Consider the following 72,089-nt stretch of genomic DNA (forward strand, 5'->3'; position numbering starts at 1 on the left):
GACGATCTTTGGTGTTCGGCTTTGACTTTGGAACATGTCAAACACTTGGAAACATAAGTAGCTACGTCCCTTTTGATGTTCGGCCACCAATATAGTTGTTTAAGGTCGTGGTACATCTTATTGGCACCGGGGTGAATCGAGTATCGTGACTTATGGGCTTCATCTAAAATAAGGCTTCGTAGGTCCCCATAACTAGGCACCCAAATCCTTCCGGCGTAATATCGGAGTCCGGTCTCCCTAATTTCGAATCGAGAGACGTGAATGTTTAAGAGCTCGTGTGAAAGGTTTTCATCCTTGAGAGCCTCATCTTGGGCTACCCGAATTTGGCTATTAAGGTTGGTGTGAATGGTGATGTTTAAAGCTCGGACACGAAGAGGCACCGCTCTTTCTTTTCGACTTAAGGCATCGGCTACTACGTTTGCCTTCCCGGGATGGTAACGAAGCTCGCAATCGTAATCGTTCAAAGTTTCAATCCACCGTCGTTGTCTCATGTTTAGTTGCTTTTGATCAAAAATGTGTTGGAGACTTTTGTGGTCGGTAAAGATAGTACTCTTGGTTCCATAAAGATAGTGTCTCCACATTTTAAGTGCAAAGACGACGGCTCCGAGTTCGAGATCATGCGTCGTGTAGTTTCGTTCATGAATTTTGAGCTGTCGAGAAGCATAAGCAATGACTTTCGTTCGTTGCATCAATACACACCCAAAACCATGTTTCGAGGCATCGCAATATACAACAAAGTCATCATTGCCTTCGGGAAGTGACAAGATAGGAGCGGTGGTTAGCTTCGTTTTCAAGATTTGAAACGCGGATTCTTGCTCGGTCGCCCAAATGAATTTCTTTCCTTTGTGAGTTAATGCGGTTAGAGGACGTGCAACCAAAGAGAAATTTTCGATGAATCTACGATAGTACCCGGCGAGACCCAAGAATTGACGAATGTGAGTAGGAGTAGTAGGAGTCTCCCATTTACTAATGGCTTCGATCTTCGTGGGATCGACTTTAATACCTTGATCACTTACAACATGACCAAGAAATTGAACTTCCTTCAACCAAAATTCACACTTGGAGAATTTGGCATAAAGTCGTTCTTGTCTCAAGAGTTCAAGCACAAGTCGGAGATGTTGTTCGTGCTCTTCTTCATTTTTAGAATAGATCAATATATCATCGATGAACACAATAACGAATTTATCGAGATACGGTTTGCACACGCGGTTCATAAGATCCATGAACACCGCCGGTGCGTTAGTGAGACCAAATGGCATGACAAGGAATTCATAACTACCGTAACGAGTCCGGAAAGCGGTTTTGGAGACATCTTCCCCCTTAACCCTTAATTGATGATAACCCGAGCGGAGATCGATTTTCTAATATACACAAGACCCTTGTAGTTGATCAAAGAGGTCATCGATGCGAGGAAGAGGATATCGGTTCTTAACCGTCAATTTATTTAGTTCACGATAATCAATGCACATTCGTAGGGATCCGTCTTTCTTTTTAACAAACAAAATCGGAGCGCCCCAAGGTGAATGGCTAGGTTGGATAAAACCACGATCAAGTAGTTCTTGGATTTGACTTTGCAATTCTTGCATTTCGGATGGGGCGAGTCTATATGGTGCACGTGCTACGGGTGCGGCTCCCGGAATAAGATCGATTTGGAATTCAACCGGTCGATGAGGTGGAAGACCCGGCAATTCATCGGGAAATACATCGGAATAGTCACTAACAATTGGCACATCATCGATATGCTTATCATCGGACTCGACTTTCTTAACGTGGGCAAGGATCGCAAAACAACCCTTACGGAGCAGTTTTCTAACTTTAAGGCACGAAACGAGGTTGAGTCTGGTGCAACTCTTATCGCCATAAACAATCAAAGGTTCACCATTCTCGATAGGAATTCGGATTGCATTAAGATCACAAAGGATGTGAGATTTCGTTTTGACTAACCAATTCATACCGATTATTACATCAAAGCTTCCTAGTTCCATGGGTATCAAGTCAATTTCAAATTCCTTACCCAAAATGTTTAACGTACACCCCCGGTAATATGTGTCGGCACTTAATAGTTTCCCGTTAGCCACTTCAATGGTATAAGTGGTATCTAATGGAAGAGGTGGAGTGCTAAAAGAATGAGTCAAAGTCTTGGATACAAAGCATTTATCGACACCCGAATCGAATAAGCAAGAGACATAAGAATTGTTGAGAAGAAACGTACCCGTGACTAGTTCAGTGTCATCCCGGGCTTCCTCGGTGTTGATGTTGAAAGCTCGGCCGCGCGTATTGGTGTTATCTTTCCTTTTCGGGCATGCATTTCTATAATGACCCGTTTGGCCACATTCGTAACAAGTGCCCGTCTTTGGTGCATTGGGCCACTTTCGAGCGACGGGAGTGGCACTTTTACAATCGTTGGCCTTATGACCAATTCCTTGGCACCGATGGCAAATTAGCTTACTACATTCGCCAAAGTGATGTTTGTTGCATTTGTTGCAAAAAGGTAGATTCCCGGCATAACCCTTCTTGCCGTCGGAAGTGAAAGATTTCTTGGCAAAGTTGTTGTTGCTTGATTGGGGAGCTTCCCATTTTCTTTTGTTGCCGCCCGATTTATCCTCGGCCTTAGGTGCCGGAACTACGATTTCGTCAACCGTTTCTATCAATTTGCGGGCCATGTTCAAGGCCTCTTGATGATTAGTGGGTTTGGATGACATTACTCCGTGTTTGATACTCTTTGGAAGACCATCCATGTAAAGTTCAACCCTTAAAGCTTCGGGGTTCACAAGATTTGGGCACATCAAGGCTAGTTCGGAAAATCGTTGATTATAAGCCTTGAGATCATTTCCGATCGCCTTTAAAGTTCTTAGCTCTTGTTCGAGCCTTCGGGTTTCTTCACGAGGGAAATATTCGACAATCATCTTTTCCCTCAAGTCGGCCCAAGAGAGGGCGTGAGCTTCATCGGTACCCACCGATTGTACATAAGTATTCCACCATGTAAGGGCGACACCGGCGAAGGTGTGAGTGGAGTATTTGACCTTGTCTTGGTCCCGACAACCGCTTATGCTAAAGACGGCTTCCGTTTGCTCAAACCATCGGGTGAGCACGACCGGTCCCCCGGTTCCATCAAAAGTGTGAGGTTTGCACCCCATGAAAGCTTTATAGGAGCATCCCTCGTTTGAGTTTCCGGCTCCATTGTTGTTGTTGTTGTTGTTGTTGTTGTTGTTGTGGTTGTTATTATTATTGTTGTTGGATGAGTGACCGGCCATGGCCGCATCTACGGCGGTGGCTATCATCCGTTCGAGAGCTTGTTCGGGAGTTTCATTGCGGCGTACACGACGAGGAGCCATTGTTCCTTCAAGACACAAGAATATCATTGATTAGCATTCTCAATAATACTAACCGTGATATAGAATAAAGATAAAGAGAAGTTTTTCCTCGACTCGCCTTAAATTCTTTATGTCATAATGTCGAAACGTTCATATGAGTCACCGTAATATAATCCCGGAAATTATATTACCCTGATTCATATGTGCATTCGACATTATTTCATATAGTCAAGGTGGCGTGTCAATCAAATTAAACAACGTGAGATTAAGATGAACTAAGAGTAGATATGAGTAGAAGCGTTCGAGTATAAATGCACAAGTAGTCAAGTAATTCCTACTTCAAGTCTATATGCCGGTTGTAGTCTAGACTCACCAATGTACCCTATGACTCGGGGTTGACACTAATGAACTCTAAATCCCTACAACCAACGCTCTGATACCATCTGTAGCGACCCGACCAAAACATATTTGACGGCGCCGTCTACTTAGGTCCCGTTACGTGGTCATAAGTCTTTAAAACAACGTTTGACCAAAAGATATGTCGCATTCATTTCAAATGTAAAGATTGTTCAAAGTTTACAAGAATAGTTCCACCACAAGTTACGATACAAAGTTTTAAGTACAAATGAAACTTATGCGACACCATTTGAAAGTAGCCAAAAGACGCTCCATGTATGCATATATACTCGACATCCAATGCAAGTATCAAAATAATGAGCGGAAGCATGTAACACATATCGTTCAAAGACCTGAGAAAAACATAGAAATCTGTCAACGAAAACGTTGGTGAAATCATAGGTTTAAGTAAATAAGTACAAGTGAACCACAAGATTTGCATCAATGAAATAATAGTAATACATTCCAAAAGTTTGTTTCACGAGCACCCAATTATCAATGCTTAACATTTCTCCCATTGAACCCCATCACTTAGTGCTAGAACATACACTGTTTCTCGAAAATATATTTCATTCGTAAACGGTAGCGAACCGTTTGAATGAGGGTTTGTCAAACCCATATGGATCCATACAACATAAGTTCTCGCTTACACCCGGCAAGTGTAACTAATGATAATCGAATTGAGGATTTTGTTCTAAACTCGTATGTAGAATGTTTGTTTTCCTGTACTTGTGTTCACTTAGTAAGGAAATGTTTATGTTTTCTCATCCCAAATGTAAGTTCAAAAAGAGTAAAAGTGGGACTATGATCTCACCTTGAGTGCACGAGTAGTAAAGTACTTCAACAAGTAAACGTGTGCAAAGAACAATGCTAGTCTTGACCTAAACAATAGGTTGTGTCAATAACGGTAAGCACGATAGGTCAAAGATGTTCAATTAGTCCTATGGCTCGTTAAGACTCGATCATAATAGCATGTGAATCAAATTGTCATGTTTCATGCAAGGTACAAGTATAAAAACATGTTAGAACGATTGCACAATTATTTGGTTAAGTTTGATTAAAAGTCAACTTGGTCGGGTCAAAGTCAACGGAAAAGTCAACGGGGTCGGGTTGGGTATCCGACAATTTTTCTAAGTTATATAATCATATATGAGCATGTTGGCCAAGTTTCATGTTAATCGGAGGTCCGTAGCATATCAAACATTTTTATGTCAAATGACCAAAGCAAACAGCCAGTTTTAGTACAATGGGACGGCGTCCCAAATGGCTAGACGGCGTCCCACAATGAAGGGTGGGACGGCGTCCTGATATCCTAGACGGCGTCTAGGTTCAAAAGATGGGACGGCGTCCCCAGTATCTGGACGGCGTCCTGATCGGTTTCCAGGCCCTGTTTGCTGTATTCCTCAAATGGACGAACCAAAACACAAACAATCACATTTTATGATCCGCAAACAATTAGAACATGTATTTTATATCATCGGAAAGCTCTTTCGACAAGGAACGCAACTAAGCACTTTTCATCAATCAAAAACATCATATACTATAACCGAAATCCCGCCAAGTGATCAATAGAGGTTTATTTTCAAGTTTCAAGTTTATCAATTGCAATTTAAGTTTCGGGAATCCAATTTATACATATGATATGCCGTTTTGAAGGTAATGAAACATGTAATACAACTAAACACTTATCAATAACATTAACAAGCATTCAACGCATCAAAAGTTCGTTTTAAGAGTTGTCAACTCTAACCAAAAGTTCACAAAATCAATAATTGCGTTTATGAAGTTTCTTTAATCAATCTATACATCAAAATGAAGCTAATGATACTAGTAACACTTTTAAAACATGCACATTAACAATCTAATAACATTTGATCATCCAAAATCAAGGATTTAGCAAGTAATTTTCATAATGAACTAGTTACACCAAAAACAACAAATCGAGCATACAAATTACATACACGACATCACAATGAGCCATAGACACTAATTAACATACTTTTAAGTCAAGAACACAAATTTAAAGAAAACTAGTGTTTTAGAAATGTTACCCAAACGAGATGAAGTTGGTACCAAAATGAAGAGGATGAAGAGAGGATCACGAATATGTAATTTATTTTGTTGTAAGCCTCCTAAATCGAATTTAGATGATGATTGAATGAATTTGGAAATTGGGTGTGTTCTTGCTAGAGAGAAAGAGAGAGAGAGAGATGGTTGAATGGTGGTGATTGGGGTGGACTAGGTGACCTAGTCAACTAGTTTGCCCCGTGTCAATTTTAGTCCCTCGAGTTTGTAGTCGGGTGCGGAAAATACCTAAACGGAATATTTTAAAACGCGTATTAACGGGAGATGTTATAAACATATAACGGAGTTTAAATTAGTATAACAGAAAAGAAAACGGAAAAAGGCGGGATGTTACACGCTATCCGGCCAACACACTTGATTATGGAATGAAAAACTCCTGAACTTCATCATCACTAAACAACCGATCATGCTTTCTCCAGTTTATGTTGCCTTATGGTAAGTTCACAAATGTGGATCTCTCCCTAGTCGGTTCTAAAAGGACCCGTTCATATACATTATAAACGATTCACAATAGTTGATTACATTGCGAGGTATTTGACCTCTATATGATACATTTTACAAACATTGCATTCGTTTTTAAAAGACAAACTTTTTTTACATAAAAAATTGACAGACATGCATACCATTTCATAATATCTACTATCCAACTATAAATTGATTTAATAATAATCTTTGATGAACTCAATGACTCGAATGCAACGTTCTTCGAAATATGCTATGAAAGACTCCAAGTAATATCTTTAAAATGAGCAAATGCACAGCGGAAGATTTCTTTAACACCTGAGAATAAACATGCTTTAAAGTGTCAACCAAAAGGTTGGTAAGTTCATTAGTTTATCATAATCATTTATTTCCATCATTTTAATAGACCACAAGAATTTCATTTCCAGTTCTCATAAATATACGTCCCATGCATAGAGACAAAAAATAATCATTCATATGGTGAACACCTGGTAACCGACATTAACTAGATATATATAAGAATATCCCCTATCATTCCGGGATCCTCCTTCGAACATGATATAAATTTCGAAGTACTAAAGCATCCGGTACTTTGGATGGGGTTTGTTAGGCCCAATAGATCTATCTTTAGGATTCGCGTCAATTAGGGTGTCTGTTCCCTAATTCTTAGATTACCAGACTTTAATAAAAAGGGGCATATTCGATTTCGATAATTCAACCATAGAATGTAGTTTCAATTACTTGTGTCTATTTCGTCAAACATTTATAAAAGCGCATGTATTCTCAGTCCCAAAAATATAAAGGGTAAAAAGGCAAATGAAACTCACCATACTGTATTTCGTAGTAAAAATACATATAACGTCATTGAACAAGTGCAAGGTTGACCTCGGATTCACGAACCTAAATTAATTATATATATTTATGTGTTGGTCAATATTTGTCTATTAAATTAGGTCAAGTCATAGTGTACCACAATCTTAATGCTCGAGACTAATATGCAAAAGTCCACAAAAGTAAATTTGACTCAAAATAATTTCCAAAAATCTATACATGATTAATATATATTTTAAATATCGTCATTTTATATTTTTAAATATTTTTAAAAGATTTATTAGAGTAAATAATATAATTTATTTATTAATAAATAAAATTTTATATTAAATTTATATAATAAAATATACTTTTATCTATATTAAGTAATAAAATTTATAGGGTTCATTTAATATCATAAAGATAATATGATATGTATTATTAAAGTAAGTTATTACACGTAGTAAAATATGTTTGTATCACATATTTATTTGATAAAATAATATCTATAATGATAGTAAGTAAAAGTTGTATTATTTTGTAATAATAATTATTATTATAAAAATATCAATATTTATAATTACTAAGATGACATTATGATAAAATGATAATTCTAATTATGATAACTTTAATTTTTACGATAATTTTTAATATTATCTTTAAAATAATAATTCTATTTAAAATAATAATAATAATGATATTTTATAGTAACAATGACATTTCTATTAAAATGATAATTTTTGTTAAAATGATAGTTTTAATACTAACGATACTTTTAATAATAATAGTAATGATAAAAATAATAAGAACGATAATTTTATCTAAATCAATATCTTATAATATTTTAATTTCATCATGATACTCTTACTCATTATTTCCTAATCATTTCATTTAATAGCTTTTAATCGTCTTTTATATCGTGTTCATAATAATGATAATAATAGTAATCAAAATAATTAGGTGTTACAAATATTTATTTTAATTACACTAATATTAATAATGATAGTTACTATAACATTATTAACGATAATACTAATAATTATCTTAATGATAATATAGTAATAATAATAATAACAATAACAATAACCATTTTTAAATAATGATAATAATAATAATAATACTAATAATAATAATAATAATAATTGGATAATAATAATAATACTAATTATAACTTTAACGATAATAAAGATAGTAATAATAAAAAAAACAATTTTTAATGATAAATCCCTTTTATTGATAAAGATAATAATAATGATAATAATAAGATAAAACTAGAACGACGATAAAAACGACGATAATAATAATCATTTTTAATAAAAATATCGAAAATTCAATTGATTATAACTTCTAATCCATTCATCGAAACCATTCGATATCTAAAGGAAAAGTTCTTAATTTTTCACTAGCTTTCCAAGGACATGCATATCTTATACCTTATCTCAACCGCAAGTGTAACTAATTCAAGATTCAACCTAACCTCTCTAAGGGCAATATCAAAAGTACAAGCATGTATAATTCTAAATACTCGAGCACTAGTCAGGGATACACTATTAGTATGTAAAAGTTAAATTATAAGTACTCACGTATCAATATTGAGATTCAATATTGCAGGAAAGGTACGTAGACGCAACGAAAATGATAAACACTATATTGACCTCACGAGCATACCCATGAACCATACTCAATCACCTCCATAGCTATAACCCATAATTTCCTTAATCCTATCCTACTCGAAAAACAATTTCAAAATCACTCGGACAGCACTCCGTCGTAATATTTTATGTATACTAATAATATCTTGAAATAATACGGAGTAAATATATATATGTAAATCGATTGAGAGAGTTTAGAGAAATATATTTTCAAGTTTCTATGAAATAATGAAACCTATTGAATTCTATTTATAATAGATTTTTGAATTATTAAAGTGAATTATTAAAGTATGAATTATTAAAGTGAATTATTAAAGTATGAATTATTAAAGTAAATTATTAAAGTTAAAGTAAAGTAAAAATAAAGTAAAGGTAAAGTTTAAGTATAGTGAAAGTATAAAACTATGTACGTATAATACATGTATAAATATATATAATATTAATTTAAATCGTTATATATATTTAATAAAATAAAATATAAATATCGTTATCTTTATCATACTAGTTAAGTAATGAGTTGTCAAAAGTGGTTCTAGATATTTATAAAAGTTATATACGTTTTAATAATAAAGTTCTTTTTAAACTGAAAACGTTTTTGTACGTTTGAAACTAAATAGATCAATCGAGTCTTTATGAGATTCAATCTTCCACTATCCTTTGTCTAGTTCTCAATGATTGACAATTTGTTCTTATTTATAAATCACTTTATCATTTTCCGAATATTGTTAAAATGGAAAGATTTCTCAAATCAACGTGGGCCTTTCAACAGAGACTTGTAATCATAATTCAATATATCTGATAATTCAATCATTTGATCTTATCTTCTAATTCCATTGATAAACATTTTGAAACAGATACAATCATATAAAGTATTTAATCTAATATTTTGTTTACGTTTTAAGTTATAATATATATACACATATACATATATAATCATATTCGTTTAATGGTTCGTGAATCATTGGAACTTGGTCGAGGTTGAATGAATGTATGAACATAGTTTAAAATTCTTGAAATTTAACTTAACAAATATTGCTTATCGTGTCGGAAACATATAAAGATTAAAGTTTAAATTTGGTTGGAAATTTCCGGGTTGTCACAGTACCTCGAAAGGTCGTGAATGATAATAAGTATGTTTTCGTGATGCATACGGGCTGAAAATTAGAGTTTTATCATCAGCGCATAATTTAGATAAACAATCCATTTATATGAAGAGTACAAATGAAGCTAACATAGAAGAGTGAAATGAGTAAGTGTAGATTCATCTTATCATTTGACGTAGATATGATTGATTCCCAGATTTCAAGGGATTTGAAGAAAATCTTCTTAATAAGATTTGACTCTCCGGTAATCAAGGGAATTAGGATCCGCTTTAAATGCGATCATCCATTTTAATTGTTCTGTCGGAGATTTTCTTATAAATTCACCTCCTTCGTTTCCTTACAACTCACACCTTCTGTTGATGCATTTTATGCAAGTCCCTAGACATCTACCCACGTCCATTGCAGGTACAACAGTTTACAGGCCACCATGATTGCTCGTTATTATCCTATCCGTGTTTGTATGTGGTTACAGGAACTGCAGGAACGAGATTTAGATGTTTTACTATGTTAGACTTAGTTAGACGTACGAGTGAAGCCTCACTAGTACAGCTGACAGGCTCATACGCACGGTTGATGCTGAGCTAAGTCACAATTACAAACTAAATGAGAAGACACGAGTGAGTGATCACCCGTACGGCTGATGAAGCCAACTCGTACGTGTGATGAATGAATCGTATGGGTGAGTTAATAGCAGGGGTATATAAAGTCTTATGTTCTTCATTTTAGGTTAAGCCTCTCATTTGTTACACACACTCAGATCTAGTGAGCTCCTCTGATTCTCTCTCAGTTCAAATCACCCAGGTGGTGAATAATAGCTCTAGATGTTGATCTAATCACACTTGATTTAGTTGTGGTTTGACTAAATTAATCAAAAAAACTTAACCTATTCACTAGAGGGTTTGATTCACTTATTCCGCCATTGTGTGAGTTAAATCTATTGATTTCTAAGTTCCTAGTCATGTTTCATCACCTTCTATTCTTTCTCCCTCAACTCATATTTTAAAGTATTCATCAATATGCTCCATCCAGTTCTAATTCTCGATATACTTCTAACTTTCATATCGGTCATTCTTCTTTTTCATCTACCGCTGGAAGAATCTATTTATAGTGTTTCTAGTTCTCCCGTGTCTTTATATTGCTATATGCATCGATATATATGGTTTATAATTTCTGATTTGTCGTTGGGCTTTATATGTTCCCTTATATTTCAAAGTCTCTGCTTCTGTCTTCTATAATCATTATCATTCACAATTAATGCTCTCTTTTATTTGCTGCAATTTATACCCCAATTTCTATTTCGGAGTTTTGTCCTTTCGTTTCTTCTTCTTGCGATTAAGCACCGCTTGTAATGGTTCAGAATTCATAGATATGAATTTCGGAATGAACATTATTAACGTTCTAGGAAGGAAATTGTGATGGCACGATCTTGACTTGTCAAATTACTAGAATACCTTGGAAAAGGCCGAATCATCAAGAAATATTTTCTTGATATTTTAGAGGTTAAATAGAATACAAGAGTCGTATAACATGGCACATGATGATGTTATGATCTGTGAATCATCACGTTCCATTTAGAAACTCAGCATGACTTACTGTAATATAATCACATTGATCAAGTGTCATTATATTATACTAATTCATGCTTCAGTTCCCAACACTACTTCAAAATATTCCTATTTTAAACTTGAATGTTTTAGAATTTAGAAACTAAAATAGTTTCTTTTATGATGTAATACAGATAGCGCGAAGAGGTAAATGATTTCAAATAAGAAAAATTAAGAAAATATCTTCAGAAATATGGAGGATATTTATAATGAAAGATATGATGATATTTTAGAATTTCTAATATTAGAGGATGATGAAGAATATTGTCCGCAGGGGTTTAGAGTCAGGAGCAAGGTATTCGTTAATGACTTCAGCAGGTACTGAATCATTTGGATCCTTTGAAGTCAGGTTCAGTCTTTGTAATTTGTCCACAGCCTCCTTCCTACTTTGCTCAATCCGTTTTCCAGTTCTAAAACTTCTCTTTTTCTGCGCTTTGCCAGCACACTTCATCATTATCATCCAGCTTTTACCGTTTAAAGTCGTTTATAGTTTTTGCTGCTTCATCAGCATTTTTTTTTTCCATTTTCGGAGAACCAATTCGTAGTTCGGAGTGTTTTTCAGAAACTTCACATTCAAATTAAGTCGAGAAGATAGACGTTATATATACACATCTAACTGTTGGCGTAGACATACTGCGAGATTTCAAAATACTGATTACTAATTCCCAATGATTCGTATGGCAATTCTCATTACAAGATGCGAATGAGCAAATGATGGGGTTTCAATGAATAATTATAATGACTTTTTGGAGAGGCTAAAGTCAAAGGGTAATGAAGTTGTTGGTACATCTGCTAATAATGTATTGGAATGTAAAAGGTTCCCTGGTAACGATGGTGTATATCTCAAGGTTATAATAAGGTTAGTCTGACTGAAAAGTCAAAGTTGACTTGCTGGAGCTGTGACAAAACTGGCTACTTTGAATAGGAGTCGCAAAGTTATTTTTGCTAATAAATGCCAAAGAATCTGATGCGGATACGTTGTTTAAACTTTTACTTTGGTTTCAAGAGTTTTTCAGGTACATAACTATGGGTAACATGTGGTTGAATCATCATCTCGATTGCTCATCATTCGAAGTGTCTTCAGAAATTTTCGAAGGGTTTGAACACAGATTGTAATCGTTAACATACATTTGATATTCTAACACAGTTTTGAAGTCAAAATATAGCTTGTGAAAGATGTAAGGATCTAAGAGTGATGATTTTGGTCATATCTCAAGTTGAATTTTGAGATTTCAAAATCAGAATATGTAATTAAATTTTGAATGAGTATGGTTGTTTTGATTTCTATAAAAGAATGTATATTGTTGTGAAAGTAGGGAGTATAATGGATGATTTGCTGAATCAGATTCGAAGAATGTAACATATTAATTGTGAATTTATATATCTCTCGGGTATTACCTACCCGTTAAAAAAAGAATTTCACAATTAATATTTTGTACAAAAGAATTTTATTACAGTCTTTATGAAAATATATATATGTATATTTTCTTCAGATGTAACATAGATTTAATGAGTTAATGTTAAATTAAACTCATTTGATTTACGGTTGAAACTAGAATTGAATAATCCCTAAAGGCTTTAAAAAGTACATAACTTTTACGCAGTATTTCTTTAATGACATTGAAATTTTGAATCAATACTTCGTTATTTGTTGATGTATGATGTTCGGTTTGTGGAATTCTTGTGAATTTCGCAAAGTACGAATGATGTTATCTGAAAAGTTTCGGGTACATCGATGATGAAAGTGTAAAATCAAATATATACTTGATTTATTATGAATTGGAATTTTTTGAATTGCGACAGAGAGTGTAGTTAACGCTGGTTAAGTTGTGGCCGAAAGGCATACATTATTGCATATTTGTAATATGAATTAACCGAGTAGTTAAGATTCACACACAATAGCTTAGCACGGAAAGATTTATTTCAATATATATATATATATATATATATATATATATATATATATATATATATATATATATATATATATATATATATATATATATATATATATATATATATATATATATATATATATATAATTTCTTCAGAGGGAATGAGTTAATTCTTCATAACTCGTTGATACAATATACACGTTATTGATTAGTAATGATGTCCACAGTGATTCTTGAACTGACGGAGTTTGTGATGTTATATGTGTTGTTGATTCGGATGTTGACTGTACTGACGATGCTGGTAACGCTGACGGTACTGTTGATGCTGTTGGTAAAGCAAGTTTAGCTTGTTAATCACACACCATTTTTGTCAGGGTTTCTACTCTTCCTTCTATCATTTTGGTTCGCTTAACTGATTTGTGGTTAGGGCTAGATTAGATAATCTCTAAGACTTTAGAGATTACATAATCGCCGCGGAACGTTTCTCCAATGAAGCTATGAATTAATACTTCGTCAGTTATTGTTGTTGGTACTCCTTGGTATCTATGGTGCATATGACGTTGATGCTCGTGGGACAGATTGTGAAGTTGAGGTTTACGACGCGGTTGTGGTTGGAGGTGGTAATGGTACTATTGGCGTTGATGATGGTCGTACTGGTTATGCTGCTGATGCTGCTGCTGCTGGTGTTTGTAATCTCTGCACCATATTCTCCAAAGCCACTACCCGAGCGCGAAGCTCGTTGACTTCTTCTATTACACCGGGGTGATTGTCGGTTCGGACGAGCGGATAAATAAAATCTAAAATTTGATGTAATATATAATCGTGACGAGATACTCTGGAAATGAGCGAGAAAATGGTGTTTCGGACAGGTTCGCCGGTAAGTGCTTCAGGTTCTTCTCAAGAGGGCAATGTGGTGGATGGAAGGGATCACCTTCTTCTTGTCTCCGATGATTGAGGAGTCTACGAACTCATCCCCAATTCATCCAGAATAGGTGATGACTGATTGGTTGATCTATTCCGGTCACACTGCTTTCGGAGCTTGAATGGGATTCCATTTCGGAATCTGAGTTACTTGAACTGATGACAAATTCCATTTCGTACGATTGGATAAAGGATTTTTTTTTCCGATATGAAATGATTTTGGCTAACGGATGGTATTCTAATTACATAGAATATATATATATATATATATATATATATATATATATATATATATATATATATATATATATATATATATATATAGATCAAAATATTTCATAGATTACGGAGGACTTTGCGGGATATGTCAGGCAAAGTTTAAAGTAACAGATATGATAAGATATGATTTAGCAGATATGCTAAGATATGAATTTTTGTCTATACACTATTCATGCAATCAATGCAGCAAGGTGTGTCTTAGACTAAAAATGATAAGCAGGTAATTTCCTGAGGATGATAAGTAGTTAATTTTCGACACAAAATGATAAGCAAAACTTTTGACATGCAGACACGGTCGAAGTCCAGACTCACTAATGCATCCTATCGACTTATCAGTTAGACACACTAATGCAGACCTGGTTCGCTAAGACCACCGCTCTGATACCAACTGAAAGTTTATAGTAACAATGACATTTCTATTAAAATGATAATTTTTGTTAAAATGATAGTTTTAATACTAACGATACTTTTAATAATAATAGTAATGATAAAAATAATAAGAACGATAATTTTATCTAAATCAATATCTTATAATATTTTAATTTCATCATGATACTCTTACTCATTATTTCCTAATCGTTTTATTTAATAGCTTTTAATCATCTTTTATATCGTGTTCATAATAATGATAATAATAGTAATCAAAATAATTAGGTGTTACAAATATTTGTTTTAATTACACTAATATTAATAATGATAGTTACTATAACATTATTAACGATAATACTAATAATTATCTTAATGATAATATAGTAATAATAATAATAACAATAACAATAACCATTTTTAAATAATGATATATATATATATATATATATATATATATATTAATAATGATAATAATAATAATAATAATAATTGGATAATAATAATAATACTAATTATAACTTTAACGATAATAACGATAGTAATAATAAAAAAAACAATTTTTAATGATAAATCCCTTTTATTGATAAAGATAATAATAATGATAATAATAAGATAAAACTAGAACGACGATAAAAGCGACGATAATAATAATCATTTTTAATAAAAATATCGAAAATTCAATTGATTATAACTTCTAATCCGTTCATCGAAACCATTCGATATCTAAAGGAAAAGTTCTTAATTTTTCGCTAGCTTTCCAAGGACATGCATATCTTATACCTTATCTCAACCGCAAGTGTAACTAATTCAAGATTCAACCTAACCTGTCTAAGGGCAATATCAAAAGTACAAGCATGTATAATCCTAAATACTCGAGCACTAGTCAGGGATACATTATTAGTATGTAAAAGTTAAATTATGAGTACTCACGTATCAATATTGAGATTCAATATTGCAGGAAAGGTACGTAGACGCAACGAAAATGATAAACACTATATTGACCTCACGAGCATACCCATGAACCATACTCAATCACCTCCATAGCTATAACCCATAATTTCCTTAATCCTATCCTACTCGAAAAACAATTTCGAAATCACTCGGACAGCACTCCGTCGTAATATTTTATGTATACTAATAATATCTTGAAATAATACGGAGTAAATATATATATGTAAATCGATTGAGAGAGTTTAGAGAAATATATTTTCAAGTTTCTATGAAATAATGAAACCTATTGAATTCTATTTATAATAGATTTTTGAATTATTAAAGTGAATTATTAAAGTATGAATTATTAAAGTAAATTATTAAAGTATGAATTATTAAAGTGAATTATTAAAGTATGAATTATTAAAGTGAATTATTAAAGTATGAATTATTAAAGTGAATTATTAAAGTTAAAGTAAAGTAAAAATAAAGTAAAGGTAAAGTTTAAGTATAGTAAAAGTATAAAACTATGTACGTATAATACGCGTATAAATATATATAATATTAATTTAAATCGTTATATATATTTAATAAAATAAAATATAAATATCGTTATCTTTATCATACTAGTTAAGTAATGAGTTGTCAAAAGTGGTTCTAGATATTTATAAAAGTTATATACGTTTTAATAATAAAGTTCTTTTTAAACTGAAAACGTTTTTGTACGTTTGAAACTAAATAGATCAATCGAGTCTTTATGAGATTCAATATTCCACTATTCTTTGTCTAGTTCTCAATGATTGACAATTTGTTCTTATTTATAAATCACTTTACCATTTTCCGAATATTGTTAAAATGGAAAGATTTCTCAAATCAACGTGGGCCTTTCAACAGAGACTTGTAATCATAATTCAATATATCTGATAATTCAATCATTTGATCTTATCTTCTAATTCTATTGATAAACATTTTGAAACAGATACAATCATATAAAGTATTTAATCTAATATTTTATTTACGTTTCAAGTTATAATATATATACACATATACATATATAATCATATTCGTTTAATGGTTCGTGAATCGTTGGAACTTGGTTGAGGTTGAATGAATGTATGAACATAGTTTAAAATTCTTGAAATTTAACTTAACAAATATTGCTTATCGTGTCGGAAACATATAAAGATTAAAGTTTAAATTTGGTTGGAAATTTCCGGTTGTCACAGGTGCCACATACTGTGAATGTATGGCGGCTACTCCGTTAGGAGTTGGGAACCTGATCTCTGCATGAGCTGTCGATGTTATCGCTCCGAATTTAGCCAACGCTGCCCTTCCAAAAAGGACATTAAATCGAGAATTTCCATCTATTATTGTGAAATCGATTATTTCTGTTCTCAACAATGGGAATGTGCCCATAACAACTTCCAAACGAATCTGCCCCATGGCATTTACCGGTGCTCCCGTTAATCCAGAAACTTTCAACCTCGTTTGCCTAGCTCTGCCCTGTACATGCCTTGGAAAAGTCTTCAAGCAATGCCAGTAAATGATGTCAGCTTCACTTCCCGTATCCGTGTAGATACAGTTGACAAACTTATTTGCTATCTCTGCTGAAATGATCACTGGTTGGACGGACAACGCCCAATTCTGAATTGGCTGAAAGATAATTGGAGCATATCTCCAGCTGTCCAAATTACTGTTTGATGATTCACCTTCTTCATAATGACTGTCGTTGATCCAAACCATCCTGATTACAACTTCTGGAGTTGTCTCGCGCTCTGTGATCTGGTCTCCGTACTGCGGTTAGTTCCGATTATCTCTTCCACCATGCTGCTCTCTTCTCTTCTCTCCACGACGTCCTCTGTTACCATCATTCCTTTGCCACGCAAATTTCCTGCGAGGATCATTCCTCCTGTACTTTTTGCCAGGCAATAAATGATTCAGTTCTCCTGCCTTGATTTTCGCTATGATTTCTCTCATCAAAGATTTGCAATTGCCCGTATCATGGCCCCAATCCTCATGAAAATCGCACCACAACTCACTCTTTGGACCCTCCCTTTCTTCCATAGGTGCTGGAGCATTGAAAGTGGTCCGAATTGGTTCAGTGAAGAGGATCTCTTTCGGAGTTTTGGTAAGCGCCATTATTAACGGGTGCCTTTCTATTGGCCTTCTGTTGTGGTGGAAATAATTAGGGTGATTGTTTCCTCTCCATCCTCCATTTGAATTGTCATTCCTTCTCTGATTTCTGTCAAAATACCGTCCTCCGTTGTGCGGCTTGCTACTTGTGAAGACCCGTCCTAATCCATCCAGACGAAGTCCATATCGATTATAAACGATTCACAACAGTTGATTACATCGCGAGGTACTTGACCTCTATATGATACATTTTACAAACATTGCATTCGTTTTTGAAAAGACAAACTTTCATTACATCGAAAGTTGACAGGCATGCATACCATTTCATAATATATCCAACTATAATTGACTTGATAATAATCTTGATGAACTCGACGACTCGAATGCAACGTCTTTTGAAATATGCCATGAATGACTCCAAGTAATATCTATAAAATGAGCAAATACACAGCGGAAGATTTCTTTCGTACCTGAGAATAAACATGCTTTAAAGTGTCAACCAAAAGGTTGGTGAGTTCATTAGTTTAACTTAAACAATCGTTTCCATCATTTTAATAGACCACAAGATTTCAGATTTCCATTTCTCATAAACATACGTCCCATGCATAGAGACAAAAATATCATTCATATGGATTGAACACCTGGTAACCGACATTAACAATATGCATATATAAGAATATCCCCATCATTCCGGGATCCTCCTTCGGACATGATATAAATTTCGAAGTACTAAAACATCCGGTACTTTGGATGGGGCTTGTTGGGCCCGATAGATCTATCTTTAGGATTCGCGTCAATTAGGGTGTCTGTTCCCTAATTCTTAGATTACCAGACTTAATAAAAAGGGGCATATTCGACTTCGATAATCCAACTATAGAATGTAGTTTCACGTACTTGTGTCAATTTCGTAAAACAGTTATAAAAGTTGCGCATGTATTCTCAGCCCAAAAATATAAAGGGTAAAAAGGCAAATGAAACTCACGATACTGTATTTTGTAGTAAAAATACATATGACGTCATTGAACAATGCAGGGTTGGCCTCGGATTCACGAACCTATATCAATTGTGTATATATTAATACGTATAATGTAAGTTACAAAATTTCATTTATTAATATGTATTATTTATATATTATAGTTTTGTAGAATTTATTCTAACCTTTATTTTAAAACGTATACTTATATTATATTTTAAGTTATATTTTATATATATATCTATTTTATGTATATATATCTATAATGATTTACGTTTATATAAATAGTGACATTAATATATTTATATACATATATTTGTGGTTAGTATTGTATTTATGAAATTTTATTAGTTTGTTATGTGAATTATTAATACAATCCTAGTATATACCATAAGTATATATATAGTGTACAAAAGATTTATTTGTTAAAATAATAATTTAGATAATAATGATTTACTAATAATAATAATAATTTTATTAATAATGATAATACTAATAGCAAAAAAAATGAAAATGATAACTGTTAATGATACTAATAATAATAACTCTAAAATAATATTAATACTAATACCATACTTATGTTAATAATAAGGGTTCTAATATTTATAAAATGATAAATGATAATCATAATAATACTAGTAAATATTAATGATGATACTGATAAATATGATATTATTAATTGTAAATGTACTGATGATACTATTATTTATAAACCGGTACAAATTCTAATATTGATGATAATAATATATTTTTATTTCCTTCATAATAATAATAATGATAATCATAATCATAATCCTAATGATGATAAAATACTAAAATGATAAGTTTATTACTAATAATAATATTATTAATACCTATCATAATAATAATAGTAATGTCTATAATACTTTCAAATATGATAACAAGTATGATACTAATAATAACAATAACAATAACAATCAAAACAATCACAATAATAATAATAATACTAATAATAATTAATATATAATAACAATAATAAAATTAGAAAAGAAAACTACCTCACATGAAAAGAGTTTCAAAAAAAAAAAAAAAACTACCGTCCTCTGGACTCGATCTCGTGACCACATGCTCACACGCAAACACTCTCGACCATCCCACCAATTCTGATTCTCTGTACTAATATCGAATTTAAATTTTATATATAAACTGTTTTTCTTCTATTCCTCTTCTTCTCCACAAGTCTCATGGATTCAACAAAACATCAATAACCAAAAAAAAAAAAAAAATCGGGGTTCCCTTTAAAGCTTCAAAACATTACAGAAAAAAAAATAATTTGGGTTCTAAAATAAAAAAAAAATACTAAAGGCCTACTGCAGCGTCGGTTCTTGGAACAAAACAAAAAAAATTGATTTCGTAATAGATAACATTATAGATAATGTTTATAACACGAAATAGTTTTCTAAACATGTATAAAAACTACTGGAATCGTCAAATTGATCAGAAACATATACACGAACGCGAATTTGTCTCAAGAACAATTGTTGACTTTTTTTAAACTAAACTTTGACTTCAAAATTCAAGATCGATAGAAAGATTTGAGAGTTGAGATTTTGCAGATAGATTCAAAGAAAGATTTCTAACCTTTCTGCATTTTTAGATTTTGAAACTTTATTCGAAATTGAATTAAGAGAAAAAAAAATGGAGCGTGCAGAGAAGAAGAAAAAAAAAATATCGCTGTGCTCTTTAATCCCATTGGATTTCCTTTTTATTTGATTTGCAATTATACATAATCATGTTGTAATAATAGAGATCGGTTGATAAAAAATGGAGAAAATGTCAACACAGGTTCACGAGTTGGGAGCAGGAAAGAAACAAAAAAAATAATAATAATAGAGATAAAGGATACAGAGGTCACGCGTATAATATAGATCCCTACTGTTTTTTTTTAATTAATAATAATAATATATAATAACAATACTATTAATATCTAATAATATTAATAAAATTAATAATAATGATAAATATAATATTAATGATAATAATAATTGTAAAAATGATAATAATAATAATAATAATACCATACTAATTATGATAATATTAATATTTTATCGATAATAATAATATTAGTAATAATAATCTAATTTATACATCCAATTTCATCTTTATATGATATAAAGTGATATTATGAATACAAATATTGATATTTGACGATACAAATAACATTACTACAACAACTATATTTGTATTTAAATTTAATTTATTAATATCATCTATTATTATGTAATATTTAATAATTATGTAATATGTATTGTAACATATACTGAATATTATATATTTATGCATTTTAATATAAATATATTATAATATTTATTTACATACTAATTATATTATACTTATGTATGTAATTATGAAAAATATAAATGTTTTATATATGTAAGTATTATATATATTTATTAAAATAGTACATTATTTCATCATAGATATATTATAAATTTCTACATATACATAATATAATAATTATGTATAAAATCATATATATATAGTTATATTTATGTATATATGTATACTACCATATATATAAAATCATGTTTTAAATGTTGAGTAGATGATTAATTATGTATATTAAACAATTAACTACAAAGTATAACATTGTACATTTAATATTTTGATAACGTTGGTAAAATATGTTTGAATCATTTATATACAATATACTATATATATTCAAAATGAAAATCTTTAGTTATTAAATGTTATCTTTTATAATAACAAAATTACTTAATAGTTCATTAATACTAATATAATTAGTTTTATATATAATTATTTATATTTACATTCTTAGTTACAATTAAAGGTTCGTGAATCGTCGAAAATAGTTAAAGGTCAAATGTTATCATGAAATAGTTCAAACATAATGAGACTCGGTTTAATAGACTTTGCTTATCGAGTCGAATCATATAAGATTATGTTTAAATTTGGTCGGAAATTCCCGGGTCATCACAGTACCTACCCGTTAAAGAAATTTCGTCCCGAAATTTGAGTGAGGTCGTCATAGCTAACAATAAATATGTTTTCCTGACGAATATGAGTTGATAACTTGAGTTTTATCATCATTGAGTAATATGGATAAAAATAATTCGATTATTCGAAGAGTGCGAATGAAGCTATTCACAAAAGGATGAAATGAGAAACAAAGATTTGTTTTTAACTTTTGACGTAGTCAGGTTTGAATTTAGAAAATAAGGCGCGTCTTAACTTTTGACATTGCCTTGGTTGAATTCCGGAATTTAAGGGATTTAAAGAAAATCTTGAAGATCTATAAAATCTGATTCTTCGGGATTTATGAAAATTAAGATCTCTTTAATTAAATACGGTGATCTGCCCCGATTACTACGTCTGATATTTCCAGTATAAATTAAGCTCTTCCTTTCCATTATTCTCACCATTCTTATACTTTCTTTCTTAGTTCATACATCCAAAAGATTCTGAAAATGATTAATCCAGTTCTGATCCTTGTCCTCATCCTTACTATCGCAACAATCATTCTCCTTTTCCAACTTCCACCAGAGGAATCTGCTTTCTTCTACTTCGCCCTCGGGATTATAATGTTTTTAATTCTCCCGTGTCTTTATGTTGCGATAAACATTGATATACACGGTTTGTAATTTATGTGTTGTTATCGGACTTTATATTCTCCCTTATATTTCAAAGCTCTATGCTTTTGTTTTCTCTTCCCAACTTCAAGTCAAGCGAATAATGGTCCAGAATTTAGAGATATAGAGTTTCGAATGATTATAATGTTCTAAGCATGAAGGAACGTGATAGCACGATTTGATTTTCAAATTTATCAACATCACGGAAGATAGAACCATCAAGAATACATTTTCTTGATTTGTTACGGAGTTAAGTAGGATGAAAGAGTTATGTAACATGGCACATGATGACGTTATGATCTGTGAATCATCACGTTTCATTTAGAAACTCAGCATGACTTACTGTAATATAATCACGTTGATCAAGTGTCATTATATTATACTAACTCATGCATCAGTTCCCATCATTACTACAATAACATTCATATTTTAAGCTTGAAAATTTACAGAATATAGAAACTAACAGTTTCTATATGATGTAATACTGATAGCACGAAAAGATTAATGATTTCAGATAAGAATAGTTATAAAAATATCTCCAGAAATATGGAGGATATTTATAATGAAAGGTACGATAATATCTCAGAATATCTAAGATCAGAGGATGATAGAAACTATTGTCTGCAAGGGTTTAGAGTAAGGAGCAAGTTATTCACTATAGACTTTAGCAGACATTGAATTATTTGGATTCTTTGAAATCAAACTTATTCTTTGTGATTTATCCACGGCTTTCTTCATAGTTTCGCATAATCTGCTTTTCGGTACTATATTTTCTATTGAATGTTTCCAATATATTGATACACAGGAAGCACGAAGAGGTATATAATTTCGGACGAGAATATTTATGAAAATATCCTCAGAAATATCAAAGATATTGATGATGATATTTTGGAATTTCTAAGTTCGACGGTTGATGGAGAAAGATTTTCCGCAAGATTTTAACATGACTTCGGAGCAAGATATTCTCTAAAGATTTCAACGGATCCAGAATTACCTGAATCCTTTGAATATAGGATTTGGTCCTTGTATTTGTCCTTGGTCTCCTTCATGGGTAACTCAATCTGTTTTTCAATACCCAATTTTCTATCGAGCGTTCCTAACACTCCTTTCTTTATCATCAAACTTTTGTCCGTTTAGACCATCTACCATTTTTCTGTTTCCTCTGCATTTAATGCTATGATATCTGAATCATCGGTTATTAATCCGAGGTGGTTTCAGGAGAATTGTGTTTTTAGATGATTAAACGCTGATGGTAATATGATGGAATATGAAAGGTTACCTGGTAACAATAAAAGAGCACGCGTATATATAAACGTTATAATAAGGTTGTTTCGTACGAAAAGTCGAAGTTGACTTGTTGGAGCTGTGACAAAATTGGCTAATTTTGAAAAGGGATCGCAAAGTTGTTTTTGTTAATAAATGCCAAAGGATCTGACGCGGCTACGTGTTAAACTTTTACTCAATTGCCGAGAGTTTCTCAGGTGCATAACTATATGCATAAATCTTTCCTTCCGTAGATGAAGTGCGGTTGATTCATCCTATCGATTGAGGTGTTTTCAAGAATCATGAAAGGTTTGAACGCAGAATGTAATCGTGAAGATACAAATGAGGTTTAAGACGAAATCAAGTGGCAAACTTGAAGAATTGTTTAGTTTCATATGTTATATTCAATATTTTAATTCATTTTAATTGTCCAATGTTATTAGTCCACAGTCGATAGTCCACAGTTGACAGTGCAATCATTCATATATAGTTTAATATATAATATTTGAATTAATTAATACGTATCGTGACCCGTGTACATGTCTCAGACTCGATCACAACTCAAAGTATATATATTATTATAGAATCAACCTCAACCCTGTATAGAGAACTCGATCATTACTGCATATAGAGTGTCTATGGTGATTCCAAATAATATATATAGATGTGTCGATATGATATGTCAAAACCTTGTATACGTGTCCCGATATTTAAAGTGCGTAAAATAAATAACAGAAATTAAATGACGATAAATAAAGTGCGTAAAGTAAATAACAGAAATTAAATGACAATAAATAAAATTGCGAGAATATAAATTGCGATAAATAAATTACGATAAATAAAATGTAATACGGAATTAACAGTTAGCTAGGAACAGTTAGCTAGGATTTTGTTAGCGTGGTTTCTTAATAAAATTTAATATTGTTAATTAGTCTGTTTCTAATCAATTTTTATTGTGTCCATTATTTCTTCATTATGCCACTTGTTGGATTCTGATAGGTCAAAATTCAAATATGAAATTGAATTTGAATGAAAATAGTTATTCTTTGGTGAATGGATAAGTATCCCGGTGGTTGTAAATAGGATAGTGAATAACTGTTGAATCAGATTCGAAGAATATACAGTGTAACTTATTAATGTGAAATTTAAATATTCCTCGGGTATTACCTACCCGTTAAAATATTTTTATTATTAACAGTTTGTACAAAAGAATTTTTAATTACAATCTTTATGAAAACATATATACATATATATTTTCTTCAAATGTAATCATGAATTTAATGAGTTAACATGATATTAAACTCATTTAGTTTTCAGTTGGAACTAGAATAAATAATCTCTAAAACATTAGAGATTACATAATCACCATGTCGAACGAAGATAACTGATGTAGAATGTCATGTAGAATGATGATTATACTCGAGGTATAGATTGAGATGTTGAGGCATGTGATATTGAAATTTGGGTTGTTGGTGGTACTGCTGGTGCCGGTGATTTGGATGAAGCTGGTACGTTTTGCACCATATTTTCCAAGACTACAACTTATGCGCGAAGTTCGTTAACTTCTTCTATTACACCGGGATGATTGTCGGTTCGGACGAGCGGATGAATGAGGTTTAGAATCTGAGATAGTATATGATCGTGATGAGATACTTTGGAAATGAGAGAGAAAATGGTGTCTCGAACAGGTTCGCCGGTAAACGTTTTAGGTTCATTGTCAAGAGGTGAATTTGGTTAGTGGAAATGATCGCCTTCTTCGCGTTTCCATTGATTAAGTCGACTACGAACCCATCTCCAATTCATTCAGAATAGATGATGGCTAATTGATCGATTCATTCCGGTTACTCTGCTTTCGGAGCTCGAGTGGAAATCCATATCGAAATAGCTGTCGGAATAACTATCGAAATAGCTATCGAAATCTGATGGACTCGAACTGGTTGAGGGATTCATCTCGTACGATCAGATGAAGGATTTTCGATAAGAAATAGATTATAGGATGTAGATTAGTACCCTGCAATACATAATTTACATATGCATATATAATACTAAAATCCCATAAGCTACGGAGGAATCTACGGAAGCTGTCAGGCAAAGGTAACAATAACAGATACGCTAAGATATGAATTTAACTATACACTGTCTATGCAATAAAGGAAGTAAGACGTGTCTTAGACTTTAAGGATGATAAGCAAATAATTTTTCGATACTAAATGATAAGCAAAACTTTTGACATGCAAAACTCTTGATCATTCTTCAAGTAAATAAGTATGTCATTGATGAAAACAATGACAAACTTGTTAAGATATAGCCCACACACTCGGTTCATGAGGTCCATGAACACAGCTGGTGCGTTCGTCAATCCAAACGGCATAACCATAAACTCGTAATGACCGTAACACGTCCAAAAAGTAGTCTTCGGAATATCATCCTCCTTCACCCGCATTTGATGATACCCAGAACATAAATCAATCTTCGAATAAACCGACGAGCCTTGTAGTTGATCAAATAAGTCGTCGATTCTCGGTAGTGGGTAGCGGTTCTTGATGGTAAGTTTGTTCAACTCTCGGTAGTCGATACACAACCTAAATGTACCATCCTTCTTCTTGACAAACAAAATAGGAGCTTCCCACGGTGATGTAATTGGTAGAATGAAACCACGCTCTAAAAGTTCTTGTAATTGGCTCTGAAGTTCCTTCATTTCGCTAGGTGCGAGTCTGTATGGAGCACGCGCTATTGGTGCAGCTTTCGGTACAAGGTCTATTTGAAATTCAACGGATCGGTGTGGAGGTAGTCCCGATAATTCTTTCGGAAATACATCGGGAAATTCTTTTGCGACTGGAACATCATCGATGTTCTTTTCTTCGGAATTGACTTTCTCGACGTGTGCTAGCACAGCATAGCAACCTTTTCTTATTAGTTTTTGTGCCTTCAGGTTACTAATAAAATTTAACTTCGCGTTGCTCTTTTCTCGGTACACCATTAAGGGTTTTCCTTTTTCTCGTATAATGCGAATTGCATTTTTGTAACAAATGATCTCTGCTTTTACTTCTTTTAACCAGTCCATACCGATTATCACATCAAAACTCCCTAACTCTACTGGTATCAAGTCAATCTTAAATGTTTCGCTAACCAGTTTAATTTCTCGATTTCGACATATATTATCTGCTGTAATTAATTTACCGTTTGCTAATTCGAGTAAAAATTTATTATCCAAGGGCGTCGGTGAACAACTTAGTTTAGCACAAAAATCTCTACTCATATAGCTTCTATCCGCACCCGAATCAAATAAAACATAAGCAGATTTATTGTCAATGAGAAAAGTACCCGTAACAAGCTCCGAGTCTTCCTGCGCTTCTGCTGTATTAATATTGAAAACTCTTTTGCGGCCCTGCCCATTAGTATTCCCATGATTCGGGCAATTTCTACTAAAGTGGCCTAGTTTTCCACATCCAAAACAAACTATGGCGGTATTATTTGTTCCGACATTATTTGTTCCTTTAGTTCTGTTGTGCATTGGTCCGTAGATTTCGCACTTCTTTGTGCTATGACCATTTCTTTTACACCTGTTGCAAAATGTCGTGCAGAACCCCATGTGATGCTCTTCACATCTTTGGCATGGCTATTTTTGGTTTTTGTTGCCATTGTTGTTATTGAGATTGTTGTTGGGATTGTTATTGTTGTTGTTGTTGTTGTTGTTGTTGTTGTTGTTGTTGTTGTTGTTGTTGTTGTTGTTGTTGTTGTTGTTGTTGTTGTTGTTGTTGTTGTTATTGTTGTTGGGCCGGTTATTGTAGTTGTTGTTGGGACGTTTGTTGAAGTTGTTGTTGTGACTGATGTTGCGGTTATTGGGATAGTTGTTGCGATTTTGGTTGTGATTGTTGTTGTTGTATTGGTGACTCTTGTCATTGGTTTCTTCCCACTTTCTCTTGACTTGTTTCATGTTAGCCTCTTCGGTCGCCTGCTCTTTAATCCTTCCTTCGATCTGGTTCACTAATTTGTGAGCCATTCGACTTGCCTTTTGTATGGAGGTGGGCTCGTGTGAACTCACATCTTCTTGAATTCTTTCTGGTAACCCTTTTACAAATTCGACGATCTTCTCTTCTTCATCTTCAAACGTTCTGGGACACAATAGGCACAATTCTATGAATCGTCGTTCATACGTGGTGATATCAAAAACTTGCGTTCGTAATCCTCTAAGCTCTACCTTGAGCTTATTGACCTCATTCCTGGGACGATACTGCTCGTTCATCAATTGCTTGAATGCTGACCATGGTAGTGTGTAAGCAGCATCTTGTCCTACCTGCTCGAGATAGGTATTCCACCACGTTAACGCCGTACCTATGAAGGTATGCGTAGCGTACTTAACTTTGTCCTGTTCAGTACACTTACTTATGACAAACACCGATTTGACCTTCTCGGTCCACCGTTTCAATCCAATTGGTCCTTCGGTTCCATCAAATTACAAAGGTTTGCAGGCAGTGAATTCTTTGTAGGAGCATCCTACACGATTTCTTGCGGAATTAGTTCCACTGCTAGATCCAGAGTTATTGTTATTTTGCATTGCAGCCTGCACTGCGGCTATGTTCGCAGAAAGGAAAACACGGAAGTCTTCCTCACTCATGTTCAAGTTCTGACGAGTCGCCGGTGCCATTTCCTTCAAAATAGCCATAAGAATTGAGTTAATCATATAGAATTTAAGAGTAGTCAATAGTATTTCATAGCATAATATGAACTTATTTATAAAAGCTTTTTCTTCATATTAGCATTTTATAGTTTTAATTCGGGTAGTACCTACCCGTTAAGTTCATACTTAGCAGCTATTATACAATTCAACTACTACGATTCTATATGAAAAACTTATTACAATAATATTTCGCGTTCAAACTTTATACAATATTTTATAAACTTACAATACCGCTATAATACATATAGGATGAAATATAGCACATAATAACTTTGCTACTCGGCAGCTATGAAGGCAATTCTAGTTAATACACAAGTTGTTCAACAAAAGAAATAAAGACACGTAATTCATTAGTCCAGAAATAAGTCATGCATTCAGGTTTTACTAAGATGACTTCCCATCCTTGATCTTGTGGAAAATAACCGTTATGACCATTGGCTAGGCAGCATGTTGTAATGTCGTCAAAAGGAAGAGGGTTTCGTAATGTCCAACATCCCCGTAATAATCTAAAAACCTTATTTCTCACCCCAACTACTGAATCCGTCACTTGTGGGAAGGTTTTATTTAAAAGCTGCAATCCGATGTTCTTTTTCTCACTTTGGTAAGAAGCGAACATCACTAACCCGTAAGCATAACATGCTTCTTTATGTTGCATGTTAGAAGCTCTTTCTAATTCACAAAATCCTATGTTGGGATATGTTGAGTCAAAATAGGTTCTTAACCCGTAGCGTAAAATTGCATTTGGGTTCCCCGCATTTAACGCTTTAAAGAAAACACGGCGTAACTTACGGTCTCCCCAATGTGATATACCCCACCTATCAAAGGAAAGCATTTTATAAACTAAGGCATTTCTGGAAAGTCTTTCAAATGTTTGACAAGTTAATTTCTCCATAACTAAATGTGCTGATGAATTCTGACCGACTCTGGACAAGATTTTCTCAATCAAATCCTCTGGTCGGTCTTCTAAAATATTCGGTTGTCTACCCTTAACGTCCATTTTGTTTTTATACTGTAAAATAGACGAGGATTAGATTTGTAAAAGATAATTAACAAACAATACAAGCAATTTTTATATAGAATATAAAAGTTCAAGCACACTATAATACATATAATACACAACATGATTACAACCCTCTAATCTGAATCACTGGTTTCTTCTTCTTCGGACTTGGTTCATTTTCCTAATTTTCTAGGAATATATGGTGTTCCTCTAATACGAGCCATCGTTTTCCACAATGGTTTAGAAAAACCTGGTGGTTTAGAGGTTCCCGGGTCATTGTTACATTTTAGGAAATACGGATGTTGTCGATACATATAAAGTTCATCGGGGTTGGAATCGGGTTTCTCTATTTTTATACCTTTTCCCTTATTATTTTCTTTCGCTTTATTAAATTGGGTCGAGGTAATTTCTATAACATCATCGGAATCCTCATCGGGATCCGATTCATCGGAAAATTGATAATCTTCCCAATATTTTGCTTCCTCGGCGGAAACACCATTGACCATTATTAACTTTGGTCCGTTGGTTGAGGATTTTCTTTTATTTAATCGATTTACTATAGGTATCAATATTTCTTCCTCCGAAACGTCTTCTTCTTCCGGTTCCTCCTCTTCCGGTTCCTCTTCGGAAATTTGTGAATCTTCCTAAAATATATTCGACTCTTCATTATTATTAGGTGAATCGATGGGATTTGTACTAGTGGTAGACATCTATCACACAATATCAAACACATTAAGAGGTTAATATATCACATAATATTTACATGTTAATAATATATAGTTTCCAACAAAAGTGTTAAGCAATCATTTTTAAAGAAAACACAGTCGAAGTCCAGACTCACTAATGTATCCTAACAAACTCGATAAGACACACTAATGCAAATTTCTGGTTCTCTAAGACCAACGCTCAGATACCAACTGAAATGTCCTGTTCATATTGATTATAAACGTTCCATATTAATTGATTTCGTCGCGAGGTTTTGACCTCTATATGATACGTTTTTCAAAGACTGCATTCATTTTTAAAACAACCATAACCTTTATTTTATCGATAAAGGTTTAAAAAGCATTACGTAGATTATCAAATAATGATAATCTAAAATATACCGTTTACACACGACCATTACATAATGGTTTACAATATGAATATATTACATCAAAAATATGTTTCTTGAATGCAGTTTTGCATAATATCATACAAGCATGGACTCCAAATCTTGTCCTTATTTTAGTATGAAACAGCGAAAGCTCTTAATAATTACCTGAGAATAAACATGCTTAAAACGTCAACAAAAATGTTGGTGAGTTATAGGTTTAACCTATATATTATCAAATCATAATAATAGCCCACAAGATTTCATATTTCAATACATCCCATACATAGAGATAAAAATCATTCATATGGTGAACACCTGGTAACCGACATTAACAAGATGCATATTAGAATATCCGCATCATTTCGGGACATCCATCGGACATGATATAAAAACTCAAAGTACTAAAGCATCCGCTACAACGGATGGGATTTGTTGGGCCCAATAGATCTATCTTTAGGATTCACGTCAATTAGTAGACTGGTTTATTAATTCTTAGGTTACCAAGTAAAAGGGGCATATTCGGCTTCGATAGTTCAACCATAGAAAGTAGTTTCATGTACTTGTGTCTATTTTGTAAAATATTTATAAAGCTGCATGTATTCTCATCCCAAAAATATTAGATTTTAAAAGTGGGACTATAACTCACTTTCACAGATTTTTACTTCGTCGGGAAGTAAGACTTGGCCACTGGTCGATTCATGAACCTATAACAAATATGTACATATATATCAAAGTATGTTCAAAATATATTTACAACATTTCTAATACGTTTTAATGTTTTAAGTTTATTAAGTCAGCTGTCCTCGTTAGTAACCTACAACTAGTTGTCCATAGTTAGATGTACAGAAATAAATTGATATATATTATCTTGACCCAATCCACGACCCAGTGTATACACATCTCAGGCTAGATCACAACTCAAAGTATATATATTTTTGGAATCAACCTCAACATTGTATAGCTAACTCCAACATTACTGCATATAGAGTGTCTATGGTTGTTCTAAATAATATATATAGATGGGTCGATATGATATGTCAAAACATTTGCATACGTGTCTATGATATCCTAAGATTACATAATTTATTAGAATATATGTATTATACAATATAAGTTAGCTAGGATATGATTAATATAGATTTGTTACCAATTTTCACGTAGCTACAACAAGTAAAAATATCCAATCTTGTTTTACCCATAACTTCTTCGTTTTAAATCCGTTTTGAGTGAATCCAATTGCTATGGTTTCATATTGAACTTAAGTTTATGAATCTACACAGAAAAATAATAAGTTTATAGTCAGAAATACAGGTTACAAGTTATTTTTGTAAAGGTAGTCATTTCAGTCGAAAGAACGACGTCTAGATGACCATTTTGGAAAACATACTTTCACTTTGAGTTTAATCATGATTTTTGGATATAGTTTCATGTTCATAAGAAAAATCATTTTTCCAGAAGAACAACTTTTAAATCAAAGTTTATCATAGTTTTTAATTAACTAACCCAAAACAGCCCGCGGTGTTACTACGACGGCGTATATCCAGTTTTACGTTGTTTTTCGTGTTTTCAGGTTTTAAATCATTAAGTTAGCATATCATATAGATATAGAACATGTGTTTAGTTGATTTTAAAAGTTAAGTTAGAAGGATTAACTTTTGTTTGCGAACAAGTTTAGAATTAACTAAACTATGTTCTAGTGATTTCAAGTTTAAACCTTCGAATATGGTAGTTTTATATATATGAATCGAATTATGTTATGAACATCATTACTACCTCAGGTTTTGTGGATAAACCTACTAGAAATGAGAAAAATAGATCTAGCTTCAAAGGATCCTTGGATGGCATGAAAGTTCTTGAAGCAGAATCATGACACGAAAACAAGTTCAAGTAAGATTTCCACTCGAAATAAGATTGTTATAGTTATAGAAATTGAATCAAAGTTTGAATATGAGTATTACATTGTATTAGAAAGATATCTTACTGTAAATAAGAAAGATTTCTTGCGGTTGGATGATCACTTTACAAGATTGGAAGTAAGCTAGCAAACTTGGAAGTATTCTTGATTTTATGAAACTAGAACTTATAGAATTTATGAAGAACACTTAGAACTTGAAGATAGAACTTGAGAGAGATCAATTTGATGAAGAAAATTGAAGAATTAAAGTGTGTGTAGGTGTTTTTGGTCGTTGGTATATGGATTAGATATAAAGGATGTGTAATTTTGTTTACATGTAAATAAGTCATGAATGATTACTAATATTTTTGTAATTTTATGAGATATTTCATGCTAGTTGCCAAATGATGGTTCCTACATGTGTTAGGTGACTCACATGGGCTGCTAAGAGCTGATCATTGGAGTGTATATACCAATAGTATATACATCTAAAAGGTGTGTATTGTACGAGTACGAATACGAGTGCATACGAGTAGAATTGTTGATGAAACTGAATGAGGATGTAATTGTAAGCATTTTTGTTAAGTAGAAGTATTTTGATAAGTGTCTTGAAGTCTTTCAAAAGTGTATGAATACATATTAAAACACTACATGTATATACATTTTAACTGAGTCGTTAAGTCATCGTTAGTCGTTACATGTAAATGTTGTTTTGAAACCTTTAGGTTAACGATCTTGTTAAATGTTGTTAACCCATTGTTTATTATATCTAAAGAGATGTTAAATTATTACATTATCATGATATTATGATATATTAATATATCTTAGTATGATATATATACAGTTAAGTGTTGTTATAACGATAATCGTTACATATATGTCTCATTTCGAAATCATTAAGTTAGTAGTCTTGTTTTTACATATGTAGATCATTGTTAATACACTTAATGACATGTTTACGTATCATTTATCATGATTAAATATAGTGTATCAATATCTTAATATGATTCATATGTATTTAGTAAGACGTTGTTATAACGATAATCGTTATATATATCGTTTCGAGTTTCTTAATTCAATAAACTCAATTTTATGTATATAAATCATTGTTAAAATACCTAATGAGATACTTACTTATCATAATATCATGTTAACTATATATATAATCATATATATGTCATCATATAGTTTTTACAAGTTTTAACGTTCGTGAATCACCGGTCAACTTGGATGGTCAATTGTCTATATGAAACCTATTTAAATTAATCAATTCTTAACAAGTTTGATTGCTTAACATGTTAGAAACACTTAATCATGTAAATAACAATTTCATTTAATATATATAAACATGGAAAAGTTTGGGTCACTACAGTATTTGACCTCTATATGATACGTTTTATAAACATTGCATTCTTTTGAAAAGGCACACCATATGAATACTTAAATCCAAGGTTTTCGACATCTGATGATTTCTACATATAGATAATCACCGTAAATAATAGTTTACAATAATACTTCCGTTGACAATGCAGTCAAAATAGATACATGGTGATGATTTTGTGAATGCAATGTTTTCTCGAATAAAGCATGTATGACTCCATGCACATAGCTTCTCTAACATATAAGCAAACAGCGGAAGACTTCTAGGAACCTGAGAATAAACATGCTTAAAAGTGTCAACACAAAGGTTGGTGAGTTCATAGTTTTAATGTTGCGCATAATCTGTATATAAAGGTGGATCACAAGATTTCAGTTGTTTCATCCAGAAACGCTTATCAAAATATTCTACGAAATTGAGCACCCTGGTAACTAAACTTTAACGTTATAATAAGTACCCCTGTTTTAACATACATGCAACCAACATGTACAATACAAGCAATTCAACGTGTATTAAACTCAAATAGCATATGTCTGTTTTATAGTTCAGGCTAGGGTTTCTATACCTGGAACAGACGGGGATGTCAAGCCCTATGGATCCATATATAACTACTCGCGCCCACCAGTTCTTATAACTGGCAGTTACTACTTACCAAATAATACTAATACTATTGCTCGTCGTAGTATTTTATGTATAACACTAATAATATCGCTCCTAATAATACTAATACTAATAAAATTAATAAACTTAATATTAATAATAATAATAATAATAAATAAATAATAATAATGATTTAGGAGTGCTTGATGAAGAATGCATCTCACAAACTGCAGATGTTCGAATTTATAGTACCTGACTCTACCTAACCCCTCATGCGATTGCATGGGAGGCAAGGGAAGAAGCCATGCGATCACATGAGCTTCTATTATTGCTCATAATTGATTAAAAATCTCTACCGATACTATTATTTAACATAAATATATATATATATATATATATTAATATTTAATCTTTAGAATTATTTAAATATTATATTATTTTCTCGTGTATAGTTGATTTATAATTTTTACACCGATGAATTGTACTTTGACGCTCGACTTACATACCGGTTCCGGTTTTTCGAATGCATTTTTGTACGCTTAGAAGACTGGTACATTACGTTTCATGTAATGTACCTTTATCAATAACAAGACTCAAATCAAAGAAAAATTATCCCACTCAAAGTATAACTTATTCATTTGAGTGTTTTGGTCATTTGCTTCTATAAATCGACGTATCATTATTTACCAATATATATTATAATAATATTATTTTTAAATCCAAAACATTTTATGACTAAGTTAATATTATATTTTATCACTTTGTAAAATAATGATATTATTATTTAAAAAAAAATAAACTTATATATTATATATACATATCTATATACACATAAATGTTCGTGAATCGTCGAGCATAGTCAAAGGGTAATTGATTACATGAATATAGTTCCAAAATTTTGAGACTTCAACATTGCTTATCGTGTTGGAACCATGTAAGATTAAGTTTAAATTTGGTCAGAAATTTTTGGGTCGTCACAGTACCTACCCGTTAAATAAATTTCGTCCCGAAATTTGAGTGAGGTCGTCATGGCTAACAATAAAAATGTTTTTATGACGAATATGAGTGGAAAAATAGAGTTTTATCATTATTGACTAATATAGATAAAACGATTCGATTATGTGAAGCGTACGAGTGAAGCTGTCACAAAAGGTTAAAATAGAGATTTAACTTTGGACGTAGTCACGGTTAATTTCCGGAATTCAAGGGATTTAGAAAAATCTTCGTAATAAGATTTGATTCTTTGGTAATTAAGGAAATTAGAATCTGTTTTGATAAAATTTGATCATCTGTTCTGATTGCTCTGTCGGATATTTTACTATAAATCTACCCCTTCGTATCCTTATTTCCATAGCTCATACCTTATATTCTTTCTCCCTCAACTCATATTTTAAAGCATTCGTCAATATGCTCCATCCAGTTCTGCTTCTTGATATATTCCTGACTTTCATATCTGTCATTCTTCTTTTTCATCTGCCGCCGGAAGAATCTATTTACTTCTACTATACTCTTGGTTTTATAGTATTCTTAGTTCTCATGTGTCTTTATATTGCTATATGCATCGATATATGGTTTGTAATTTCTGGTTTGTTGTTAGGTTTTGTATCTTCCCTTATATTTCGATGTCTCTGCTTCTGTTTTTCTATAATCATTGACATCCATAGTTAATGTTTTCTCTTATTTGCTGCGATTTATACTCCTATTTATATTTCGAAGCTTTGTGTTATTGTTTTCTCTTCCCGACCTTAAGTCAAGCGGATAATGGTCCAGAATTCGTAGGTATGAATTTTCGGATGAACATAACTAATGTTCTAAGAAAGAAATGGTAATAGCACGATCTGACTTGTTAAATTACCAGAAAATTACAGAAAAGACCGAATCATCAAGAAAAATATTTTCTTGTTATGTTTAGAGGTCAAATAGAATGAAAGAGTTATGCAACATGGTTCATGATGAGGGTATGATCTATGAACCTTTATCACGTTCCATTAGAAACTCAGCATGACTTACTGTAATATAATCACGTTGATCAAGTGTCATTATATTATACTAACTCATGCTTCAGTTCCCAACACTTCTCCAGAATACTTTCATAATTTAAACTCGACGATTTCAGAAGTTTAGAAACTAAAACAGTTTCTTTTATGATGTAACACAGATAGCGCGAAGAGAAAAAAAAATTCGAATAATAATAGCTATGAAGATATCTTCAGAAATATCGAAGATATTTATAATGAAAGATATGATGATATCTTAAAATTTCTAATATCGAAGGATGATGAAGAAGATTTGTTCGTAAAGGTTTAGAGTCAGGAGCAAGGTATTCGTTAATGACTTCAGCAGACACTGAATCATTTGGATTCTTTGAAGGTAGGTTTAGTCTTTGTGATTTGTCCACAGCTTTCTTCATGATTTTCTCAATCCGTTTTTCAGTACCAAAATTTCTCTTTTTCTGTGCTTTTCCAACACACTACTCTTTATCATCAAACTTTCGACTGTTAAAGTCGTTTACAGTTTTTGCTGCTTCATCAACATTTTTCCAAAATTCGGAGAACTAGTTTCGCAGTTTGGGGTGTTTTTCAGGAACTTCACATTCGAAGTGTGTAAGTCTAGGAGATAGAAGTTATATGTATATATAACTGTTGGCGTAGAAACGTTGCGAAATTCGAGAATAATGATTGAAGCTTTTTGGTATGGCAACTACCGTTACAAGATGTAGATGAGTACATGATAAGGTTTCAATGAATAATTATAGTGATTTTTCAGAAAGTTGAAGATCAATAAAGTTGTTGATAGTTTTACTGCTAATGTGGTGGGATATAAATGGTTCCCCGGTAACGATGACTAAGGCAAACTTATATCAAGGTTATAATGAGGCTTATTCGAATGAAAAATCGAAGTTGATTTGCTGGAGGTGTGACAAAACTGGCTACTTTGAAAAGGAGTTGCAAAGTTATTTTCGGTAATAATAATGTCAAAGGATCTAACACAGTTTTGAATTCAAAGTATGGTTTTGTAAGATGTGAAAAATCTAATAGTGATATATTTTGTTAAATCTTGACTCGGATTTTGATTTGTCAAAAATTAGAATGTGTAATCGAATTTGTATGAAAATGGTTGTTATGATTCTTATGGAAGAATGTATATCGCTGTGAATGTAGTGAGTATAGTTAATGATTCTTGAATAAAAATTGAAGAATGTACAGTGTAACATATAAATTGTGAACTTATATATTTCCCGGGTATTACCTACCCGTTAAAAATTTCACAAGTAATATTTTGTACAGAAGAATTTTACTACAGTCTTTATGAAAATATATATGTATATTTTCTTCGGATGTAATACGGATTTAATGAGTTAATATACTATTAAACTCATTTGATTTTCGGCTGGAACTAGAAATAAATAATCTCTAAAAATTAGAGATTACATAATCTTCGCGGAGTATTTCACTAATGTAATCGATACTTCATTATTCAGTTTTATTAATATTTCCCCAGTGAATCATGTTGGTGCTCATGGAACTCTTGCTAACTTCGCAAGGTACGAATGATGTTTTCTGGAAAGTTTCGAGTACATCGAAAATGAAAGTGTAAAATCAAACGTATAATTGAATAATACACTTAGTTTTTTTTTATGAGAAGGAATTCATTGAATTTGAAACAGAGATTGTAGTCAACGATGGTTATGTTGTTAATGAAGGATGTACATCATTGCATATTAATAATATGAATTAACCGAGTAGTACCTACCAGTTAAAATTCACACGTAATAGCTTAGTACGAAAAGATTTATTTTGATTTCAAAATTCATATATATAAAATATACATATAATTTATTCAGGAAAAATGAGTTAATACTTCATAACTCGTTGATACAATATATGCGTTGTTGATTTGTAATGATATTGGTGATTATAGAATTGGCGGAGCTTGTAGTGCTAGAGGTTTTGCCGGTGTTGGTGATACTGACGGTACTGTTGATGCTGCTGGTAAAACAAGTCTAGCTTGTAAATCGTGCACCATTCCGGTCACAGTTTCTACTCTTCCTTCTATTGTTTTGGTCCACTCATCTGATTTGCAGTTACGGCTGGAATAGATAATCTCTAAGACTTTAATGATTACATAATCACTGCAGAATATTTCTCCAATGAAGTTATGAATCAATACTTCATCGGTTATTGTTGTTGGTATTCCTTGATATCTATGGTGAGTATTACGTTGATGCTCGTGGAACAAATTGTGATGTTGAGGTGTGGGATGCGGAGGTTGTTGTTGGTGGTGGTAATGGTACTGTTGGTGTTGATGATGCTGCTGGAGCTTGTAACCTTGCACCATATTCTCCAAAGCCAATACTCGAGCGCGAAGCTCGTTGACTTCTTCTACTATACCGGGATGATTGGCGGTTCGGACGAGCGGATGAATAAGATTCAGAATTTGAGATAGTATATTATCGTGATGAGATACTCTGGAAATGAGAGAGAAAATGGTGTCTCGAACAGGTTCGCCGGTAAATGCTTCAGGTTCTTCGCCAAGAGGGAAATTTGGTGGATGGAAGGGATCACCTTCTTCTTGTCTCCAATGACTAAGCAGGCTACGAACCCATCCCCAATTCATCCAGAATAGGTGATGGATGATTGGTTGATCCATTCCGGTTACACTGTCTTCGGAGTTCAGGTGAATATCCATATCAGAATAGCTGTTGGAGTTTAAGGAATTTGAACTAGATACGAGATCCATCTTATATAATTAGGGAGACGATGTTTGATATGAAATAGATTATAGAATTTAGATTGGTACTCTTCAATACATAATTTACATATGTATATATAATACCAAAATTCCATAAATCACGGAGGAATTTTCGAAAGATGTCAAGCAAAGTTACAGTAACAGATATGCTAAGATATGAATTAGCAGATACGCTAAGATATAAATTTTGTCTATACACTATTCATGCAATCAATGCAGTAAGATGTGTCTAGACTTAAGAATGATAAGTATGTAATTTTTGACAAGAAATGATAAGTAAAACTCGATAAAAACAGATACGGTCATAGTCCAGACTCACTAATGCATCCTAACAATTACCAGTTAAACACACTAATGCAAATTCTGGTTCCCCATGACCTCAAGCTCTGATACCAAATATGATGATCGCTCCAAATCCATATGGACGAACACGTCATTCATCGATTTCATTGTGAGGTATTTGACCTCTATATGATACGTTTTATTAACATTCCATTCTTTTGAAAAGGTACACCATATGAATACTTAAATCCAAGGTTTTTGACATCTGATGATTTCTACATATAGACAATCACCGTAAATAATAGTTTACAGTAATACTTCCGTTGACAATGCAGTCAAAATAGATACATGGTGATGATTTTGTGAATGCAACGTTTTCTCGAATAAAGCATGTATGACTCCATGCACATAGCTTCTCTGACATATAAGCAAATAGCGGAAGACTTCTAGGAACCTGAGAATAAACATGCTTAAAAGTGTCAACACAAAGGTTGGTGAGTTCATAGTTTTAATGTTGCGCATAATCTGTATATAAAGGTGGATCACAAGATTTCAGTTGTTTCATCCAGAAACGTTTATCAAAATATTCTACGAAATTGAGCACCCTGGTAACTAAACTTTAACGTTATAATAAGTACCCCTGTTTTAACATACATGCAACCAACATGTACAATACACACAATCCAACGTGTATTAAACTCAAATAGCATACGTCTGTTTTATAGTTCAGGCTAGGGTTTCTATACCTGGAACAGACGGGGATGTCAAGCCCTATGGATCCATATATAACTACTCGCGCCCACTAGTTCTTATAACCAGCAGTTACTAGTTACCAAAGCTAAGGGATTTTGTAGGAATATATTATACGAAACTGAAAACAAGTATACATATTATCACAAACATAATAACAAGATTGCAAATATGTATAATAAATAATCAGATTAAGAGCGTAAAGTTAAAACGATCTAACCGATATTAGGTTGAACCGGACTTGTGTTTGACACAATTCCCTTAAACAGATTCGACGTCTGTTCCTAGAGTACACCGGTCAGAAGCAGCGTACTGCCGGACTTGAACTTGCCTGAAAATTCGTCGGATGGAAAGACCGAGATGAATCGAGAAAGAAAGCTTCAAAATAAGATTATTGCAAGCTTTGTGTGTTACTTTGGTTATGTATTTGTTGTGTGTGTGTTTTTGCAAGTGACCAGGCTATCATATATATATATATATATATATATATATATATATATATATATATATATATATATATATATATATATATATATATATATATATAACAGTGACAACTACAATCATTCATATTAGCCATTAAAAAATCATATAAAATAATCAATTCAATGATGCAATTATTGCTCACTTTGTCACTTGCAATTTGCACCAAATAACCAAATTTGAGATCCGATATCTCATTCACCTTTAATCCGTTTTGGACACACCTTAGTTCATTGTAAAGCCCTCACAAGAGGCTACAAAACCCACTAAATCATCATTAATATTGACTACTCTATCATATATTAATTAGTGTCCAATGTTGGTGAAAACACACTTTTAACCAATTTTTCCAACAATTTTCAGTTCAAACTCGGTGTAGAATTTAGTATGTACTTGTATCCATTGCGTTTAAAATAAAGTACATGTATTCTCAGCCCAAAAATATAGATTGCAAAAGCAATTAAAAAGGGAGCAAATGAAACTCACCTTAGCAGCACATAAATTCATTCATCGAAATGTGACCGAAACTCGGAATGCAAAATAACCGTAGATCTCAACCTAGAGAACATATGTTGGTCAATACATGTCTAACAAGTTAGGTCAGGTCATAGTGTATCACAATCCTAATGCTCGAGACCGACATGCAAAAGTTAACAAAAGTCATCTCAAAAGTCAACCTGACCCAATATGATCTTTAAATCTATACATGTTTATTATCATAGTATAAGTCTTGATAATTGAACGAATTTATAATTTATCAAACTCAAAATATTATTTATTTTAGAAGCTATATTATATTTAAATTATCATGGCAATCGAAAATATTTTATTATTTCACATAGTTTTCCAATACTTGTAAAATCAGACTATAGTGTTTATAAAGCTTTAAAACCTGATAAGACAGTCTACTTTGACAATTGTTCAACAAAACGAGACGTGCCTTATATAGAAATTCATTTACTCGATTAGTAATATCTAAAAATCCAATTTATCAATCTCATAGACAAGTTGTTTAAATATTAATTCACAGTTTCAAACACAATTTTAATTAACGTTAACCATAATTCAGTTGGCCATATATTTTAATCCGTTCATCGAAATCACGCGATCTCTAAATGAAAAGTTATTAATTATTCGATAGCTTTCCAACGACATGCATATCATATACCTTTTATCAATAACATATGTATCAAATTCGCGATTTATCATAAACTATTTAACGACAAAATTAAAGCATACAAGCGTACATAAACATATAGACTCGAGCACTAGACATGGGTACACTATTAATATATAAAAGATAAGATATAAATGCTTACGTATCAATATTGTGATTCAATATTGCAGAAAAGTACGTAGACGCAACGGAGATGATAAACACTAGTTTGACTCACGAGCAAAACCCCCGAACAATACCCATAATCTCCATAGCTATAACCCATATTTTCCTTAGCTCTATCCCGCTCGTAAAACACGTTTGAAATAACTTGTCCATGACCTCGTCGTAGTATTTTATGTATAACACTAATAATATCGCTCCTAATAATATTAATACTAATAAAATTAATAAACTTAATATTATTAATAATAATAATAATAATAATAATAAATAAATAAATAATAATAATGATTTAGGAGTGCTTGATGAAGAATGCATCTCACAAACTGCAGACGTTCGAATTTATAGTACCTGACTCCACCTAACCCCTCATGCGATCGCATGGGAGGCAAGGGAAGAAGCCATGCGATCGCATGAGCTTCTATTATTGCTCATAATTGATTAAAAATCTCTACCGACACTATTATTTAACATAAATATATATATTAATATTTAATCTTTAGAATTAATTAAATATTATATTATATTCTCATGTATAGTTGATTTATAATTTTTACACCGATGAATTGTACTTTGACACTCGACTTACGTATCGGTTTCGGTTTTCCAAACGCATTTTCGTACGCTTAGAAAACTGGTACTTTACGTTTCATGTAATGTACCTTTATCAATAACAAGACTCAAATCAAAGAAAAATTATCCCACTCAAAGTATAACTTATTCATTTGAGTGTTTTGGTCATTTGCTTCTATAAATCGACGTCTCATTATTTACCAATATATTATAATAATATTATTTTAAATCCAAAACGTTTTACGACTAAGTTAATATTATATTTTATCACTTTGTAAAATAATGATATTATTATTTTTAAAAAAATAAACTTATATATTATATATACATATCTATATACACATAAATGTTCGTGAATCGTCGAGTATAGTCAAATGGTAATTGATTACATGAATATAGTTCCAAAATTTTGAGACTTCAATATTGCTTATCGTGTTGGAACCATGTAAGATTAAGTTTAAATTTGGTCAGAAATTTCCGGGTCGTCACATATGTGCATCTGCAATAAGCAAATTCTAATCACCAACTTGATTGGTAAGATTTTAAATTTCCAATTTATGATTCTCAACCACTTGATTTAATCTAGCAATTTCCTCATCTTGTTTCTTTGCTCTTTGATCAGAAGCTTCTCTAAACCGTTTTAACTCAGCCAGCTCTGATACCACTTTGTAGACGAATTGTGAAGGATCCAAGAACGGTCTAGTCTCGATCTAAGGGCGGAATTCAATAAAACGAGGGTTAGTCGAGTTACAAGTCATTATCGGGACCGAAATATCAAAACCTAGACTTCTAGCTAGATTATAACCTAAACATTGAAAATCGGTTGGTTGGAGGTAGGAGACAATTATAGAGCAGATAGGGTCGATTAAGTTGATTGGAATGTGTAACCTAAGAATGAAACGAGAAACCCGTATATATACTGCCTTCAGGGACAGTCGGTCAATTGACTTTGTCAGTCGATCGACTGTCAAATTTAGTCGATCGTTGATCAACTTACACCGACCTAGCACTGTCGGTCGACAATGTCTACAGTCAATTGACTAACAACGTTTGTCGATCGACTGTCTAGTCAGTTTAACTATTGATTAAAACGTTTACGCACAATATCAAACATTCAATAGTCATAAATGTTATTACATGATCAAGTGTATAAGACTGAATTACGTTATAAAATATATCGAACTAGGAATTAACAATATGCACCAACAATAACATCTTAAACGTCTTACTTTAACGTTTAAATTTTAAATATAAGGTATACCACCAAAAATTTCAGTAGTTAGAAGCGGCGTACTCCAAATACTTCACATTGGATTCAACGTATAAATAGACCATAAAAATATAGTCGTCAGAGGCACCACACCCCAGTTGCTTTACATCGGATTCATCCCGACGGAGTACTTTTTATAAATATATACTCTCTATATTTTAGTTGAAATTGTCACAGAACTATTTTCTGGGAACTAAAATAAGATTTAAAGTGCTATGGGTAAACTATATATAATCCATTCACTAGAAAAAGAATAATTGTAATATTTCTTAAACGTTATTAATAATAGAAAAAGAAGAATGCATCCCGTTTCACCTAACATTGATCATGAATTACCAAATTCATGAATAGATAAACTTCTAAACGAATCGACTTAAGCAAATTAAGCTTACAATATTATCCATTATTATTCAACTATTAATATAATCAACAGACCATTACTTAGCGATTATCTACTTTTCCTATTTAGATATCTTATCTTGAATTAATGTGTATTCTTTATCTTTATGTTGTGTGACTAATAGTAATTTTTTTCTTTATTTATTGGCATACACATATATTTGATTAGGACCAACGAAGCAGTGCTTCAGTGGTACCCGTCGCTTATGATCCCTGGGCCCGCAGGAGGGCCTTATTGAATACTGAAAGGTGCAGGTTCGAATCTCGGCTTGCAACTTCCTGTTGGGTATTAGGGGGAGGTGTCTTACACGGCTTACTTAGCCCTTGCGGGGTGGGCGGTATGGGTGACATAGTCACACGGAGTCAGGGTTTCTCCGCCAGAATAAATCTTTTGAATATATTTGATTAGGTTTGCTGTGAACATGAGTAACATAAAGATTATGAATTAATACTCACATTTGAGCTTCGAATACTTAGGTTTAACCTCACAATCCACATGTTAGGTAGGAGCGGTCTATGTGGAGCCGTCAGATAATCGCTCTTACCTTTTCTTTTTTACCTATCATCAATACATCAATTTATATGCTTCTTTTCCCATACATATTTCTATAAATTTTTATGTAAATATACTGTTAGCATTTATTAAAATATATTGTATATGAGTTAGTTCATAATCTCATATCTATAAACTAGTAAATCTAAAATTTTTAATAATAATCTTTCTAAATGGTTCCACAAGCTATAGCATTTTTATAAAGTCAAATGACTCTGACACACTCTTAAATTTGATTTAAGATTGCAAACACCGAACCACTACTCTTCACCTACCAATTAATTGATCCTTATAAGAAACTAACGAAAGTGATGTGATGCACAATACATACATAAAGGTATTATAGTTATACAATAAGCTCTTGTCTAGCATCAATTTTAAATGGGGTTACAATAACAAATTAATAAAGGATTATTTGGTTAGTTTATTTTTTTCAGGTACTTGAGATCTCATGAATTTAAAACATTATGATTTTAAAAAGATACCTTTAGAAATTATAAATGAAAACATATAAGAAAAAAATTAAATAACTACCGAAAATGGATCGGATTAAATAACATGCATTCATTTAATCTTCGTTTAGATGTATCTAAACATAGAGAGACAAAACTTTAATGGATCGGATTATTTGTTTATTGTTTTTTGTTTTGTGTAATATGGATATTACTCGTCAATACGAGGTATGAAAAAAGTTAAATTTTTCAATGAAAGGTCTATTTTTTATTTATATGATCTAATTAAGATTAACTAGACTAGATTAAAAAGACAAGGATAAAGAGCGGGGCCCTCGTAAAATTGAGAAATGAACGAAGAAGTCAAACATAAGATATGCGATCTTCCGATTCGATATTAACACGTAGGGTATACTTCATGTAACAGGGTACGTGTTAACGTGGGAATGGTGCTACATGTCTCATTTATCCAGCAATTATCTAAGTCGTATTTTTCATTTTATTTTTTTTGTCATAACTAACTTTTTTTTTCTTGTTATATATATATATATATATATATATATATATATATATATATATATATATATATATATATATATATATATATATATATATATATAGTCATAATCGAGAGGGAAACACTTTTTTGAGAGAAGGGGGAACAAATTATTGTTTTTTTATTTTTTCGTTTTTTAAAAAAACTTTGTTCACGAACATTATAGATTAGATGAAAATATGAACATTTAAAAAAGACACTTTGTGATGAATGTCATTATTTTAAACGCTCGAAGAAAAAAAATAAAAACATTCAATGCATTGAATGTTTTGCTGCTGAGTTTATTTGCATCGTTTTGTTTTCATCTTGTGTGAAGTGTTTTTTTTCGATTTTAGCCCGATTTCGTAAACCCGAAAACCCAGAAACCCTAAACTCTAAACTCTAAACCGTTCGTGTTAAAATATTCAATCTAAACCCTAATTTCTAAACTCTAAACCCTAATTTCTAAACCCAAAACCGTAATTTATAAACCCTAATGGCTAAACCCTAATTTATAACCCCCTAATTTATAAACCCTAATTTCTAACCCTTTAAATGTGAGAACTCATCCCACATCGGTGGGGGAGGAGAACGAAACACCCCTTATAAAGGGTGTGGATACCTCCTCTAGTGGACGCGTTTTGAGGGTGAGTCCCGAGAAACAAAACCGTGAGCCACCGTGCGTCGGGACAAAGCGGACAATATCCACTACGGGTTGTACTCGGGCTGTTACAAGATGGTATCAGAGCTGGGGCCCGCATCGATGTGCACTGCGGGGACGCAGTGTCCTGAGTGGGGGAGAGTGTGAGAACTCATCCCACATCGGTGGGGGAGGAGAACGAAACACCCCTTATAAAGGGTGTGGATACCTCCTCTAGTGGACGCGTTTTGAGGGTGAGTCCCGAGAAACAAAACCGTGAGCCACCGTGCGTCGGGGCAAAGCGGACAATATCCACTACGGGTTGTACTCGGGCTGTTACATTAAAAAAAACTCAGCAGCAAAACATTCAGTGCATTGAATGTTTTTATTTTTTTCTTCGAGAGTTTTCCCGCTAAAATAATGACATTCATCACAAAGTGTCTTTTTTAAATGTTCATATTTTCATCTAATCTATAATGTTCGTGAACAAAGTTTTTTCAAAAAACGAAAAAAAATTACTTCCCCCACTTCCCCCCAAAAAAGTGCTTCCCTCTTGATTAAATCTCTCTCTCTCTCTCTCTCTCTCTCTCTCTCTCTCTCTCTATATATATATATATATATATATATATATATATATATATATATATATATATATATATATATATATATATATATATATATATACGGGTATAATCAAGAGGGAAGTGATTTTTAGGGGGGAAGCTCATGATCCCACACTTGATTTTTGATCCAACAGCCCGTAATATTCCACCTCCTCCTCTTGTTCCAGCTTCCTGCCCGTATCCTTTATTTGTATTGAAAGGGTAATTTCGTCATTTCATAATTACTTTTATTTTTTACGTAATTTCGTAATTCTTTTTTTTTCTACTTTTTTCCTTTTTATTAACTGATATAATTGATTTTGTTTTTTCGTCGATCATCATTGAATTAGTGTTTCGTTCTCTCTTCGTCAATATTCAATTACGATTCTTCATACAATTTTTCAGTGATTTCGTCTTCATCATAAACGCTTGAGTTACGGTTTATATGTTCATCTGATTCGTTTTTTTTTGCTCAATATAGTGCTATATCGTTCGTATCTGATTCGTTTTTACTTTTTTATGTGTAATCAAGGTTTGCGATGGATTCCAGTTCTATTTGTGCTTCAGATTCTACCTCTCGTGTTGAAGGTTCTACTTCTGTCGCTGCTTCATCTGGTTTCGATTCTGCACAGTCTGATGCTGAATGTACGTGTTTTCTGATTTACATTCATTATTTTTTAATTTTATTTACGTATGATCAATATTACTATATGTTATCTGTTTTCTGTTGTTTGCTTCTATTTTAGGGTTTATGTTATGTTTCAGTGCATTAATAATGAATATTTTTAATAACATTACATGCGTTGCATGTATTAATGTGACTTGGTTTTCCTGCTTTTAATACTTTATTTTCTTATGAATATTACATATGATGAATATTATTATCTATTTTCTGCTGTTTCTTTTTATTTTATGGTTTATATAATGTTTCTATTCATCAATGATAAATATTTTTCTAAAAACATTACATGCTCTACACGTTTTAATGTGAATTGTTTTTTTTTTTTTTTTTTTCTGATTTCAATACATGGTTTTCTTATGAACATTACATATGTTTATTATTATTATATATATTCTTTTCTTTTTTTATTGTTTTTTAGGGTTTATGATATGTTTCTGTTCACCAATAATAAATATATTGCTAATAACATTGCATGATCAATATTTTGTATTTTTAGGTTCTGGGGCAATTGTTGAACAACTTGATATTTCTTCAATAATTAGAGAAAGTGTTGATGGTTCACAAGAATATTTACCTGTTGTTCCCGATCATTTGAAACCTGTTATTGGTACTTTATTTCAATCGTATGATGCATGTCAGTTGTTTTATGAGTCCTATGGCGAGGATGGTGGATTTGATACTAAAAGATCTCGCAAAATAGAAATGCAGCTGGGATTGTTATTTACAAGGTTTTTTGTTGTAATAGATCCGGTACTTCTAGGCATCTCGCCTATGATTCTCTTGTAGATTTTAATCTACCTATTGTTAAAGATTCAGTTGAAGGTGGTGTAGAAGGTGATGTTGAAGGTGACTCAGAAGTTGATGTTGATGGTAATGGTGAATCTAATGTTGAACTTTCTAAAGCTGATAAAAGGAAGAAAAGAAAGAAGGAAAAAAAAACCTCTTATTCGTAAAGTTTTCACAATCAAGTCTGGTTGTTCTGCATCTCTTAGATGTAAGTTAGTTGGTGATAAGGTGATGATTTGTAAGTTCTATGAAGGTCACAATCATAAGTTAGTTTCTGTAGGCAATAGACAGCAAATGAAGATAAACAGAAGGATTGGTTTAGACGACACGCAAATGTTGTTTGATTTAAATACTAAATCTAATGTTGGTGCTACTACAGCTTATAACATTATCTTAGATCTTAATGGTGGTTTTAGTCTGGTTGGTCCTTCTTCTGTTGATTTTCAAAACTTTAGGCGTGACATGAATCGGTATGTAGGTGAAAGTGATGCACACATTTTTATAGAGAATCTTCTTCGGAAGCAAGAAGTTCTACCAAACTTCACTTGCGAGTATAAATGTGGTAATGATGGTACTTTACTTGGAGTATTCTGGTCTGATTATGTCTCTAAAGTTAATTATCAAGAGTTTGGTGATATCGTGTCCTTTGATGCAACTTACAAGACAAACAAGTAAGTCTTTACTTTTGTTTTTATTAATTTATTCTGTTAACATTCAATGTGTGTAATATTATTATTAATTATGTTAAATTGTATGTTAGGTACAAGATGGTGTTTGTCCCTCTTACTGGAATTGATAATCATAAGAAACTTGTGTGTTTTGGTGCTGCTCTACTTACTGGTGAAAGTATTGAATCGTTTAACTGGTTTCTAGACTGTTTCTTGAAAACTTTTGGGAATGAACCTTCATTAGTTGTCACCGATCATGATCCTGCAATGAAAGAGGCTATTGATTTGAAATTTAAACATGCAAAACACCGATTGTGCATGTGGCATATAAGTTCCAAGCTGCGTGATAAGGTTTTATGTTTTAACTTTTTGTTTTCTTACTTGCCTTTTTTTCAACTTTTTTATGTTAGTTTTATATTTTTTAGGTTGGCCACGAATTGTATGATACTCCTAATTATAGGGATCGTATGAATTTAATTTTCTGGAATCAGCAACAAACACCTGAAAAGTTTGAGACTCGTTGGAAATCATTGATTGATGACTATAAATTACATGAAGTTAGATGATTCAATGACATGTACAAAATTAAAGAAATGTGGGTGCTATGCTTCTTCATGGATACCCCTATGAATGCTTTGATGAGAACTTCTTCACTTTCAGAGAGTGAGAATGCATTTTTCAGTAAATGCAAGAACAGATGTTCTACTTTAGTTGATTTTTATTCAAGGTTTGAGGCGGCAATGGAAAGGCAAAGACATACTAATCGTCTTCTTGAATATGAAATGGAGAACAAATTGGTTAAATTTGCAACAACTCGGCGCATTGAGAAACATGCTAGGGATATATATACCCCTAGTGTTTTTTTACTTGTTCAAGATGAAATCTGCAGATCTTCCTCTTCATGCTATCAAACAAATTCTAGAGTTGAAGGAGATAAGCTAATTTGTGTAATTCAAGAAAAGTTTCCTGAACCACGTCCTAAGTGGGATTACCATGTAAGTATACAATATTTTCAACTTTTTATGTTTGTTTTAATATAATTATTTGTGATGCATGTTTTGCTGTTTAAATTATTTTTAAATGTTTGCATTCCAATTTTTGTTTTCCAGGTTGAATTTAATGAGAAGACATTTGAATGTGATTGCTCGTGTTTGTTGTTTGTACGTGAAGGACGTTTGTGTCATCATGTTTTCGTTGTTTATTATATAAATGAAGTTCATGCTATTCCTGATCGATATATTCTGAAGAGATGGTTAAAGGGAGCATCTGAAGTATTCAATTCCATAGCTTCTGAGTTAAATCTGTTTGTTGCATCTTATAGGGTTAAGAAAGAGCTGCTCAATAAATTTAGAAAAGCACTTTTTTCTTGAAGGATGATACTGAAAAACTTGAGCTGTTAAGAGACAAGTTTGATGTGTTTATTAGTGAATTTTTTAATCCGGATGATGATACAGCGCCTTCTAGATTTGCTGCAATTGAGCAGTTGTATGGTTTCCCTAGGCATGCTCTTGCTAATGTTCATGGTCCAAAGGGCGTGCGTAACAAATGTGAGAGAAGTAACAAAGGTGAGAGTAGTAACAAGAGATACTTACCTGCTGTTGAGAGAAATGGTAAGAAGCAGAGGGCATGCAAAAAATGTGGTATTCTTGGTCATAATAAGAGAAGTTGTGACAAAAGAAATGCTAGTAAACAAAAGATGAAGCTTGTTGATGAAGATGATGAAGACTATGACTCGATGGATGAACAACATGAAGAAGTTGGTGAATCTCAAGATTGATTGTTTATTGTTTTTTTATCCTTAATTTTTACATGTTTAGACTGCGTGTTATTAAAGATCTTACCATTACTTACATTGAATGTTTTAAGTTTTTCAGACTCAAATGTGTTTATGTTTTAGATCGAGTATTATTGCATCTCATATGTTTACTTATACCAACAGTTATTATGTCATCATGCTTAATACTTAATGTTCAATTCATGCTTAAAACATAATATGCAATGTATGTAATGTTAGTATGTATTAAGTTTACTTAATACATAATATTCAATGTATGTAATGTTAGTATGTATTAAGTTTACTTAATACATAATATTCAATGTATGTAATGTTATTATGTATTAAGTTTACTTAGTACATAATATTCAATGCATGTAATGTTACTTAGCCTTGGACTTTTTAATCAATATGGTAGTTAGCTTCATCTTATTTAACATCAAATGTGTATACTGTATGCATCAATTAGTGTAATTCAGTCAACGATTACAAAATCGCTAAGTAGAAAACGATTAATGTATATAATAACCAACTGGTGCAATTTACTTTACATATAACAAAGCGTGTAACTAGTAAAATATTAATGTGAACCATATTAACTAAGTAACATCAACATAATATCTTATAATACGCAGGTTAAACGATTTACAAAATACTGTTAATACATCATGCTAAATGATTCACACAATACTGTTAACACAGAATTCAAAATATAAATTGTTTTACATACTATTGATGAAATAGAATACATTCTGTTTTCTCTTATGCCATTTATCAATCTTGTTCAGTGCTTGTGCCTTCGCCTAGTCCACAGTCTGCTTCTTGATTTTATCACTTGTTGTTTCTTCATATCTCTTCATTTTCTGCAAAAACTCTGATTTTAGTTCATTCAAATCGTGTGTCAAAATCTTAAGTGCATAATGCGATCTCAGGCTCGTAAGCTACTTTTTCTGAAAATTTGATTCATCCACTAATCCACAATACCACTTCTCTTCTCCTCTGTAGCATTCCATGTGTCTCATAGCAAAAATACCACAGTCAATTTGATTGTCTTTAGTCATCCATTTCGTTTCCTTTAACACAACTTCTTTACCGAAAAATCTTTTGTAGTACATACTTCCAACCTTTTTTAAATAATTCGTGAAGTAAAGCACCTATAAGTTGTACAAATCAATATATTAAATCGTTGTAATAATAAAAATTGATTAAAATTTTTGTTATAATAAGAAAGTTTATTTACTTTTAATATCATTCAGCATATGTAATATTATTTAAAAATTCTACATACCACATTTTCTGGAACGTTTCCATACTGGTCCTTGAATTGAAGGTCAGCTTTTACATTATCGATAAGTTCAGTCTTTCCGTTCTTCATGTTGAATACTATAATATAGTAATGATCTTCAACACATATCGAAAAGAAGACCTGCAATATTGAAATGTCCCGTTCATATTGATTATAAACGTTCCATATAGATTGATTTCGTTGCGAGGTATTGACCTCTATATGAGACATTTTTCAAAGACTGCATTCATTTTTAAAACAACCATAACCTTTATTTTATCAATAAAGGTTTTAAAAGCATTACGTAGATTATCAAATAATGATAATCTAAAATATATTGTTTACACATGACCATTACATAATAGTTTACAATAGAAATATATTACATCGACATATGTTTCTTGAATGTAGTTTTTACACAATATCATACAAACATGGACTCCAAATCTTGTCCTTATTTTAGTATGCAACAGCGGAAGCTCTTAGTATTCACCTGAGAATAAACATGCTTTAAACGTCAACAAAAATGTTGGTGAGTTATAGGTTTAACCTATATATATATCAAATCGTAACAATAGACCACAAGATTTCATATTTCAATACACATCCCATACATAGAGATAAAAATCATTCATATGACCGGGTAACCGACATTAACAAGATGCATATATAAGAATATCCCCATCATTCCGGGACACCCTTCGGATATGATATAAATTTCGAAGTACTAAAGCATCCGGTACTTTGGATGGGGTTTGTTAGGCCCAATAGATCTATCTTTAGGATTCACGTCAATTAGGGTGTCTGTTCCCTAATTCTTAGATTACCAGACTTAATAAAAAGGGGCATTTTCGATTTCGATAATTCAACCATAGAATGTAGTTTCACGTACTTGTGTCTATTTTGTAAATCATTTATAAAACCTGCATGTATTCTCATTCCAAAAATATTAGATTTTAAAAGTGGGACTATAACTCACTTTCACAGATATTTCCTTTCTCGGAAATAAGACTTGGCCACGGATCGAATCACGAACCTATACAAATATTTACATATATATCAAAGTATGATCAAAATATAATTACAACCATTTTTATTATGTTTTAAAGATTTGAGTGTATTAAGTCAGCTGTCCTCGTTAATAACCTACAACTAGTTATCCACAGTTAGATGTACAGAAATAAATCGATATATATTATCTTGAATCAATCCACGACCCAGTGTATATATGTCTCAGGCTAGATCACAACTCAAAGTATATATATTTTTGGAATCAACCTCAACCCTGTATAGCTAACTCCAACATTACTGCATATAGAGTGTCTATGGTTGTTCCAAATAATATATATACATGGGTCGATATGATATGTCAAAACATTTGCATACGTGTCTATGGTATCCCTATAACACCCCGCCAAAATACCATCTGACGGCGTGTTAATTCCGGTCCCACAGTTAACAGTTATGCCCTCTATATGAGACGTTTAAAGCAATCGCATATAATTTTATTTAAATTATTAACTTTCAAAAACAAAAGTCAGAAATCCCAAAATAGAAACACTGTTGTGATCGTAACCACATGCCAATAGTATTTAAACAGTATAAAAGTTTTAAATGCGAAAGTAAATAATGTTCTTTAAAATCAAATGCTGACTCCACGGCCAGACATGAAGCAAACACAGCGAAAGCATACCTCTTAAGGACCTGAGAATAACAACACGCAAAAACAGGTCAACAAATAATGTTGGTGAATCTACAGGTTTAAAATAATGTAACATTATCTACAAAATAGTTATCAGAAAAATAGTTTAGTTTCATTGACCACGAGATTCTATAGCTTGCATAAACCGAGCACCTGAATACTAGCATTAACCCGAGTATAGAAACCACTACACCCGACCTTACCTCATAAAATGTTATACACTTGTTCAAATGTATTTAATGTTCAAAGTAAATGCACCACTACTTTTATAGTGGGTGAGGTTGTCAACCTAACGGATCCGTCCATCTAAATTGTGCTTACATCGATGGTATTAAAAGTATTCAAGCTAGAGGCTTTTTGAACAAACTCAATATGCATATGTGTAGTACTCATATCAATATAAAAGTAATTGAAAATGTAAATATAACAGCGTGTATTCTCATCCCTGAAACACAAGTAAAAAGCGGGACTGTAGACTCACCTTTGAATAAGCTCGGAATGAAAAGTGAACAATTAACTTGTACGGTTTAGACCCGAGTAATGTAACCTAAGTATACGTATGTAGGTTGGTCAATATATGTATCTTATATAAGTGTGGTTTCATAGCATACGTTGTCTTATTGCTCGACTCGACGCGATTTAAAGTAAAAGTCAACTATATCATGCAAGTCAAACAAAGTCAACCGAAGTCAAACCGAAAGTCAAACTTGGTCAATGTGGTCAACTAAAGTCAACATCAGTAAGTTCATGTCAAATATTGGTCAATAAGTCAAACCTAAGTCAAACAATATGTTTTAGGTCATGAATAATCATTTTCACAATTTCAGTTTATCGTTATGCACAAAATTTATGAACACGTAGCATACTTAGCACATTATCCCATAGTAAAAAATTCATGTAAATATGAAAAACTCCAGATCATAATTAGACTCAAAATTAATTCCAAAAAGTCTAGCCAGGGACTCATACGACAATTAAAAGTCAGGAATCAGAAGGAATACATTTGGGGTTTGTCCAGTCAGTTTCTGACCGCGCACTGATTTCATTTCGGCTATAACTGGAGTTAGGAACATGAAATTGATACAAGACCAGTGGCCATAGTTCAAGGACAAATTAAAGTAACACATATAAAAAATCTAGCCACTTTTGTTTAGCCAATTTGTACAGTTTATTCATGCAATTTGATCATCCAGTTTTCAACTCAAATCAGAATTCACATAAAGTATGGCTCTATTGTGCCCAATGCATAAGGTTTCAGAGATTGACATAAACTAACAATAAGTCACATATAATATTAAGTTTCATTTTACAGAAGCATACATGCTCAATCAATATACAAAATTCACAAAGTACAAAACCGTGTTCAATTTACAGATTCGATTCCCATTTCGTTAGTCACATTCGCATACGATTATCCGAAGATCTAGATACAATTAGCCTATGATATCTACATGAAAGATGAAGTAATTTTTGTCTACTTTTCAAATATACAAAGCTTAAATCACATAAGTTAACACATTTTATCATACAAGGTTATTTTCATGCAAGTGCTGTATAAAACTACATTTACACTAATTCTAGTATATCTCGGGCTATACATAAGCAAACGACATGATATCCTAGTCTAACTTGAGTGTTTTTAAATTATCTTTCCAGTGGTATAGGTCTCACATTCCAATTCGTTTTCTATCAATACCAGATTTCTGATCAAGCAACAAAAACACAACGATAATTCAAATCGACATAACTTAATCATACGGAAACGAAATCAAGCGAATCCAAAGCCTAAACTCAATAGTTTTTCGCAAGGAATCTGATTATAACATAATAATTAATATTTGAAAAACTTAATTTTTCTGATCAAACAAATACAAATTCATTTTTAAACCCTAGCGCATCAAACAATCAAAATAACGATTACAATTAACACGTACGCGTATGGACTTGAGCAATTGACAACATAACTATGAAACTTTATAAAAATCAGATTTTTAAGAATTAGGGTTCATGCAATTATACCTTTGATCGCTAAATTAAATACACCAACGTGTAGAGGAGATCGAGAATTACAACTTTCGTGTTCAAGGTTTAATCTAAAAAATTGAAAATTGATGGTTATGGTGGTGGTGATGATGTCGACAATGGAGGGAGCCAGGGAGGGAGATGACTGCGTAATTTTTCTTGTGAGGGGATTATGATTACTGCGTAATTTTTCTTGTGAGGGGATTATGATTAAATTAGGTTTAACACAAGCCTTAAATAACTAGCCCTAATTATCCTAAATTGCACATAAGTCCTCCAAGTAGTAAAAATTAAACATAAAAGGGGGAGGGGAGGGGGTTCGGCTGAATGGGGCCCACCATGGGTTCCCGGGCTCTCCTTTTGTAATCCAGTGTATTCGTGGTCCGTTTTAAGTGTCGTTTTGTCGTACCGAAGGCCCGGAACGCTAATCCGATCGTTAAACGCAACCAATCGCTTAATTTATTAAAATCCCAATAAATTAAATATTTTAAAAAGTTAATAATTAATTATATTAATTATTAAAATAAACCCGAGCGTTTCGCTGATCAAAAAGCTATTATCAAAATCGTATCGTTTTTATCGTATTTCATTATCCGAAATATTTATTTGAATTAATATCAACCCATATCAATTATTAAAACCCTCCAAAGGTCAAGTACGCATTTAATACACGTAAACACATAAAAGTTATTTAATCGCCGTTAAATAAACTAACGGAAGGTTAACGAAAGTAACGGAAAATCAGGGTTGTTACATTACCCACCTGTTATTGAAAATTTCGTCCTGAAATTTTAGTGATCGTCCACTGAAGTGGTTTCCTCGGGAAACAATTGCGGATACTTCAGCCTCATCTGGTCTTCACGCTCCCACGTGAACTCTGGTCCTCTTCTCGCGTTCCACCGAACTTTAACGATAGAAATTCTGCTTTGCTTCAACTATTTGACCTCACGGCCTAAGATTTCAACAGGTTCCTCGATGAAATGAAGTTTGTCGTCGATACGTAGTTCCTCTAAAGGAATAATCAAATTATCATCGGCTAGGCACTTCTTTAGATTGGATACATGGAAAATGTCATGAATACCACTGAGTGCTTGTGGTAGTTCCAATCTGTAAGCTACTGGTCCAACTCTTTCAATTATCTCAAACGGTCCAACATAGCGAGGACTCAGTTTACCTCGTTTCCCAAATCGTACAACACCCTTCCAAGGTGATACTTTAAGCATTACTTTGTCTCCAACTTGGAATTCTATGTCCTTTCGTCTAACATCGACATAACTCTTTTGTCGACTTCGAGCCGTTCTCAATCGTTCCTGAATCTGTAGAACTTTCTCAGTTGTCTCCTAAATAATCTCAGGACCTGTCAACTGACTATCTCCCAACTCGCTCCAATAAACGGGAGATCTATACTTCCTTCCATACAATGCTTCAAATGGTGCAGCTTTAATGCTCGCATGGTAACTGTTATTGTATGAGAACTCTGCTAGTGGTAAATACTTATCCCATCCGTTTCCGAAATCAATGACACACACTCTCAACATGTCCTCAAAAGTCTGAATAGTTCGTTCGCTCTGGCCATCCTTCTGGGGGTGATATGCTGTACTCATATCTAAACGAGTCCCCATTGCTTTCTGCAACGATTGCCAAAACCTGGAAGTAAATCTGCTGTCGCGGTCAAATATAATAGATATAGGCACTCCATGCCTAGAGACGACCTCCTTATAAGATGTACAAGTAAAACACTAATTGCTACTGTAAAAATGACTTTGCTACAGTAAAACACTATTTGCTACAGTAAAACACTATTTACTACAGTGAAATCGTATTTTGCTACAGTGATACTCGTAGAATTAGGAAGTTTTGACGTAATCGTTGGCATGGACTGGATGTCCAAAACAAGAGCGAAAGTTGTTGGCGCTGAGAAAGCGATCCGCATCCCTCGAAAGGATGAAACGTCATTAACGATTTATGGGGAGAAGAGCAACTCGAAACTGAACCTTATCAGCTGTATGAAGGCTCAGAAACTTATAAGAAAAGGTTGTTATGCTATTCTGGCACACGTAAAGAAGATCGATACGGAAGAAAGAAGCATTGATGACATGCCGGTTGTAAGAGAATATCCCGGAGTATTTCCAGAAGAATTACCGGGGCTACCTCCACATAAATGTGTAGAATTCCAGATTGATCTCATACCAGGAGCTGCACCTGCAGCCCGATCTCCATATAGACTTGCACCTTCAGAAATGCAAGAATTACAAGACCAGTTGCAAGAATTATCGGACCGTGGATTTATTCATCCCAGCTTTTCACCTTGGGGTGCTCCTATTCTGTTCGTCAAGAAGAAGGATGGATCTATGAGAATGTGCATAGATTACCGAGAATTAAACAAATTAACGATCAAGAATCGGTACCCATTACCGAGGATTGATGATTTGTTTGATCAATTGCAAGGATCAAGTGTTTATTCCAAGATTGATCTACGCTCCGGATATCATCAGCTGAGAGTGAAGGAAGAAGATGTTCCTAAAACCGCGTTCAGAACCCGTTACGGTCACTATGAGTTTCTAGTCATGCCTTTTGGATTGACTAATGCTCCAGCAGTATTCATGGATCTAATGAATCGCATCTGTAGACCGTATTTAGACAAATTTGTCATTGTTTTTATCGACGACATATTGATTTACTCGAAGAACAAGGAAGAACATGAGCAACACTTAAGACTGGTACTGGAGGTACTCAAGAAAGAAGAATTGTACGCAAAATTTTCGAAGTGTGATTTTTGGTTACAAGAAGTACAATTTTTGGGCCATGTTGTCAGTAAACATGGAATTAAAGTTGACCCTGCCAAGATCGAAGCCATTAGTAAATGGGAAACACCGAAGACTCTAACACAAATCCGCAATTCTTAGGTCTTGCTGGTTACTACCGAAGATTCATTCAAGATTTCTCTAGAATCGCCAAACCCTTAACTGCATTAACTCAAAAGGGAAAGAAGTATGATTGGTCCACGGAACAGGAATCCTCATTCCAGTTATTAAAGAAGAAGTTAACGTCTGCACCCATTTTGTCATTACCGGAAGGAAATGATTATTTCGTGATCTATTGCGACGCTTTGCGCCAAGGTTTAGGATGTGTATTAATGCAACGCACCAAAGTTATCTCATATGGCTCACGACAACTAAAAATTCATGAAAAGAACTATACGACGCACAATTTGGAACTTGGAGCAGTAATTTTTGCACTCAAAATATGGAGACACTATCTATATGGCACCAAGTGTACAATGTACACTGACCATAAGAGTCTTCAGCATATTTTTGATCAAAAACAACTCAATATGAGGCAACGTCACTGGGTAGAGTTGTTAAACGATTACAATTGTGAAATCCGTTACCACCCCGGAAAGGCTAATGTTGTAACTGATGCCCTAAGTCGGAAAGAAAGATTAAAACCTCTTAGGGTCCGACCTTTGAATATTACAATTCGTACTGATCTCACAAAGCAAATTCAAGCAGCACAGTTAGAGGCTTTAAAAGAAGAAATTGAAAAAGGTGAAATGAGCAGAGGGTTAGAAAAACAGCTTGAAGTAAAAGCCGATGGAACCCTGTATTTTTCTGGTAGGATATGGGTACCAAAACATGGTAACCTAAGGCAACTAGTACTGGATGAAGCACACAAAACGAGGTACTCAATTCACCCAGGAAATGAGAAAATGTACCACGATCTCAAGAAGTTTTATTGGTGGCCTAATATGAAGACAGAAATTGCTACTTATGTAAGCAAATGTTTGACATGTGCAAAGGTCAAAGCTGAGCACTAAAAGCCGTCAGGATTACTGAACAACCAGAAATTCCGCAGTGGAAATGGGAAAGAATAACCATGGATTTCATTGCGAAATTGCCAAGGATTGCAAATAGTCATGATACTATTTGGGTGATAGTTGATCGTCTAACTAAATCAGCTCACTTTCTACCAATAAAGGAGACAGACAGTATGGAGAAATTAGCACGCCTATATTTGAAGGAAGTAGTTTCCAGGCATGGTGTACCCATCTCCATCATATCTGATCGCGACACCCGATTCACATCACGTTTTTGGCAGTCATTACAAAAAGCATTGGGAACTCGATTAGATATGAGCATCGCTTATCACCCACAGACAGATGGTCAAAGTGAAAGAACAATACAAACATTGGAAGACATGTTACGGGCATGCGTGATTGACTTTGGAACCAGTTGGGATCAACACTTACCGTTGGCAGAATTTTCATACAATAACAGCTATCATACGAGCATCAACGCAGCGCCATTTGAAGCACATTACGGTAGAAAGTGCAGATCTCCTATCTGTTGGAGTGAAGTAGGAGAAAGACAACTTACTGGACCAGAAATTATTCATGAAACCACCGACAAGATCATTCAAATACAACAGCGATTGAAAACGGCCATGAGTCTCCAAAAGAGTTATGCTGATGTAAGAAGAAAACCGCTAGAATTTCAAGTGGGCGACAAAGTCATGTTAAAAGTATCACCCTGGAAAGGCATTGTACGATTCGATAAATGAGGAAAGCTAAGTCCTAGGTATGTAGGACCCTTTGAAATCACCGAAAGAATTGGAGCAGTTACTTATCGATTAAAGCTACCACAAGAACTTAGTAGTGTTCATGACATATTTCACGTGTCAAATTTAAAGAAATGTTTAGCTGAAGAGGATGTCGTAATTCCTCTTGACGAAATACGAATCAATGATAAACTCCATTTTATCGAAGAACCTGTTGAAATCATGGACCGTGAGGTCAAACAATTAAAACAAAGCAAAATACCGATAGTTAGGGTTCGTTGGAACGCAAGACGCGGACCTGAGTTTACTTGGGAACGTGAAGATCAAATGAAGCAAAAGTATCCACATTTGTTCACTGATATCGCTCATGAAACAGGTACTACTCAAAATTTCGGGATGAAATTTTCTTTAACGGGGAGGTTATGTGATGACCCGAAAAATTTCGACTAATTTAAACCAATTCTCTATATGATTTAATATTATATAAATATATAATATATATATATATATATATATATATATATATATATATATATATATATATATATATATATATATATATATATATTATAAGATGTACAAGTAAAACACTAATTGCTACTGTAAAAACGACTTTGCTACAGTAAAACACTATTTGCTACATTAAAACACTATTTGCTACAGTGAAACCGTATTTTGCTACAGTGCTACAGTGATTTGCTACAGTAACACACTATTTGCTACAGTAAACACTATTGCTACAGTACACTATTTGCTACAGTAAACACTATTTGCTACAGTACACTATTTGATGTCGACGAACTAGAAAACAAGCAGAAATGAGCTGTTCAGCCTAGCCATGCGATCGCATGGCAAAAGCACTGAAAACCCATGCAATCGCATGGGGACCAAAACACTATTTGCTACAGTAAATATTATGTCGACGAACTAGCAAACAAAACACCATGCGATCGCATGGCAAAAGCACTGAAAACCCATGCGATCGCATGGGGACCAAAATCAGGAAACATGCCTATAAAAGGCCAGTTTACTCGACGAATTATATACACTTTTTTCTTCTTCTGTAATTAAATTTTATATTTATAATTATAATTATAATTTTAATTTTAAGTATAATAATAATAAAGTATATTCGAGGGTATTTTTAATTCGGGTTTCAAACCGCTTTAAGCTAAGGAAATATTGGGTATTGTTCGGGGTATTGTTCTTGAATCCAAGGCCAACCATACAGTCATCTACCATCATTACGTCTACGCAATTTGCCTACAATATTGAGTCTCAATATTGAACTGTGAGTTTATAGTCTCCCTTTTTAAATACTTTAAATATTTTTGGGCTGAGAATACATGCAATTTATTTTAAACGCAATAAGACACAAGTACATACTAAATTTTACACTGAGTTAAACTGAAAATCCCTTAGCTTTGGTAACTAGTAGCTGCCAGTACATAGGATATGGACTGGTGGGCGCGAATAATTGTATATGGATCCATAGGGCTTGACATCCCCGTCCGAGCTAGAGCACTAGCCTTTTAACGGACGTATGTTATTTGAGTTTATGACACGTTGGTTTGCGTATATTAAAACGAATAGGGTAATTTTCATTATAGCGTTAAGTTTAGTTACCAGGGTGCTCTGTTACGTAGAATCTATTGATAAACTTTTGATGAAATCTTGTGGTCTATCTTTATATATATTTATGACTCGAGCAATTAAACCTATAACTCACCATCATTCGTGTTGACCTTCTTAGCATGTTTTATTCTCAGGTCCTTAGAGTGCTTCCGCTGTGATGTGCTTGTTGCCTGCATGGAGTCTCTCATGCTTTGTACGAAGTTTATTGCATTCAAAATAAAACTGCGTTGTGTAATAAATAATTGGACTGTGATGTCAACCTGTAAATTAAAGACTTATGTATTTTGGGGTTTTGCTTATACCTAAGCACTCGCCCACATGTTTATAACTTTCTATGTTTAGAAAGTCACTTATTTTAAGGAATGCAATATTTTATCAAAACGTATCATATAGAGGTCAAAACCTCACTGTGGAATCAATGATTAACGTGCCGCGTCAATAGCGATTTTGACGGGTCGTTACACATAAGTAGCATTGTCAGCTTTCAAATTTGACCACCAATAAAACGCCTTCAAATCTTGGTACATCTTATCTGATCCCGGATGAATTGAGTATCTCGACTTGTGTGCTTCCTCCAACACTAGTTCTCTCAATCCACCAAACTTTGGTACCCAAATTCAGTTAGCAAAGTACCGTGTTCCGTCCTCCTTGATGTCAAACTTCTTATCCATCCCTTTGAGAAATTCAACATCAACATTTTCCTATTTCATGGCTTCTTGTTGTGCTTCGCAGATTTGTGATGTGAGATTCGTACGGACGACTATGTTAAGCGCTTTAACCCTAAGAGGTCTCTCTCGCTCCTTTCTGCTGAAGGCGTCTGCCACAACATTCGCCTTGCCCGGATGGTATTGAAGTTCGCAGTTATAATCATTAAGAAGTTCCATCCAACGTCGCTGTCTCATGTTGAGCTGCGTCTGATCGAATATGTGCTGTAAACTCTTATGGTCAGTGAAGATAGTGAACTTGGTTCCAAACAGGTAGTGTCTCCACATTTTAAGTGCAAAGACAACAGCTCCTAACTCAAGGTCATGCGTAGTGTAGTTCTGCTCGTGAATCTTTAACTGACGCGATCCATAAGCAATAACCTTGTTTCATTGCATAAGCACGCAACCCATTCCTTGATGTGAGGCATCACAATAAACAACAAAATCTTCACTTCCCTCGGGTAGAGACAATACTGGTGCAGTTGTTAACTTCTCTTTCAACAACTGAAATGATGTCTCTTGCGGTTATGACCACTCAAACTTCTTGCCCTTATGAGTCAATGCGGTTAAAGGTCGGGCGATCTTAGAGAATCCTTCAATGAATCTCCGGTAGTAACCATCTAGACCCAAAAATTGCCTAATCTGCGTTGGCGTCTTTGGAGTTTCCCAATTCTTAACCGACTCAATCTTTGCTGGATCGAACTGTATTCCATTGGCCCCTACAACATGGCCAAGAAATTGTACTTCTGGTAACCAAAAGTCACACTTAAAAAACTTTGCATACAACTGCTCTTCTCTAAGCATAGTCAATATCGAACATAGATACTGCTCGTGCTCTTCTCTGTTCTTGGAGTACACCAATATATCATCAATGAACACAATGACGAATTTATCTAGGTATGGTTTACACACACGGTTCATGAGGTCCATGAACACTGCTGGTGCATTCATCAAACCAAATGACATCACTGTAAACTCATAATGCCCATAACTTGTTCTAAACGCTGTCTTAGGGACATCAGCTTCTTTGACTCTCAATTGATGATACCCGAATCTCAAATCAATCTTCGAATAACAGCTGGATCCCTGCAACTGATCAAATAAGTCATCAATCCTCGGTAGCGGATACCAATTCTTGATTGTCAGCTTGTTCAATTCTCTGTAGTCGATACACAACCTGATCGACCCATCCTTCTTCTTAACAAATAGGACCGGAGCTCCCCAAGGCGAAGAACTCGATCGAATAAATCCCTTGTCTAATAACTCTTGCAATTGACTAGACAACTCTTGAAGTTCTGGGGGTGCAAGTCTGTACGGTGCGTGAGCCACCGGTGCCGATCCTGGCACTAAGTCTATCTGAAACTCAATTTCTCGATGCGGTGGGAGACCAGGTAATTCCTCTGGAAAAACATCAAGAAATTCCTTAACTATAGGAACGTCTTCGGGTCTCCTTTCTTCTGGTACAATTTGGCTTACATGAGCCAAGAACGCGATACATCCCTTTCTCACATACTTCTGGACCTTCAAGCAATTAATGAGATGTAATTGTGAGCCATTCTTTTCACCATAAATCATCATAGGTTCACCATCAGCAATAGGAATACAAATAGCCTTTAGGTCACAGACCACCTCGGCTTTGTTATCAGCTAACCAGTCCATTCCAACCACAAGGTCAAAACTTCTCAGTTTAATAGGTATCACATCAATGCTAAAAGGCTTACTTTCTAACGTCAAAGTACAATCACGATAAATCTTATCAGCTCTCATCAAGTTACCATTCCCTAGTTCTATGGGATACACGTTATCTAGGGGAGAAACAGGTTTCTTAACATTGTGACAAATATCCTTTGATATAAAACTTCTATCGGCGCCAGTATCAAACAAAATATAAACAAGAAAACGTACCCGTGACTAGCTTTGGATCATCACGAGCTTCAGTAGAATTGATGTTGAACGCCTTTCCTCGAGCATTCAAATTGTTGTTCTTAGGACAGTCTTTCTTGAAATGACCCGGCTGTCCACAACCATAACAGTTCTTACCACCATTAGCATTGTTCGCGTTGCTTGCAGTGCTGTTGTTGTTGGTGTTGCCGTTGAGGTTAACCTTGCAATCTTTTGACAAATGACCAAACTTCTTACAATGGTCACAATTTAGAACAGAACAATTTCCAGTATGATGCTTGCCACACTTCTGACATTGTGGCTTTTTGCCCTTATACCCGGAGTTAGTTCCTGTGGTTCCAGTGTCGTTACGGTAAGAATCTTGCTTTTTGAACGGCTGTTGATTGAAATTCTTGTCCTGACCACCGTTCCACTTCCGTTCACCATCGTTTGACTTATTCTCATTCACTGTAGTGCCCTTCCCTCTCTGGGCAATCTGATCTAACAGCAAACTAGCCATGTCAATAGCTTCCTGCACATTTGCGGGTTTTGAAGTAGTGACCCCCGCCTTGAATGTTCTCACTCAGACCTTCAATGTACAGTTCTACCTTACGCCTTTCCGGAGTAACCATTTCAGGACACATTAACGCCAACTCAAAGAACCTCTTGTTATAGGCGGTGAGATCGTTGCCTACTAACTTCAGCTCTCGGTACTCGCGTTCCATTTTATTAACCTCGCTCCTCGAACAGTACTCCTCGATCATTCTTTACTTCAGAGTGTCCCAAGGTAGGGCATAAGCCTGATCACGACCCAGGGATTGAGCATAGTTGTTCCACCAGGTGAGCGCATTGTCTGCCAGTGTGCCTGTTGCAAAGCCTACCCTGTCGTTATCATTACAACCACTAATGCGGAAAACCGATTCGAGCTTCTCAAACCACCTAGTGAGACCAACTGGTCCCTCGATTCCGTTGAAAGAATGTGGGTTGCAACTAGTGAACGTTTTGTAAGAACATCCATTACGGCCTTGTGTGCCGTTTCCATTAGTGTTGCTCAAGCCACCACGATCATTACTGTTTCGAGCGTTGTTGAATTCTCTCAGTAGTTCAGCTCTTTCAGCCGCGATTCCTTCGGCGACCATTCTCCTGATTTGGGCAGCGGTTGATTCCTTCGGAGGCATCTTCAACACAGAAAAACACACCAGGTCAGTGTTAAAACAACGCTATATATGAAAATATACTAGCAACGAATGTTGAAGACTAGTAAATAATAGTACGAAAATCTTCGCTAGTGGTGAGAAGTAGTGTATGTAGTGATAGTAGTGTTAGTAGTAGTGGTACTAGTGTTATGTAGTGATAGTAGTAACACTAAGTAGTAACATTAATGGCAATAGTAGTAGTATAACATAACACAAGTATTATGATCATACAAGTTACTAAATACAGAATATTACCGCATGCAATAAAAGATAATAGTTACCAATAGCATAATCCACCATTAATATAAGTATAATCCAAGAGTGATAAACCAAATTCCAATGTAGTAAACCAAACAATAAACATAATTTGCTAATAGCCTGGTTTATAACACCCGGTAAGTCTTATATAATCAATTAAAGAAGGTATGGCGGATGAAAAAGAAGAAGAAAAGAAGCTCATGGTCAACGACCCTTCACTTCCTCTTCTGTCGGGTACGGAAGGCAGGTCCATCATTCCTCGGCCTATTACGTTCTGCCTCTAACGTAGCAACCCTGGCAGTTAAGGCTGCTATCAATCTCGCCATCTCAACGAACCTTGCTTCAGCCTCGTACGTATAAGTATTTATACCTGTGACTCTTTCCTCCATCCTCTCTAGATCATCGGGGTGCGGATATGTCCTAGCAATATCGCTCAAGGCATTAACACGATCAACAATATCCCTGTTACGGTTAGTATGAACCAAATCCAATGCATAAAGGTTCACGGGATGGTTAGGTATTCGATGCGGAGCAGGTTCTGGTGCTGGGGCTGGAGCATTCACCTCAGCCACACTGGAGTCGCTGTCACTGCTTCTTGAATCCTGTGACATCTAACTCATAGTACAAGAACACATACGAAACAGATTAGTCAAGTAAATAACGTTATTCACAAAGTACTCATGTAATGACTAAGTCCCGGTCGTAGTCTAAACTCATCAAGGCATCCTAATGACTAAATCAGACACACTAATGCAAGTCCTAGTTTCCCTATGAACCGTTAGCTCTGATACCAACTATAACACCCCGCCAAAATACCATCTGATGGCGTGTTAATTTCGGTCCCACAGTTAACAGTTACGCCCTCTATATGAGATGTTTAAAGCAATCGCATTTAATTTTATTTAAATTATTAACTTTCAAAAACAAAAGTCAGAAATCCCAAAATAGAAACACTGTTGTGATCATAACCACAAGCCAACCGTAATTAAACAGTATAAAAGTTTTAAATGCGAAAGTAAATAATGTTCTTTAAAATCAAATGCTGACTCCACGGTCAGACATGCAGCAAACACAGCGGAAGCATACCTCTTAAGGACCTGAGAATAACAACACACAAAAATAGGTCAACAAATAATGTTGGTGAATCTACAGGTTTAAAATAATGTAACAGTATCTGAAAAACAGTTATTAGAAAAATAGTTTAGTTTCATTGACCACGAGATTCTATAGCTTGCATAAACCGAGCACCTGAATACTAGCATTAACCCGAGTATAGAAACCACTACACCCGACCTTACCTTATAAAATGTTATACACTTGTTCAAATGTATTTATTGTTCAAAGTAAATGCACCACTGCTTTTATAGTGGGTGAGGTTGTCAACCTAACGGATCCGTCCATCTAAATTGTGCTTACACCGATGGTATTAAAAGTATTCAAGCTAGAGGCTTTTTGAACAAACTCAATATGCATATGTGTAGTACTCATATCAATATAAAAGTAATTGAAAATGTAAATATAACAACGTGTATTCTCATCCCAGAAAAACAAGTAAAAAGCGGGACTGTAGACTCACCTTTGAATAAGCTCGGAATGAAAAGTGAACAATTAACTTGTACGGTTTAGACCCGAGTAATGTAACCTAAGTATACGTATGTAGGTTGGTCAATATATGTATCTTATATAAGTGTGGTTTCATAGCATACGTTGTCTTATTGCTTGACTCGACGCGATTTAAAGTAAAAGTCAACTATATCATGCAAGTCAAACACAGTCAACCAAAGTCAAACCGAAAGTCAAACTTTGTCAATGTGGTCAACTAAAGTCAACATCAGTAGGTTCATGTCAAATATTGGTCAATAAGTCAAACCTAAGTCAAACAATATGTTTTAGGTCATGAATAATCATTTTCACAATTTCAGTTTATCGTTATGCACAAAATTTATGAACACGTAGCATACTTAGCACATTATCCCATAGTAAAAAATTCACGTAAATATGAAAAACTCCAGATCATAATTAGACTCAAAATCGATTCCAAAAAGTCCATCCAGGGACTCATACGACAATTAAAAGTCAGGAATCAGAAGGAATACATTTGGGGTTTGCCCAGTCAGTTTCAGGCCGCGCACTGATTTCATTTTGGCTATAACCGGAGTTAGGAACATGCAATTGATACAAGACCAGTGGAAATAGTTCAAGGACAAATCAAAGTAACACATATCAAAAATCTAGCCACTTTTGTTTAGCCAATTTGTACAGTTTATTCATGCAAGTTGATCATCCAGTTTTCAACTCAAATCAGAATTCACATAAAGTATGGCTCTATTGTGCCCAATGCATAAGGTTTCAGAGATTGACATAAACTAACAATAAGTCACATATCATATTAAGTTTCATTTTCCAGAAGCATACATGCTCAATCAATATACAAAATTCACAAAGTACAAAACCGTGTTCAATTTACAGATTCAATTCCCATTTCGTTAGTCACATTCGCATACAATTATCCGAAGATCTAGATACAATTAGCCTATGATATCTACATGAAAGATGAATTAATTTTTGTATACGTTTCAAATATACAAAGCTTAAATCACAGAAGTTAACACATTTTATCATACAAGGTTATTTTCATGCAAGTACTGTATAAAACTACATTTACACTAATTCTAGCATATCTCAGGCTATACATAAGCAAACGACATGATATCCTAGTCTAACTTGAGTGTTTTTAAATTGTATTTCCAGTGGTATAGGTCTCACATTCCAATTCGTTTTCTATCAATACTAGATTTCTGATCAAGTAACAAAAACACAACGATAATTCAAATCGACATAACTTAATCATACGGAAACGAAATCAAGCGAATCCAAAGCCTAAACTCAATAGTTTTTCGCAAGGAATCTGATTATAACATAATAATTAACATTTGAAAAACTTAATTTTTTTGATCAAACAAATACAAATTCATTTTTAAACCCTAGCGCATCAAACAATCAAAATAACGATTACAATTAACACGTACGCGTATGGACTTGAGCAATTGACAATATAACTATGAAACTTTATAAAAATCAGATTTTTAAGAATTAGGGTTCATGCAATTATACCTTTGATCGCTAAATTAAATACACCAACGCGTAGAGGAGATCGAGAATTACAACTTTCGTGTTCAAGGTTTAATCTAAAAAATTGAAAATTGATGGTATGGTGGTGGTGATGATGTCGACGATGGAGGGAGCCAGGGAGGGAGATGACTGCGTAATTTTTCTTGTGAGGGGATTATGATTAAATTAGGTTTAACACAAGCCTTAAATAACTAGCCCTAATTATCCTAAATTGCACATAAGTCCTCAAAGTAGTAAAAATTAAACATAAAAGGGGGAGGGGAGGGGGTTCGGCCGAATGGGGCCCACCATGGGTTCCCGGGCTCTCGTTTTGTAATTCAGTGTATTCGTGGTCCGTTTTAAGTGTCGTTTTGTCGTACCGAAGGCCCGGAACGCTAATCCGATCGTTAAACGCAACCAATCGCTTAATTTATTAAAATCCCAATTAATTAAATATTTTAAAAAGTTAATAATTAATTAAATTAATTATTAAAATAAACCCGAGTGTTTCGCTGCTCAAAAAGCTATTATCAAAATCGTATCGTTTTTATCGTATTTCATTATCCAAAATATTTATTTGAATTAATATCCACCCATATCAATTATTAAAACCCTCCAAAGGTCAAGTACGCATTTAATACACGTAAACACATAAAAGTTAAATAATCGCTGTTAAATAAACTAACGGAAGGTTAACGAAAGTAACGGAAAAATCAGGGTTGTTACATCCCAAGATTACATAATATATTATAATACATGTATAATACAATATAAGTTAGCTAGGATATGATTTGTATAGATTTGTTAAACATTTCCCGTAGCTAAAAAGATCAAAAATATCCAATCTTGTTTTACCCATAACTTCTTCATTTTAAATCCGGTTTGAGTGAATCAAATTGCTATGGTTTCATATTGAACTCTAATTTAAGAATCCAAACAGAAAAAGTATAGGTTTATAGTCGGAAATTTAAGTTACATGTCAATTACTAAAGAGGTAGTCATTTCCGTCGAAAGAACGACATCTTGATGACCATTTTGAAAAACATACTTTCACTTTGAGTTTAACCAAGATTTTTGGATATAGTTTCATGTTCATATGAAAAATCATTTTCCCAGAAGAACAACTTTTAAATCAAAGTTTATCATAGTTTTTAATTATCCAAACCAAAACAGCCCCCGGTTTCACTACGACGGCGTATATCCGATTTTATGGTGTTCATCGTGTTTTCAGGTTTTAAATCATTAAGTTAGCATATCATATAGATATAGAACATGTGTTTAGTTGATTTTAAAATTTAAGTTAGAAGGATTAACTTTTATTTACGAACAAGTTTAGAATTAACTAAACTATGTTCTAGTGATTACAAGTTTAAACCTTCGAATAAGATAGCTTTATATGTATGAATCGAATGATGTTATGAATATCATTACTACCTCAAGTTTTCTGGATAAAACTACTGGAAATGAGAAAAATGGATCTAGCTTCAAAGGATCCTTGGATGGCTTGAAAGTTCTTGAAGCAGAATCATGACACGAAAACAGTTCAAGTAAGATTTTCACTCGAAATAAGATTGTTATAGTTGTAGAAATTGAATCAAAGTTTGAATATGAATATTACCTTGAATTAGAAATATAACCTACTGTAAATAACAAAGGTTCCTTGATCTTAGATGATTACTTGGAATGGATTAGAAAGCTTGGAAGTAGACTTGCAAACTTGGAAGTATTCTTGATTTTTATGAAACTATACTTATGGAATTTATGAAGAACACTTAGAACTTGAAGATGGAACTTGAGAGTGATCAATTAGATGAAGAAAATTGAATAATGAAAGTGTTTGTAGGTGTTTTTGGTCGTTGGTATATGGATTAGATATAAAGGATATGTAATTTTGTTTTCATGTAAATAAGTCATGAATGATTACTAATATTTTTGTAATTTTATGAGATATTTCATGCTAGTTGCCAAATGATGGTTCCCACATATGTTAGGTGACTCACATGGGCTGCTAAGAGCTAATCATTGGAGTGTATATACCAATAGTACATACATCTAAAAGCTGTGTATTGTACGAGTACGAATACGGGTGCATACGAGTAGAATTGTTGATGAAACTGAATGAGGATGTAATTGTAAGTATTTTTGTTAAGTATAAGTACTTTGATATGTGTCTTGAAGTCTTTCAAAAGTGTACGAATACATATCAAAACACAACATGTATATACATTCTAATGGAGTCGTTAAGTCTTCGTTAGTCGTTACATGTAAGTGTTGTTTTGAAACCTTTAAGTTAACGATCTCAATTAATGTTGTTAACCCAATGTTTATTATATCAAATGAGATGTTAAATTATTATGTTATCATGATATTATGATATATGAATATCTCTTAATATGATATATACATTAAAATATCGTTACAACGATAATCGTTACATATAAGTCTCGTTTCGTAATTCTTGAGTTAGTAGTCTTGTTTTTACATATGTAGTTCATTGTTAACACACTTAATGATATATTTAAATATCATTTTATCATTTTAAATATAGTGTATCAATATCTTAATATGATACATATGTATTTAGTAGACGTTATCATAACGATAATCGTTATATATATCATTTCGAGTTTCTTAACTTAGTAATCTCATTTCTTATGTATATCACACATTGTTAATATACTTAGTGAGATACTTACTCATCATAATCTCATGTCAACCATATATATATGTCTATATATACCACAACATG

The 72,089-nt window shown here is 33.4% G+C and overlaps 1 protein-coding gene across 1 annotated transcript; it reads left to right on the forward strand.

Annotated features, from left to right (window-relative positions):
• Window positions 1-48,841: 48,841 nt before the first annotated feature.
• On the forward strand, window positions 48,842-49,781 carry LOC139855301 (protein FAR1-RELATED SEQUENCE 5-like). Its single transcript, XM_071844534.1, has 3 exons — window positions 48,842-49,218; window positions 49,308-49,566; window positions 49,641-49,781. Exons 1-3 carry the CDS (start codon window positions 48,842-48,844, stop codon window positions 49,779-49,781), a joined length of 777 nt encoding a protein of 258 aa, XP_071700635.1.
• The last annotated feature ends 22,308 nt before the right edge of the window (window positions 49,782-72,089 follow it).

Source organism: Rutidosis leptorrhynchoides, chromosome 6 (genome assembly GCF_046630445.1).
Source record: "Rutidosis leptorrhynchoides isolate AG116_Rl617_1_P2 chromosome 6, CSIRO_AGI_Rlap_v1, whole genome shotgun sequence".
Lineage (NCBI taxonomy): Eukaryota > Viridiplantae > Streptophyta > Magnoliopsida > Asterales > Asteraceae > Rutidosis > Rutidosis leptorrhynchoides.

Excerpts from the sequence above, each read along its gene's own strand:
- LOC139855301 (XM_071844534.1), top strand. The coding sequence starts at position 48,842 with ATGAAGATAAACAGAAGGATTGGTTTAGACGACACGCAAATGTTGTTT. Across the intron at positions 49,219-49,307 it reads GCAACTTACAAGACAAACAA|GTACAAGATGGTGTTTGTCC; the intron begins GTAAGTCTTTAC and ends ATTGTATGTTAG. Across the intron at positions 49,567-49,640 it reads GTTCCAAGCTGCGTGATAAG|GTTGGCCACGAATTGTATGA; the intron begins GTTTTATGTTTT and ends TATATTTTTTAG.